Source organism: Nomascus leucogenys, chromosome 10, assembly GCF_006542625.1.
Source record: "Nomascus leucogenys isolate Asia chromosome 10, Asia_NLE_v1, whole genome shotgun sequence".
NCBI lineage: Eukaryota > Metazoa > Chordata > Mammalia > Primates > Hylobatidae > Nomascus > Nomascus leucogenys.
This window is the reverse complement of record NC_044390.1, coordinates 3,430,871-3,497,770: the sequence shown is the minus strand read 5'-3', so window position 1 is coordinate 3,497,770 and position 66,900 is coordinate 3,430,871. Positions and strand designations below refer to the sequence as shown.

General features: G+C 54.3%; 4 protein-coding genes and 1 non-coding gene across 10 annotated transcripts; 1 reads left to right on the top strand and 4 right to left on the bottom strand.

The window, feature by feature from the left end:
- Positions 1 to 8,512: 8,512 nt before the first annotated feature.
- Positions 8,513 to 13,376, bottom strand: TNNI3 (troponin I3, cardiac type). The gene is made up of 8 exons (XM_012500233.2): positions 13,225 to 13,376; positions 12,969 to 12,981; positions 12,723 to 12,806; positions 12,275 to 12,316; positions 11,873 to 12,004; positions 11,444 to 11,533; positions 10,728 to 10,904; positions 8,513 to 8,663 (listed from the first exon to the last, which is right to left on the bottom strand). The coding sequence occupies exons 1-8, from the start codon at positions 13,233 to 13,235 to the stop codon at positions 8,580 to 8,582; spliced, it is 633 nt and encodes a 210-aa protein (XP_012355687.1). The 5' UTR covers positions 13,236 to 13,376; the 3' UTR covers positions 8,513 to 8,579.
- A 961-nt stretch (positions 13,377 to 14,337) lies between these two features.
- DNAAF3 (dynein axonemal assembly factor 3) lies at positions 14,338 to 21,181 on the bottom strand. Its single transcript, XM_030819620.1, has 12 exons — positions 21,030 to 21,181; positions 20,836 to 20,924; positions 20,360 to 20,502; positions 19,873 to 19,966; positions 18,535 to 18,692; positions 18,045 to 18,227; positions 17,431 to 17,556; positions 17,203 to 17,325; positions 16,780 to 16,915; positions 16,044 to 16,158; positions 15,209 to 15,283; positions 14,338 to 15,125 (listed from the first exon to the last, which is right to left on the bottom strand). The coding sequence occupies exons 2-12, from the start codon at positions 20,918 to 20,920 to the stop codon at positions 14,738 to 14,740; spliced, it is 1,626 nt and encodes a 541-aa protein (XP_030675480.1). The 5' UTR covers positions 20,921 to 20,924; positions 21,030 to 21,181; the 3' UTR covers positions 14,338 to 14,737.
- Positions 21,182 to 21,676: 495 nt separating this feature from the next.
- On the top strand, positions 21,677 to 21,780 carry LOC115837151. The gene has a single exon (XR_004032182.1). It is a non-coding gene; the product is annotated as a small nucleolar RNA U13 (small nucleolar RNA).
- Positions 21,781 to 28,150: 6,370 nt separating this feature from the next.
- SYT5 (synaptotagmin 5) lies at positions 28,151 to 35,813 on the bottom strand. Of its 6 annotated transcripts, none has more exons than XM_030819619.1 (9): positions 35,489 to 35,813; positions 34,342 to 34,465; positions 33,596 to 33,768; positions 31,089 to 31,208; positions 30,793 to 30,960; positions 30,256 to 30,423; positions 29,966 to 30,080; positions 29,603 to 29,736; positions 28,151 to 28,742 (listed from the first exon to the last, which is right to left on the bottom strand). In XM_030819619.1, the coding sequence occupies exons 2-9, from the start codon at positions 34,418 to 34,420 to the stop codon at positions 28,542 to 28,544; spliced, it is 1,158 nt and encodes a 385-aa protein (XP_030675479.1). In that variant the 5' UTR covers positions 34,421 to 34,465; positions 35,489 to 35,813; the 3' UTR covers positions 28,151 to 28,541. The 6 variants fall into 6 exon arrangements, with proteins under 6 accessions (XP_030675479.1, XP_030675478.1, XP_030675477.1 ...); XM_030819618.1 differs by lacking the exon at positions 35,489 to 35,813 and adding an exon at positions 35,336 to 35,476 and having other exon boundaries at positions 29,966 to 30,083; XM_030819616.1 differs by having other exon boundaries at positions 28,152 to 28,742; positions 29,966 to 30,083.
- A 789-nt stretch (positions 35,814 to 36,602) lies between these two features.
- On the bottom strand, positions 36,603 to 66,625 carry PTPRH (protein tyrosine phosphatase receptor type H). Its single transcript, XM_030821808.1, has 18 exons — positions 66,575 to 66,625; positions 65,084 to 65,117; positions 64,612 to 64,878; positions 61,561 to 61,827; positions 58,297 to 58,563; positions 56,015 to 56,284; positions 54,485 to 54,784; positions 53,878 to 54,144; positions 49,237 to 49,315; positions 49,077 to 49,121; positions 43,797 to 43,887; positions 43,227 to 43,317; positions 41,895 to 41,971; positions 41,654 to 41,788; positions 41,292 to 41,414; positions 40,932 to 41,092; positions 37,372 to 37,507; positions 36,603 to 37,259 (listed from the first exon to the last, which is right to left on the bottom strand). The coding sequence occupies exons 1-18, from the start codon at positions 66,623 to 66,625 to the stop codon at positions 37,110 to 37,112; spliced, it is 2,811 nt and encodes a 936-aa protein (XP_030677668.1). The 3' UTR covers positions 36,603 to 37,109.
- Positions 66,626 to 66,900: the final 275 nt, after the last annotated feature.

The following is a 66,900-nucleotide window of genomic DNA, read 5'->3' as shown; positions in this document are numbered from 1 at the left end:
AGCTGGGCAAGGTGGTGCGTGCCTATAATCCCTGCTACTCAGGAGGCTGAGGCAGGAGAATTGCTTGAACCCGGGAGGCAGAGATTGCAGTGAGCCAAGATCGTGCCATCGTACTCCAGGGTGGGTGACAGAGGGAGATTCCATCTCAAAAAAAAAAAAGAGAGAGATGGCGTTTCACTATGTTGTCCAGGGTGGTCTTGAACTTCTCAGCTCAAGTGATCCTCCCGCTTCAGCCTCCCAGAGTGCTGGGACTACAGGCGTGAGCCACCGCGCCCAGCCTTTAGTAAGAAATTGTAAGTGACATGTGTGGCTTGCCATCTATTTCTATTGGGTGGTGCCCTCTGAGGCTCAGCTCTCAGCCTGCTCTGATTTCCTGCCACTTTCTTGGAATTCTCTTTTCTGGGTTTCTGAGACAGTGAAGAGCGATTCCAAGATGAAGGGGACAGGACTTAGGGGATGCTGGGCAAGGGGAGGGAGGAGGTGAGGACAATCCCCAAGGGTCTCTGGGCCAGGGAGCCAAGTGCACAGCGGGGCCGCCATCTCCATCTTGGAAAAGTCGATAAGCTCCATCAGGGCGTCATGTGTGGGAAGAAAATATGGCTTACCATATTTTACAGGAATAAATGCTGGCTTGCCTCCCACCCCCTGGCTGTTCCATCCCTATTTCCTGGCCCCCCACAGCCCCATGAGATGCCAGTGAGCTTTCCTTTTCCCTTTTCTCATCATCAATGCCATTCACTCCAATGACTTCAGGTATCATCAACTGCTGAGGACTCGCCAACTGTCTCTGGTCCAGACTCTCTCCTAAGCCCCAGACTCAAGCTAACAGGTATCTCCTGAACTTTTCCCACCTTCCCACACATGACGTCCTGATGGGGCTCACCAACTTCTCCGAGAAGGAGATGGCAGCCCCACTGTCCACTTTCTTCCCCAGCCCAGAGACCCTTCGGGGTTGTCCCCATTGCTTCCCTCCCCTTGCCCAACAATCCCCAAGTCCTGTCCCTTTGCCTTGGAATCCCTCTCAGTACATTCCCCCACCCCACCCCACCCCTTTTTTTTGAGATGGAATTTCACTCTTGTTGCCCAGGCTGCCATGCAATGGCACGATCTTGACTCACTGCAACCTCTGCCTCCCGGTTCAAGCGATTCTCCCGCCTCAGCCTCCCGAATAGCTAGGATTACATGTGCCCGCCACAATACCTGGCTAATTTTTTTGTAGTTTTAGTAGAGACAGAGTTTCACCATGTTGGCCGGGCTGGTCTCAAACTCCTGACCTCAGGTAATCTGCCCCGCTCAGCCTCCCAAAGTGCTGGAATTACAGGCATGAGCCACTGCGCCCGGCCCCATTCTCTTATTTTTATTTATGTTTTAGAGACAGGGTCTTGCTCTGTTGCCCAGGCTGGAGTACAGTGGTGCAATCATAGCTCACTGCAGCCTCCAAATCCTGGGCTCAAACAATCCTCCTTCCTCAGCCTCCTGAGTAGCTGGAATCACAGGTGTGTGCCACCGTGCCCGGCTAATTCTTTAAAATTTTTTGTAGAGATGTGGGGGATCTCATTTTGTTACTTAGGCTGGTCTTGAACTCCTATCCTCAAGTGATCCTTCCACCTGCCGCTGCACAGGCAGAGGGCACAGTGTGTGCAGAGGCTCAGGGGTATGAGCACAGGCATGGCTAGAGAACCATGAAATGCTGTGTCTGTCAGTGGGGAAGGCAGATGCTGGAAAGGTCCGCTGGAGCCAGATGGGGAAGGCTTTGAATGCAGGCTAGTTGCTTTGACTTTATCTTACGAGTAGTGGGGAGTTGAGAAAAGATTCTCAGCAGAGGAGGGGCGGGGTTAGCTCTGGTGTTAGAAAAGTCTCTCTGGAGTCATGGAGGAGGATGAGCCACAAGCTGTAGGCAGGGAGGCCAGAGAGGAGGCTGGGGTGATGGTAAAGTCGCGAGGGGAAGAGGGACCATTGGGTGGAAAGAAGGAAAGAGACTGGCTGGGCATGGTGGCTAGCGCCTGTAATCCCAGCACTTTGGGAGGCCGAGGTGGGAGAATTGCTTGAGGATAGGAGTTCGAGACCAGCCTAAGCAACATAGCAAGACCTCATCTCTACAAAAAGGAAAAAAAAAAATAGCCAGGTGTGGTGGCACATGCCTGTGGTCCCAGCTACTCGGGAGGCTGAGATGGGAGGATTGCTTGAGCCCAAGACGTTGAGGCAGTGGGCCAGGATTGGGTCACTGCACTCTAGCCTGGGTAACAGAGTGGAGACTATGACGACGACGATGAAGAAGAAGGGGAAGGAGAAGGGGAAGGGGAAGGGGAAGAAGAGGAAGTGGAGGAGGAAGGAGGAAGGAGGGAGGAGGGAGAGGGGAAGGGGGAGGAGGGAGAGGAGGAGGAGGAGGAGAAATGTTGACTGCTGTTTCAATTTCCTCCCTCCATCTCTGCCTTTCTCACACCCTGTCTCTGGGGGTAGAGGGAATATTTAGGAAGATATATGACTGGGGCCCCCCCACCCTGTAGGATCTCACCTTGGTTTGGGGCGTTCCTCTTCTGTTGGTGGTAGGGGATAAAAAGAGATAATTAGCAAGAGTTTAGAGGAGAGGGGCTAGGCGGCCTGACACACCCTGGGGAGGGACCCCCCAAGCCTCGGCCCCCAGGAGCCCAGGGAAGGACTCTGGAGTCCAGTTCTGGAGGAGGGGGGATGGGGAGAAGAAAAGAGAGAAGGAAAGTCAGGGTGGCTGTAAAGGAGGAAGAGGGTCACACGCATCAGATATACATTCAGAACTGGTGTGGGGACCCCCCACCCCCACTGTCTGCACACCCAGGAGTGCAAACCCCCAGACCTTTCTCTATTTATATGCCCAGAGCTCCTGCCCTCCTCCATTAGGACCTAGCAGTGCAGGGGGTCCCAACCTCTGTCTTCCTTCAATGACCCCAGCGCTCTCTCCCCAGCTCGCCCCCTGCCCGCCCCCACCCCCGACCTTGGAGACCCTGACTCCCGGTGCTAGCCTCCTCTGCAATCCTAAATTCCAAGCCCCAACCTTTGAATGTATATGGGGGAGAAAATAACAGACAAGGTTGGAGGCGAAGATAAAGGGGGGACGGGGTGGTGCTTCTCCGCAAACATCCAACCCTTCTATAAAGATTCCTCCAGACTGGGGAAGAAGGCTTGGGTGTCGGTCCCTTTAAGAAGGAAGGGAAAGGGTTAAAGCCACTGCGGGGCCATTTCCCTTCCCGGCCCCGAGAGGGCGCAGGAGCTCTCAGGGGCTTAAAGGACCGGGCCTGGGGGCGGGTTATGGGGGCGGAGGGAGGGAAGGGTGGTCTTGGAGGTTGGGGCCCGAGGATATCGGGGGTCCCCCCGGGCCCCCGACATCGGTCTCGGGAAGCGAAGCAGCCGCGGTTACCTGGCTCTGCCGCCGGCTCCGGCTCTTCGGGGGCTGGGGCGGGGAGGGAGGAGCAGCGAGGGTTTGGGGAGCGAGGGGGGAGCGGCCACGCCCGGGCGCGGGAGGGGAGAGAGGGGAGAGGGGGGAGAGGGGAGAGAGGCTGTTAGAGGACGGGGAGCCGAGGCCGTCGGGAGCCCCATCCCGCCCCCTCCTCCCGGGCCCAGCGTCCCCGCCCCCAGCTCCAGACCTGCGGAGTCCGGGACTCACCTTCCTCCTCCTCCTCCGCAGCCTCCTCTGGAGATGGGGGCACAGAAGAGAAGGCGTTAGGAGCTGGGGGAGGGGTGGGGGCAGTGGCCAGAGACCAGGGTTCCAGTCTCTGCTGGACGGGGGTCCCTCTGGCCTCAGCTACGATGGGCACGTTCCCCCTGGCGATGCAGGGATGGCGCGGGGAGACGCTCCAGACCCGGAGAGGGCGGGCGAGGGCCCGAGGGCTGAGCCGCCCCGTCCCCGCCAAAGTGCCACACTCCTCGCCTCCCCTCCCGAGAGCTCCTGGGGGTGTCCCAATCCCATAGGGCCGGCCCACTCCCTACTCACCTTCCGGCTGCTCCCTGCGGACGGGTGTAGGGAGAGAGGAGGGAGGGGAGAGTTAGACCTGGGGTGGGAGAGCCTTTCCGCCACTGCACGCCCCAACCCCTCCCAGTGCAGCACTCACTCCTCATATTCCTGCTCCTCGGTGTCCGACATCCTGGTGCGGCCTAAGGACCAGAGAGAAGAGGCCCAGTGGGGTGGGGCCCCAAGGAGGGGGCGACCTAGACTCCTGGGTGTGAGAGAGGAGGGGCTGGGGGTCTGGACTCCTGGGTCTGAGGGAGGAGGGGCTGGGGGCCTGGACTCCTGGGTCTGAGGGAGGAGGGGCTGGGGACCTGGACTCCTGGGTCTGAGGGAGGAGGGACTGGGGGTCTGGACTCCTGGGTCTGAGGGAGGAGGGGCTGGGGGTCTCAACTCCTGGGTCTGAGTAAGGAGGAGCTGGGGGTCTCGACTCCTGGGTCTGAGGGAGGAGGGGCTGGGGGTCTGGACTCCTGGGTCTGAGGGAGGAGGGGCTGGGGGTCTCCACTCCTGGGTCTGAGGGAGGAGGGGCTGGGGGCTTGGACTCCTGGGTCTGAGGGAGGAGGAGCTGGGGCCTGGACTCCTGGATCTGAGGGAGGAGGGGCTGGGAGTCTGGAGTCCTGAGTCTGAGGGAGGAGGGGGCTGGGGGCCTGTACTCCTGTGTCTGAGGGAGGAGGGCTCAGGTCTGGACTCCTGGGTCTGAGGGAGGGGGCTGGCTGTCCTAAAGCATGCATGAGGACAGACCTTGGTAGGTGTGGTCCTGGCACAGCCAGGAGGCTGCAGACCCTGCCCCCTCAGCACAGCTGTCCTCTTTTGTCTTATGACAAGTCCATGGGAACCTGATCCAGTTGGGATTAGGAGGAGGCATTTGAGAAGGGACAGTGGCCTGAAGACAATAGCTGCCCCACCCCCAGGAGCTATTTTGGGGGGATGTCGTAGATGGTGAAACCGAGGACATTTCCTAAGAAGGGATTTGAGGAAGGGGGGCTTCTGGGAGAATTAATCACCCGCATCCCCTCTCCCACTCACCCCACCCCTCTGGCTGGTTTCCTCTCCACCTGTCTCCCCTTTCACCTTCCCATACATCATGCAGGGGGCAGGGGCATAAAGGGCACCTTCTGTCCGTAGACCTCACCCTGACCCCTACATTCTTAGACCTCAAAGTCTTTGAGACACCCTAGGCCACAGGGTGCCTAGCCCCAAATCCTAATACCCACAGATTCTGAGACCCCAATTTATGATGCCCGTGTTTCTGAGACCAGCAAGTCCTCACAGCTCTGGATTCTGAAATCCCAGTTCTTGATAGTCCAGATATGGGCCGGGACATGCAAAGACCACCCCCAGGTCTTGAGACCTCCTAAAATCTGAAACCTCAAGAATATGAGACCCCCAAAATCTTGATACCCAAACTCGGAGGCCCGGTTCATGACACCCCAGATAATGACACTCTAAGTTCTCATGCTATCACAATACCTCAGATTCCGAGGCCTCCACTCCCAAAACCCCAATTTCTTGAGGGATTCTGAGACCCCCCCCAATTCCTGATACCCTCAGAGTCTGAGGCCCCAAATCCTGACACCCAGATTGTTTGACCTCCAAGTCCAGATATCCCTGACTGATGAGATTTCCCCCAGATTCCCAGAACCGCAAGATCCTAGGAGGTTTCATTCTGGGACATCCAAGTCCTGGCAGCCCCGGGTTAGGGTTTGTGTAACCCACAAATCCTAGTATTTTCCCCTCTATCCTGAGTCCCCCTAAAGTCTGAACCTCTCAAGTTCCCAGACTTCCAGTTGTATGCCCCACCTACCTCTGCACCATTTCTCCACACCCCACATCTTCCCCACCCGCCTCCTGCCCCCTCCCCCAAGGACACGGTTTTTGGAGACCACAGGGCCCCGCGGAGCCCCTTACCTAGGCTGCGTCTGAGATGCTGTGAATCTTGAGGCTGAGCCTTGCTGAGGGCACCGAAGCTCCGGGGAGTTTATAGCTGGAGGCTCGGCCCCGCCCCGAGGGGAGAGGGAGGGGGAGAGAATTCCTTTGCTCAAACACAAGCCTGGGAGTTCGGAGACAGCCCGGCTGCCCCTGGCTCCACACTCAGAGTCCAGAAGCCTCCGCGGGCCCCTCCCCAACTCCATGCCAACCCCATCTGCATGGCCCAGGAGCCCCGCCCCTGCTCCCACCCCACGTCCCAGGCTCCCATGGTGCTCCAACTACCTCCCTGATAACTCCCTGTGCTTTGACGTCCCCGTGCCCGGCACACAGTAGGTCCTTGGAGGACCTACTAATGACAAATGGGCTGTAAGGAATGTTCCCTGTTTTCTTCTCTCTGTTCCCTCTTTCTATCTAGGTCTCTTTCTGGACCCCCATTTCTGTTGTCTCTGTGGCTCTCCATCTGTGTATCTCTGTGTGTCTGTCTCTACTTCTTAGTCTCCCCCTCTGGCTCTGTCCATCTTTTTGTCTCCCCCTCCCCACCCCCACCCTGTTGTCTGCCACCAGGATTCCATCCTGGTGACAACAAGCACTAAAGCCAGGAAGCAGGTGTGGGGAGGGGGAGGGGAGGGTGGGGTGTCAATTAGGGTGAAACCTACCCTCCCTCCCCTACCCTCCCTCCGTCCCCGCCCTCCCTACCTCCATCTAACACTGATCTTTTTTGGTATCCCCCTCCCGCTTCCCAGCCAAGTCATGACCTTGAGTTCTAGGTTCAAGCCGGCCCTGGACAGCAGGCTTCCTCGCCCTCCCCGCCTCTCAGCACCTCTGTCTCTCGTGGTCTCCGTCTTCGTGTTTCTGTGCGTTTCTTGGGGCCCCTTGCTGGGTCTGTCTCGGGCTCTCTCTGCATCTATCTCTTTCTGAGCCCCTCAGTGTGTTTCTCGGCATGTGTCTCTGGGTGGTTTTGTCTCTGCATTTCTGTGGGTGTCTCTGCATGTCTGCCCCTCTCAGCGTTTGTGTCTGTGGGGGCTCACAGTCTCTCTGTGCATTTCTGTCCACCTATGACCCCATTTCTGTCTCTTTTTGGCTCTGGGTCTCTGTGTCCGTGTTCAGGTCTCTATCTTTCTAGTTCTCTCCATGTCTCTCTTAGTGCCCCTCTAAGAGAGGTTCCCCCTCCGTGGTTCTCCATTTCCATCTCTTACCGGATCTCCGTGTCTCTGCACCTTGCTGTGAGTATCTCTCTGTCTCTCTTTTCTCCTTTCTTTGCACTTCCTTCTGTGCATCTGTGGTATTTTCCCCCTCTCTCTTTGGGTCTTTGTCTGGCTCCTTCTCTCTCTACTCCCAACTCAGTCTCTCTGTTGTCGGTCATGTCTCTCTGCCTGTCTGTTTCTCTGTGTGTCTCTCTCTTTGAGCTTTAGTCTTGGCATCTCTGCGCACTCCACATGGGCCAGAGGAGCTGTGACAATAGAGATCAGAAGACTGATGGAATGAACTGTTTGTGGCAATAAGATACCAAATTATAAACAAGACCTAAGGCCATGCCAGGCAAGGGTTAAGTCACACATCCCTACACTTACATAATCAACTATGTTCTAACTGCCACAAGCCTTTTCCTTCTTCTAGCAGCTAAACAAGCACCGGCCTCAAGATAAGCAATATTACAACAATTGCAGCCATCCATTGCCAGATGCTGACTAACTGAACCCCCGTTCCACAGGCATAACTACAGCATTAGTTGAACAAAAGACTGATTTCAGTAACTCTCCTGATGACATACCACAGACCACGGACTGGTTCTGGCTGTTGACAGAGGCTGTGCACTGAGTGCCTTTATATCCCTGCTTCATGTTTCGATGCGAATGCATTCAATGGAATGCACTTAAATGTTAAGCCTCCACCACCAAGTGAATGTGGGATGCACGTCAAATGTGTTTGTAGCCAGTCACGGTGGCTCACGCCTGTAATCCCAGCACTTTGGGAGTCCACGGAGGATGAATCATGAGGTCAGGAGATCGAGACCAGCCTGAACAACATGGTGAAACCCCGTCTCTACGAAAAATACAAAAATTAGCTGGGCGTGGTGGTGCATGCCTGTAATCCCAGCTACTGGAGAGGCTGAGACAGGAGAATGGCTTGAACCCAGGAGGCGGAGGTTGCAGTGAGCTGAGATCGTGCCACTGCACCCCAGCCTGAGTGACAGGGCAAGACTCTGTCTCAAAAAAAAAAAAAAAAAAATGCATGTTTGCTTGTCACACGTGCGTGTGTCCACCTGTCCATGAATATAGCTCCTTCTATAACCAGTTGAATACGTGCACTTAGCCAACCCACTCAGCGTAAATTCCTGCCTTGCCCTTCCCTCCCTTAAAGTGCCTGCTTTTGTTTTTTGGCAAGAAGCCATGCTTCTGGTCTGCAGGTTGTGATCCGCTTCTTAAGAAACAAAGCTCTGCTCTCCAAATTCATGAACCCTGGGATTCTTTTCAATAACAGAGCCAAGAGTGCTTCACATGGGAGATCCATCTGGTCCCCAACCTGCTGTGTGGCTTTGGGGGAGCCCCACCCTCAGTTTTCCCATCTTTCTCCTGCCTAAGCCCTGGGTAATAGACATGGAGTCACTTTCAGCTCAGAGAGAAGCTTTATTCCTCAGGGCCCTCCTCAGGGCAGGGGCAGTAGGCAGGAAGGCTCAGCTCTCAAACTTTTTCTTGCGGCCCTCCATTCCACTCAGTGCATCGATGTTCTTGCGCCAGTCTCCCACCTCTCGGTTTTCCTAGAGGATGGCGATGAGTCAGAGGTTAGGGTCTCTTCCTGGTCTCCAGTCTCTCAAGAATCCCTGTCTTCCCTCCAGCCTGTGGGGCCACTCTACCCTGGATGCCTAAGTGTCTAGTTCTGGAGCACTTCCCGTCTTTTCAAGATAATCCCTGCCAATTTTCCCCATGCACTTCCTGTCTCCCTCATGCACTTCCTGTCCCCCTCATGCACTTCCTGTCGTTCCCCAGCACTTCCTGTCTCCCTCATGCACTTCCTGTCTTTCCCTTCCACTTCCTGTCTCCTTCCTGCACTTCCTATCTTTCCCCTCTACTTCCTGTCTGTCTTGTGCCCTTCCTATCTCCTTCCTTCTCTTCTTATTATAGTAGTCCCTCCTTATCTGCAATTTTACTTTGTGTGGTTTCAGTTACCTGAGGTAAACCATGGCCCAAAAATATTAAATGGAAAATTCCAGAAATAAACAATTCATAAGTTTGATGGATTCTCAGGTCAACAGTAGTCTAACGCCAGGTCACAATGCCTATGTTATCCACTTCACTTCATCTCAGCACATAGGTACTGTCATTTTACATCACAAGGAAAAGAAGGGTGGCTACAGTGCCATAAGATATTTTGAGAAAGAGACCACATTCATATGAGTTATTACAATATGTTATAATTGTTCTATTTTATTATTATTATTATTATTTGAGACAGGGTCTGGCTCCCTCACCCAAGCTGGAGTGCAGTCGTGCAATCTCGGCTCACTGCAGCCTCAACTTCCTGGGCTCAAGCCATCCTCTCACCTCAGACTCCTGAGTAGCTGGAACCACAGGTGTGTGCCACTATGCCCAGCTAACTTTTGTTTTGTTTTGAGATGGAGTCTCCCAGTGTTGCCCAGGCTGGAGTGCAGTGGTGAGATCTCGGCTCACTGCAACCTCTGCCTCTGGGGTTGAAGCAATTCTCCTGCCTCAGCCTCCCAAGTAGCTGGGATTACAGGCACCCACCACCACGCCCAGCAAATGTTTGTATTTTTACTACAGACGGGATTTCACTGTGTTGGCCAGGCTGGTCTCAAACTCCTGACCTCATGATCCGCCCACCTTGGCCTCCCAAAGCACTGGGATTACAGGCGTGAGCCACCGCACCCAGCAACTTTTCTATTTTTTATAGACACGGTCTCGCCATGTTGCCCAGGCTGGTCTCGAACTCCAGAGCTCAAGCAATCTGCCCGCCTTAGCATCCCAAAGTGTTGAGATTACAGGCATGAGCCACCACGCCCAACCTTCTTTTATTATTATTTATTGTTAATCTCTTACTGTGTCTAATTTAGAAATGAAACTTTATCATAGGTATGTATGTGTGTATAGGAAAAAAACATTACATATAGGGTTCAGTACAATCCACGGCTTCAGGCATCCACTACTGTCTTTCCTGTCTTCTTCTTTAAGATAGGGTCTCACTGTATTGCCCAGGCTGGAGTGCAGTGGTGCAGTCATAGCACACTGCACCCTCGATCTCATTGGCTCAAGTGATTTTCCTGCCTCAGCCTCCTGAGAAGCTGCATGCCACCACCGTGACTGGCTAATTTTAAAAAGAAATTTGTAGAAATTAAAACAACATCGTGGTGGTGGGCACCTGTACTCCCAGCTACTCGGGAGGCTGAGGCACGAGAATCACTTGATCCTGGGAGGTGGAGGTAGCAGTGAGCTGAGATGGTGTCACTGCACTCCAGCAGCCGAGATGGTGTCATTGCACTCCAGCCTGGGCAGCAGAGACTCTATCTCAAAAAAAAAAGGAAATTAAAAAAAAAATTTTTTTAAAACCTCAAAGATTACAGGCATGAGCCACTGCACCTGGACCTTCATGCACCTCTTTGCTCTTACATGGACTTCCTGTAGCCCTAATGCACTTCCTGTCTTCCCCTTCTACTTCCTGTCTTCCTCTTGCATTTCTGAGGACCCCTTACTAGCTGCTTCTACCCCCAACTCCAAGCACCGTCTGCCCTCAGGCTAGGCCCTAGGGTTGTTGGCACCCACAGCCCTTCCCCTCAGCATCCTCTTTCCTGGCCTTAGCCCACACTCACCTTCTCAGTGTCCTCCTTCTTCACCTGCTTGAGATGGGCCCGCAGGTCCAGGGACTCCTTAGCCCGGGCCCCCAGCAGCGCCTGCATCATGGCATCTGCAGAGATCCTCACCCTCCGCAGGGTGGGTCGCTTAAACTTTCCTCGAAGGTCAAAGATCTTCTGGGTCAGATCTGCGATCTGGGGGCGGGGGTGCACAGGGGGTGGATACTCCTCCTTCCATTTCTCCCTCACCCAACTCTTTCATCCTACACTCCTTTTATATTCTGCTTATCTTGTCTTCCAGTACCGAGGCCTCATCCAGTCTCTTCCTGGCTTAGGCTCCCAGTCTAGGCTTCTAATCCTGGAACTGAATCCCCTCCTCATATGCTGCAGCCTCACCTCTCAAAACCACTGGCATAACCTGGTCCAGCTACATGCAAATCACAATTCCCTGGCCAACGCCTGAGCTAATTTACCAACATGTGATGCCCTGAACACATTCACTAACATATTTTCTGTTTCCCAACCCATGGCCTTGCGTGTGCTGTTCCCTCTGCCTAGAACAGCTTTCCTTCACTATGCTGTACTCATCCTTCTGCCCCCGCCCTGCCAGGCTCACAGTTGTCCTGGGTCTCCTGGGATGTGCAGCCAAAAGCAGCTGCAAGGGGTCAGGCAGAGACCAAGTCCCAGGCATCTCACCCTACACCAAAGGTACCCGAGCTGCCCATGCGTCCCACCTCCGTGATGTTCTTGGTGACTTTTGCCTCTATGTCGTATCTCTCTTCATCCACCTTGTCCACACGGGCGTGGAGCTGTCGGCACAAGTCCTGGAGGAGGAACACGGTGTGTGTTGTTGGGGGAAGCCTGGAGGCCTGGACTCCTGGGTCCGAGGGAGGAGGGGCTGAGAGCCTCAATTCCAGGGTCTGAGGGAGGAGGGGCTGGGGCCTGGACTCCTGTCTGGGATAGGAAGGCCACACGGTCCTGAAGGAGTAGATTGGAGCCAAGACTCCACAGACCTGCACACAAAGGGGCCAGGAGTCCCATGAACCATATATAACTGGGTAAGGACAGCCATATTGGACGCCTGGGTCCCGAGCAGAAGAGGGGATAGAGGCTGTACTGCTGAATTCCGGGGCTAGAAACCTCGCATCCTTGGGAGCCGGTACCTGCAGCTCCGCGAAGCCCAGCCCGGCCAACTCCAGCGGCTGGCAGCGGGTGCTCAGAGCGCGCCCCTTCTCTCCGCGCCGCTCCTCCGCCTCTCGCTCCAGCTCCTGCTTTGCGATCTGCAGCAGCAGAGTCTGCAGAGGGGTGGGAGGGAAGCGCAGCCCACCCGGGGCTTCAGGATAAAGACCAGGCGTGGCGAACCGCCTCTGCCCTTCTAAACCCTCCAGTTTGGTCTCCACCGTTCCAAGGCCCCGCCCCACCCCGAGCAGGACTCCGCGCTAAAGCCACGCCCCGAGCGGCCAACCCCCCCCCACTTCCGCCCACCTACCCCGAAAGCCCCACCCACTATCAAGCTCCGCCCCCTGAGCACCTGCCTGCTCTTTCCCAGTCCCGCCCGACCTCACCTTCAGCTGCAATTTTCTCGAGGCGGAGATCTTAGATTTTTTCTGCCAGGGTGAGATGGAGCAAGGAAGGATCATGGAGGGGGATCCGGAGACGACGGTGGAGGGGACCTCAAGACACCTCCAGCAACCCCAGCCGGTCCAGATTTGGGCCCACGTCCAACTTGAGCCCTAAGTCTACGGGAGGCCACGCCCCTCATTCCCATCCACCAATCCGGGTCTCTGCCTTTGGATAGGCACTTCCCATCTATCCCTAAGCAAGTCCAAGGGCAACGGAGCTCCGCCCGCAGGCGGCTGTCACCAATCCGAGCGTGATCCTCTGCAAAACTCCGCCCCTGAAAGCCCCTCCGCGTAGTCCCCGCCCCCTTCGCAGCCCTGGCTCCTCCCCCCACTCCCAGGTTCTTGGGTCCCTCCGGCGCCTGTACTCTGCCCCAAGGAAGCCCCGTCCCACCTTGGCGTGCGGCTCCGTGGCATAAGCGCGGTAGTTGGAGGAGCGGCGTCTCACTGGGGCTGGTGCAGGGCGAGGTTCCCTAGCCTGGGTTTGGAGGAGTGGGGACCCCATCACCACCAAGACCCCACCCAGCACTCACCGTACCGCACCCTCTGCTAGGGCTGCAGCCTCCCGCCCCAGACCCCTCACTGCAGCGCCCACCCTGGCCCTGAGGGTCCCAGCCACGCCTTAGCCCGCTGCTCTCACCGCATCGCTGCTCCTGGAAGGAGAGAAACCGAGGAGGGGGGTTAGTGGTGGGCTGTGTCCCTCTGACCAAGAGGTCGGGGGACCCCGCTTCCCCTTCTTCGGGTCCCAGGAGTCTGACTTGAAAACCTACTTCCTCTCTTCACCCAAGAGCCCCTACCCCTACCTCGCAGGCCAGGGGTCTAGCCTCTCAGCTCCGACCCCTCTTGGGAACCCGGGAGGTCGCCCCAATCTCCCACTGCCTTGGGGCATCACTCACTCATCCGCCATGCTGAGACTCAGGCCGGGAACGGCAGGAGGCAGGGCGAGGACAGGGGCGTTTGGAGGGTCAGTGAGGGGGCTGCCCGGGTGACCTTCAGGGTCCCAGGGACTGTGAGTCTCCTCCGGGCTGCTTGAGACTCCCCGAGGACACTGAGATAAAGGGCGAGGACACAGACTAAATATACTGTCACCTCCTCCTCCCCCTGCCCACCATGCGAGATAACGGGCCGCGTGAGGGGCGGGGTGGGCCCTGCTCCAGCTGGATCACCAGCCACCTTCGGGCACAGGAATCCGGACCCTCCTCCCTCTGATCCTGGAGTCCTAGACCCCTCCTCCCTCAGACCCAGAGAATGCCCGACCTCCCAGCCCCCTCCTCCCTCAGTCCCAGGACCCTGGGAGACCCTAGCCACTCCCTCACACAAGGAGTCCCGGCCCCCAGCCCCTTTTTCCCTCAGACCCAGGAGTCCAGACCTGGCACTTCCCCTCAGACCCAGGAGTCCAGGCCCCAGCCCCTCCTCCCTCAGACCCAGGAGTCCAGGCCCCCAGCCCCTCCTCCCTCAGACCCAGGAGTCCAGACCCCAGCCCCTCCTCCCTCAGACCCAGGAGTCCAGGGCCCAGGCCCTCCTCCCTCAGACCCAGGAGTCCAGACCCCCAGCCCCTCCTCCCTCAGACCCAGGAGTCCAGGACCCCAGCCCCTCCCTCAGACAAGGAGTCCAGGCAGGCCCCCAGCACACTCTTCTCTTAGACTCAAAAGTCCGGGCCCTCAGCTCCTCCTCCTTCAGACCCAGGAGTCCAGGACCCCAGCCCCTTCTCCCTCAGACCCAGGAGTCCAGGACCCCAATCCCTCTCCCCTTAGACCCAGGAGTCCAGGACCCCAATCCCTCTCCCCTTAGACCCAGGAGTCCAGGCCACTCAATAAATGTTGTTGATTAATTTGAGGATGCAGCTGTGCTGGGGGCTGGCTCTCAGTCCATAGCACTGAGAAATCCATCCCTCATCCACTTGGAAACCCAGGAATCTGGTTTCTGGCTTCCTTTGTCCACCACTCCTGGGCCTTTCTCTCCCAGCCCTGGAGACGGACATAGGACAGGAAAGATGCTTGGACACACAAAAGGGTGGACACAATTTGCTTTACTTGAACCATCTGGATGTTGACCAGGCCCTGGTGAGGAGACACCCCAGCCCCTAGTCAGCCACAGGGTGCCTGGGAACAAGGGGGCCAAAGTCAAGGGCCTGAGACTCAGGGTCAGATCCTAGGCTGGGTTTAGAGCCTCAGAAGTGGAATTTGGAATTCTGAGAGAACAATCTAGAATTCTAGGAATAGACCACAGAATCTCAGAAATGGAATTTGAAATTCTACCAACACTCCCGGGGTGGGGGTGGCAGGTACTGAGTGGGAATGATTAGAATAAAATTGAGGACTCTAGCAGCAGACTTAGAATGGTATCAGAGGGTTCTCATCCTACAACCTGACTTTGGAAGTTGGAGATAAGGGGAGTCTAGGGGTTGGGTCAGACTCCAGTTTTGGAGTCTGACTCACAGTTGGGCGGAGCCAAGGCCCCCTGAGGCTGAGCCAGAACCTCTGAGAGTGACCCTGGAGCCTCAGAGGGCAGCTGGCAGGGCTCACAGTGTGGGGTCCCGCCCTGCAGAGGCTGGGTCACGCCCTCAAGGGCTGGGCTGCTGGCTTCAAGAGGCTGGGTCAGGACGTCAAGGGGCAGAGTTCCGGGTTCCACAGCTGGGACAGTGTTGACCAGAGCCGATTCCTGGGACTTGCAGAAACGTGCGAAGGTCTCTGAAGGCCTGGCCCCGGTCTGTGGAGCGAATCCAGCTGCCTGAGCTAGCTCCCCGACCCGGGTGCTGAATCCCTGCAGCTGCTCCTGCCGCAGGTCCACCAAGTACCTGCAGACGGGAAGCGCCCTGTCAGGGACCCAGATTTTGATCCCCAGCCAGGATGTTCCCCACCCTCCACCCCACTGGCTCACCGGGCTAATTCCACAATCAGGTTCCCGCCGGGGGCCACACAGGCTCCCAGCTCAGGGATGAGAAGATGGGCCATCCTGCAGAGACGACAGAGGACAGAGGACAGACGACAGAGGACAGAGGACAGGGGACATGGGACAGAGGACAGGGGACAGAGGATAGACGACAGAGGACAGAGCACAGAGGACAGAGGACAGAGGACAGGGGACAGGGGACAGAGGACGGAGGACAGAGGACAGGGGACAGGGGACAGATGACAGAGGACAGGGGACGGGGACAGGGGACAGAGGACAGGGGACAGGACGGAGGATGGAGGACAGAGGACAGAGGACAGGGGACAGAGGACAGAGGACAGAGCACAGAGGACAGGGGACAGAGGACAGAGCACAGGGGACAGGGGACAGAGGACAGGGGACAGAGGACAGGCTGAGACTCAGCTCCCAATCCGGAGGGAGGATGGGGCTCTGGGAACCCAGACAGTGAGGGAGGAGGGGCGGCAAAACTGGAGTCTGGGTCCTGGGAAAGAAGGGAGCAGGAGGTCTGGACTCTGGGGTACCAGGGAGGAGGGGCTGGGACTGGATTCCTGGGTCTGGGGGAGGAGGGGCTGGGGGCCTGGGCTGCTGAGTCTGAAGGAGGAGGGGTTGGGGGGCCTGGACTCCTGGGCCTGAGGGAGGAGGGACCGGAGCTTGGGTTCCAGGATCTGAGGGAGGAGGGGCTGGGGCCTGAGTTCCAGGGTCTGAGGGAGGAGGGGCTGGGGCCTGAGTTCCAGGGTCTGAGGGAGGAGGGGCTGGGGGCCTGATCCTGGGTCTTTGTGAGCACAGCTGCCTCCCCACTTACCCACAGGCCACATAGAGGAGCTGGAATCGGCCGTTGTAGCAGCTCTTGTGGTGGAGAGTCTGAGCAGAATTGAGCGGCAGGAAGTGGACGGTGAAAGATTCTGGGGTGGGGGCTGCTGGGGGAAGGGGATAGAGGGGTCACCTCTGACAGGCAGAGCCATAAGGGCGGAAAGCCAGAGAGATACACAGAGCTGGGCACAGCTGGGCAGGCATACAGGACTTGGAGATAACACTTTTTGTCCTCTTGCAGCTTTTTAAAAAATCTTTCCTCTAAGGTGGGTTCCTGGAAAATTCTGGGAAGGTCAGCCCGGCAGGCAGAGACTCACTGTACAGATCAGGCAACTGAGACTCTAGAAAGGGAAAGAGGGTGGGTGGCCAGGGCCACATGTGACATGCCCTGTCGGACAGACACTCAGGGAGGGCCAGGTTGGAGGATGGCTGGAAGGAGGCCCAGCCAGGATCCAGGGTGTGGGAGGCTGTCCAAGGGGGAGCTGGGACCCAGCACCCTGTGAGAATATTCTTGGATAGCTTAGCCCTCTGCAGATTAGAATTCTACTAGTGGAATTCAGAATTCTAAGCATGCTCTCAAAATTTAGGAAAGGGAGAGAAAGAGAGAAAAAGAGACAGAATATCAAGAAGCCGTCACTTGCCCAGGCATCCAAATCATGCCAGTCTACACTCCAGTGTGAAACACCTGGAGCCTGGAGTCCCTGGCTTACCTGGAGTCCCTGGCTTACCTGGAGTCCCTGGCTCCGGGCTTCCCTCCGTGTGCTGCTGCTCCTCCGGGTCCCCCCGGGTGGCTCTCGCGCGCCCCCAGGCGGCCACCTCGCGGAGCAGCTCCGTCACGTTGTGTTGAGTGATCTCCCCGGCCGTCTAACAGAAGGGGCGTGGCCAGACGTCGGGGACAGGATCGCGGGGCGGGGCTTAGAACGCTGGGAGTCCTCTGTCCAGGACTAGAACTCCCGCAGCTGCTTGGAGGATGTGAAGTGGGGCGGGACCTATCCCGCGGGGATGGGGCCTGTTCCCTGAATGGAGTCATTCCCTCCAAGCGACGGGCGGGGGTCTGGAGCTGGGGGCGGGGCCTGCTGTGGAGGCGGGGCCTTGCGCACCCACCCACCCCCAGCCCCACCTCCACCCCCAGTCCCAGCCTCGCCGCGTACCTTGACTGGCTGGCCGTTGCTGGTCCGCAGGAGGCTCTCGTCGTCCGCTTCGATGCCGAAGGCCACGAAGGGCCCCGTGGCGATGTCCCCCCAGTACCCGCGCGCTGCCACGCGCTCCCCACGCTGGAAAAGGAGGGAGAGAGGAGGCAGGCGAGGTCGATGTTAGGGACCCTGACTCCTAGGACTCCGAGAAGCAGCAGTGGGCCAGGACAGGCAGTGGACACGCACGTAGCTCAGGAGGCGACCGGACGCCAGGGTCCGGTTGGGCACATGATAGGCGCTGGAGTCCCTGAGTTCAAAGGCGACGCCTGTGTCCCGCCAGCGTCGGAACTCCTGGGTGTGAATGACTTGGGCCTGGGGTGGGGGGCGGAAAGAAGGGAGCCCTCAATGAACCGAGCGTGGAGGGACCCCTACACCATCCTCCCTCAGACCCAGGAGTCCAGGTCCCCAGGCCCTCCTCCCTCAGACCCAGGAGTTCAGGCCCCCAACCCCTCCTCCCTCAGACCCAGGAGTCCAGGCCCCAACCCCTCCTCCCTCAGACCCAGGAGTTCAGGCCCCCAACCCCTCCTCCCTCAGACCCAGGGGTCCAGGCCCCCAGCCCCTCCTCCCTCAGACCCAGGAGTTCAGGCCCCCAACCCCTCCTCCCTCAGACCCAGGAGTCCAGGACCCCAACCCCTCCTCCCTCAGACCCAGGAGTCCAGGACCCCAACCCCTCCTCCCTCAGACCCAGGAGTTCAGGACCCCAACCCCTCCTCCCTCAGACCCAGGAGTTCAGGCCCCCAACCCCTCCTCCCTCAGACCCAGGAGTCCAGGACCCCAGCCCCTCCTCCTGGGCCCCTCACCCCGCGGCTATGCAGCTTCATGCGCAGGTCCCAGTCACTGACACCGCGCCGGGCGTCGTAGCGGGAGCCCAGGTAGTGGCGCAGCCGCGAGTCCCAGAGGCGGCTCATGGGGAAGGCCTCGGGCCCTTTCTCGCCGCCAGCCCAGAATCGAAACACAGCCTCCAGGGCATCCCGCTCGCGGAACTGCGGGGCCAGGCACGCGGTGGGAGAGAGGGAGGCAGAGAGGGATGCAGGGAGAGCGGATTCTAATTGACCCTCTCTTCCATCCCAGAACAGGGGAACGATTCCCCCGTTTCTCGGATGGGAAAACTGAGGCTCCGAAAGCAGAAGCCACCTCCTGCCCCCAGGCCAGATCCCACAGTGGGAGTCGGGGAACTGGGATTCGAACTCCCGAGCCCGCCACCTGCTCCATCAATGCACGTCCTTTGGACTGCGCGCTTCCATTCTTCCCGCGGCCACCCGATCCCAGATGGAGGCCTGGCGGCGGCACCTTGAGGGCGCGGAGGCTGAGCCAAGGCAGCTGCTCCTCCAGGCGGTCGGGCTCGGGGACCAGGTGCGCCAGCAGGTCGGCCTGGGCGCGCACGAAGGCGGCCACCGGCGAGCGCAGGAGCGCATTCCCCCACACTTCCAGGAAGGTCTCGCTCCGCTCTAGGGAGAGAGGGAGATAATTGCGGGAATGTCTGGAGGAAGGAGCCCAGAAATTAGACCTTTAATATGTTATTATGTCATAGTCATATAATGAAAACAATGAACCCCTGCAAACTCCCCACGCATCCCAAAAACCACAGGAAGAACAGGGCCGGACATGGTGTTGGGCGCCTGTAATCCCAGCTACTCGGGAGGCTGAGGCAGGAGAATCGCTTGAACCCGGAGGCGGAGGTTGCAGTGAGCCGAGATCTTGCCATTGCACTCCAGCCTGGGCAACAGAGTGAGACGCCGCCTCTAAAATAAATAAATAAATAACCACCTAGAAGAGGGAATTAGAGTTGCAGAGTCCACACTCACCGCAGACAGAGACTATTTGGGGGAAAAGATAACAATACAACAGTAAAAAATAATACAAATTGTAAAATACGGTGTAAGCATTTACATTGTATTACGTATTATAGGTAATCTAGAGATGATTTGCGGTGTATGGGACCATGTGTATAGGCTATTTGTGAGTACATCTTTTTGTTTTGAGACAGTGTCTCACTCTGTTGCCCAGGCTGAATGCAGTTGTGCCATCATAGTTCTCTGTTACCTCGACCACCTGGGCTTAAGGGACCCTTCCCCTCCAGCTTCCCAACTAGCTGGGACTAGGCATTAGCTACCACACCCAGCTAATCCCAGCTAATATTTTCTTTCTTTCTCTCTCTTTTTTTTTTTTGAGAGAGAGTCTCGCTCTGTTGCCCAGACTGTACTGGAGTGCAGTGGCGCGATCCCAGATCACTGCAAGCTCCACCTCCCGGGTTCACGCCATTCTCCTGCCTCAGCCTCCCGAGTAGCTGGGACTACAGGCGCCCGCCACCACGCCCGGCTAATTTTTTGTATTTTTAGTAGAGACAGGGTTTCACGTGTTAGCCAGGATGGTCTCGACCTCCTGACCTCGTGATCCGCCCGCCTCAGCCTCCCAAAGTGCTGGGATTACAGGCGTGAGCCACCGCGCCCGGCCGGAGCTTTGCTCTTGTTGCCCAGGCTGGAGTGCAATGGCGCGATCTCGGCTCACTGTAACCTCCGCCTCCTGGGAAAATAATCAAACTTTTTAATTGTACCATTGAAATGCCAGAATCCCTCTAGGGAGGGGGAGGAGACCAGCGGTCAGAATGCCTGGGTCCTAGCAACAGACCTTGCAGCCCCATCTTCTCCGGTTCCTCCAGGGCTAGGCTGAAGATCAGCATGTGTCGGGCCACAGCTTCCAGATTATTCTCCAGCACAAAGAACTAGGAGGATGGACAGGGCAGAATAATTCTGAGACCTGTTTGCCTGGGCCCTAGGAGACCCAGGAGAGCAGGCCCTCAGCTCTCTCCTTCCACACACCCGAGTTCTGTACACCAGCGTCTTCCTTCAAACACAGAAGTCTGTGTCCCCAGAGCCCTCTTCCCTTTCATTACCCAGAAGACCTGATCCTCGAGCTCTTCCCCACCATAGAACCCAGGAGTTCCAAACCCCAGCCCCTTCCTTCCCCAAGACGTATGGGTTCGCTCCCAGCTTCCGCCTCCCTCAGATCTAGGAGTCTCCAGCCCCTTCATTCCTGGACCTGAGGTTTTAGAATTGCAATCCCTTCCTCCCTCAAGGACTCGGGAATCTGGGCTCTCATCTTCATCCCAGCTCACGTTGAACCTCCTGCGAGGCCAGAGCTTCGCTCGGGACAGGGTCCGCAGCAGGTGCCGTCCATCCACAGAGCCCAGAAGCAGCACATCTAGCTCGGGGGTGCTGTGCACCGTATCGGCCTGGGAGTCTGGGTCCACAGGGGGACCTGGCAAGATGACAGCCGGCTGGGGCACCATGGTGGTTGGTAGAGCGTCCACCATAGCATCCCCTACAACAATGGACTACAAATCCCAGTAGGCGTTCCGCCCGTGGCCTAGGTTCTAAGGGGAGGTGTTTCCTCTGAGTATTCTGGGATTCGTAGTCCGCAGACAGGACCTCGGGGCCGCCCCTAGGAGCGTGCCCTCTGCCGTTGGAGCGTTGGAGAACGTTAGCGACCCCCCCCACCCCGCCACCGACGCTGGGACTACGAGCTCTAAAAGGCCGTCTGCTCAGGCTGGGAAGGCAGACGGTGTATCAGACCTTGCGTGCTGGGACTCACTTTCAGCCTGCAGGTCCAGCGCCGGCGACAGGCCCCACCAGGACACGGAGCCGAAGCCCCTGCCGGAGCCGGCAGGTGTGGTCATCACCCTGCGGAAAAGACATTCTGGGAATCCCACACATTGCCCGCCCCGCTCCCCTCTCACCGCCCCTCACTTCTCGCCCCTTTGCTTCCACATGATATCCTGCCCACACCTTTATCCTCCAAATATCCCGGGACGCCCCTTCCTCTCTGCTCAGTGCAGCACTGAGTACCCGCGGCACTCCACAAAAGCTGCCCAGTGTCCCCGCCCTTTTCGATCAATCAACCAATGGGAGCATGTGGGATGGGACCACAGCGAGCAACTGACCAATGAGAGTGAGCGAGGCTCGCCCTCTACAAACTTTTGGCCAATGGGAGCACTGAGAGCCAGCCTTCCGCCACACCTAGGAGAAGAGGGCGATTGGACGCGGTTGTCATGACGACGGCGCTGGCGGGGGAAAGGAGCGGGGCTGAAACAGGTTGGGGCGGAGTCAGGGTCGGTCCAAATTTCTGGAATTGGGGAGGCCTGGGCTGATTAAAATTGAGAGTGAACGGAGCTTAATATTATTTCTGCTTTTTTTTTTTAATTTTCTCCATCTGCCTTTGCTCATACGTAGCTGAATTTTGATCAATTCAAATAAAGTGAAGTGTCTAGACTTTAGACGGCAGGCTTCTGAGCCCGCTCCCGGCCCCAGCACAACGTGGGCTCTACCACACAGGACAGCCCACAGGTGGGAGACTGAGGTGCAGGTCATTAAAAATTCAGGGATTTGTGAGCTGGTTATTGTCACACGAAGCAATAATTTAAACTTACAGCTAGATCCTTTTGTAGTTTCTAAGCGGGATGATTGGTTGTTCACGCGCATGTGTGAGATGTGCCTCCCTCAAACGTTGTTACGACATCGGCACATTACTCTTCTGACATGAACAAAAAAAATTACAGGTAAATTCTGTAATCGTACAGTTAAATGAACTGCATTAAAATAAGGGTAAATCGGCCGGCCGTGGTGGCCACGCCGGTAATCCCAACACTTTGGGAGGTCAAAGTGGGCAGATAACTTGAGGTCAGGAGTTGGAGACCAGTCTGGCCAACATGGTGAAACCGCTCCTCGACCTTAAAAAATACAAATATTAACCGGGCGTGGTGGCACGCACCTGTAATCCCAGCTACTCCGGAGGCTGAGGCAGGAGAGTCTGTTGAACCTGGGAGGCAGAGGTTGCAGTGAGCTGAGATCGCGCCTCTGAACTCCAGCCGGGGTGACAGAGCAAGACTCTGTCTCAAAAAAAAAAAAAAAAAAAAGGCAAAGTCTGAATGAGGCACATCTCTAGATCACCCCAGCACCCAGCACTGGGCTCAGCGCCCAAGGGGACTTGGCTCTCTGCCTCCTCTCCTTGCCCAGACACATGAGCTTAGACCAGTCACCCTTTCTGAGCCTCAGTCTCCTGCTCTGTGAAATGGGAATGTAGCGTGCAGCTGGCAGAGGTGCAGCGGATCTGCCTCCTGAGGGCAGATCTGGGCACTGGGAAGACAATACCTACTGGGGAAACGAAGGCTGAGACCTCAGCCGTTCCTGCAGAATCAGGCTGGCTAACCAGCCCCTTCCAGGCCAGCTCTAAGCCCGCAAAAGCCCCAGATCCTGGCTTTCTCTCTGGAGAATTAATGCCTTTCGTCCCTATTTCTCCCACTCTCCCAACATATGCTCAGCAAAGGAGCCAGAGTGACTTTTTTTTTTTCTTTTTCTTTTTTTTTTTTTTTGAGACGGAGTCTTGCTGTGACACCCAGGCTGGAGTGCAGTGGCGCGATCTCGGCTCATTGAAACCTCCGCCTCCCGGGTTCAAGCGATTCTCCTGTCCCAGCCTCCCAAGTAGCTGGGACTACAGGCATGCGCCACCACGCCCGCTAATTTTTGTATTTGCATTTTTATTTTATTTTGTATATATATATATATATATGGAGAGAGAGCGATGGAGTTTTACTCTTGTTGCCCAGGCTGGAGTGCAATGGCATGAACTCAGCTCACTGCAACCTCTGCTTCCTGGGTTCAAGCCATTCTTCTGCCTCAGCCTCCCGAGTAGCTGGGATTACAGGCATGCGCCAGGACGCCCGGCTAATTTTGTATTTTTAGTAGAGACGGGGTTTCTTCGTGTTGGTCAGGCTGGTCTCCAACTCACGACCTCAGGTGATCTGCCAGCCGAGGTCTCTCAAAGTGTTGGGATTACAGGCGTGAGCCACCGATCCCGGCGATTTTATTTTATTTATTATTATTATTTTTTTTAGAGACGGAGTCTTGCTCTGTCGCCCAGGCTGGAGTGCAGTGGCACGATCTTGGCTCACTGCAACCTCCGCCTCCCGGGTTCTAGCAATTCTCCTGCCTCAGCCTCCCGAGTAGCTGGGTTTACAGGCGGACGCTGCCACGCCCAGCTAATTTTTTGTATTTTAGTAGAGACGCGGTTTCACCATGTTGCCCAGGCTGGTCTTAAATTCCTGAGCTCAGGCAATCCACCTGTCTTGGCCTCCCAAAGTGCTAGGATTACAGGCGTGAGCCACCGTGCCCAGCTCCGGCGATTTTTTTGTATTTTTAGTAGTGACGGGGTTTCACTATGTTAGCCAGGCTGGTCTCGAACTCCTGACTTCAAGAGCTCCGCCGGCCTCAGCCTCCCAAAGTGCTGGAATTGCAGGCGTGAGCCACTGCACCTGGCCCAGAGTGATCTTAAACATAAATCAAATAATGTCTCCCACCTCTTCAAATCCTCCAGTGCTTCCCGCTGCACCTGGACACATTCCCAGCTCCTTAGCTTGGCTCCCTATGCCCTGTGCAATCTGCAGTCATCCACCCCTGAAGCCACATCAACCTCCTGGCTCCTTGGAGAACACACCAAGCCTTTTGAACCCCAGGGCCTTTGCAACTTGGGGGTCTTTTGCCTTAAATTATCTTCCCCCTCATCTTTGTTTTCTATATATTTATTTTTGAGACAAAGTCTTGCTCTGTTATCCAGGCTTGAGTCCAGTGGTGTGATCATAGCTCACTGCAGCTTCAACCTCTCAGGCTCAAGCAGTCCTCCTACCTCAGTCCTCTGAGTAGCTGGGACCACAGGCAAGTGCCGCCATGCCTGGATATTTATTTATTTATTTATTTATTTATTTATTTTGAGACGGAGTCTCGCTCTGTCGCCCAGGCTGGAGTGCAGTGGCACGATCTTGGCTCACTGCAAGCTCCGCCTCCCGGGTTCACGCCATTCTCCTGCCTCAGCCTCTCCGAGTAGCTGGGACTACAGGCGCCCGCCACCGCGCCCGGCTAATTTTTTAGTATTTTTAGTAGAGACGGGGTTTCACCGTGGTCCCGATCTCCTGACCTCGTGATCCGCCCGCCTCGGCCTCCCAAAGTGCTGGGATTACAAGCGTGAGCCACCGCGCCCGGCCTATTTATTTATTTATGTAGAGAAAGGGTCTCACTAGTTGCCCAGGCTGTTATTTATTTATTTATTTGAGATGGAGTTTCACTCTTGTTGCCCAGCTTGGAGTGCAATGGCACGATCTCGGCTCACTGCAACCTCCACCTGCCGGGTTCAAGCAATTCTCCTGCCTCAGCCTCCTAAGTAGCTGGGACTACAGGCTTGTGGCACCATGCCCGGCTGATTTTGAATTTTTAGTAGAGACAGGGTTTCTCCGTGTTGGTCAAGCTGGTCTCAAACTCCCGACCTCAAGTGATCCGCCCTCCGTGGCCTCGCAAAATTCTGGGATTACAGGCGTGAGCCACAGTGCCCAGCTGTATTTATTTATTTATTTAAGACAGGGACTTGCTCTGTTGCCTGGGCTGCAGTACTCCAGCCTGAAACTCCCGGGCTCAATGGATTCTCCCACCTCTGCTTCCCAAGTAGCTAGAACTACAGCCACGTGCCACCATATCTAGCTAACTTTACAAATTTTAAAAATAGAGAGGTTATCCAGGCTGGTCTCAAACCCTGGACCCCAAGTGATCCTCCTGCCTCCCAAAGTGCTGGGATTACAGGCCTGAGCCACTATGACTAGCCTGTTTTCTTTTTCTTTCCTTTCCTTTTATTTTTCTTTTCCCTTCTTTCTTTTTCTTTTTTCTTTTTTTTTTTTTTTTTTTTTTTTTTTTTTTTTGCCTTTTGACAAGATCTCCTTCGGTGGAGCAGGCTGGAATGCAGTGGCATAATCACAACTCACAGCAGCCTCTAAGTCTTAGGCTCAAACAATCCTCCCGCCTCGGCCTCCCAGGTGGCGGGGTCTGCAGATATGCATCACCATGCCCAGCTAATGTTTTCCTATTTTTTGTAGAGACAGGGTCTCACTATGTTGCCCAGGCTGGTCTGGAACTGCTGGGCTCAAGCAATCCTCCTGCCTTGGCCTCCCAAAGTGCTGGGATTAAGGCATGAGCCATCGTGCTTGGCCCTGTTTTCTTTTTAAATTGGTGTAAAACACACATACTATTAAGTTAATTGGGAATGACATTTAGTACACTCACAATGCCGTGCAACCATCACCACTGTCTAGTTCCAGAACTTTCTCATCACTCCAAAAGAAAACCCGTACCCCATTTATCTCCTCATTTCTCTCTCCTCAGTGCCCGGCAACCACGAATCTACTTTCTGTCTCTGTGAATTTGTCAGTTCAGGAGATTTCTTTTGGATGGAATCCTGCACTATGCAGCCTTCTGTGTCCAGCTTTCTTCACTTGGCATAATATTTTCAGGACTCATCTATGCTGAAGCATGAATCAATGCTTTCTTCTGTTTTTATGACCAAATAATATTCCACTGTTTTTCTCCCTAACCTTTGCAAGCTTCATTCTTTCTTGTCATTCAAGTCATGGCCCAGACCGCACCTCCTCAGGAAGGCTGCCCCAGACCACCCTCCCTAAGTTATCTCAGCCTTTTCACGTTTTGGTCCCAGTGTGGACTGCCATTTGTAATGGTTTTATTCTTCTGTCACTCTGCTTTCTTGTTGAGACAGAGACCCAAGGACCCCATTGTCATCATCTAAATCAATCCCAGGATTTAGAGACAGGCTTTCTGGCTGTGTGATTCTGAGCATTTCACAGGAATTCTCTCTCTCTTTTGTTTTGTTTCGTTTTGTTGTAGATGGAGTTTTGCTCTTGTTGTCCAGGCTGGAGTGCAAGGGCACAATCTCGACTCACTGCAACCCCCACCTCCTGGGTTCAAGCGAGTCTCCTGCCTCAGCCTCCCTAGTAGCTGGGATTACAGGTGCCCGCCACAACACCCAGCTAATTTTTGTATTTTTAGTAGAGACAGGGTTTCAGCACGTTGGCCCGGCTGGTCTTGAATTCCTGACCATAGGTGATCTGCCCACTTCAGCCTCCCAAAGTGCTGGGATTACAGGCGTGAGCCACCACGCCCAGCCCAAATTTTCTAAAGCATAGTTTGGACTCATTTGTCAACTGGGAATAATGATCATGTTTATTTCATGAGTTTGCTGTGAGGATTATTATTGGCAGTAATAGTAGTAACATAAAGAGCTGTCTTCATAAAGACATGCCCTACACCAACACACACACACACACTCACACACACACACACATACACACACACACACACTCACACACACACACAGGAAAAGTTACTGAATTCTTTTGGAGAAAAAAATCTCACGGCTATTATAGTCTGTGTAGCTGTTCTATTTTCACTTTCCCCATTGGCTACCAGGAAGCTTAGGAGCAAGTTTGTTTGCTGCCTCCTTTTTTGGTACGTGGGGGTAATTTTTGCCTCATTCTCCACTTAATCTGCTGCTCAGAGAGTTCTCTGGCCAAATCTTATAGGTCTTTGTTCACCACCCAAATTCTGTATGGGATGAGATAAGGTAGAAGCCAATGGAACTATCATCTTTGCTAGAAACACAGTAGGAGGCAGCATTCGTTGAAAGAACAATGAGGTCGGATGCGGCGGCTCATGTCTACAGTCCCAGATACTCAGACAAGAGGATCGCAGGAGTTTGAAACCAGCCTGGGCAACATAGCAAGATCCCATCTCTAAAAAAAAAAAAATTAGCCAGGCATGGTTGCATGTGCCTGTGGTCCCAGCTACTCAGGAGTCTGAGGCAGGAGGATCCCTTGAGCCCAGGAGGTTGAGGCTGCAGTGAGCTATGATTGCCCCACTGCACTCCAGCCAGGGTACACAGAGAAACCCTGTCAAAAAAAAGAAGAAAGAAGAGGCTGAGGCAGGAGAATCGCTTGAACCCGGGAGGCAGGGGTTGCGGTGAGCCGAGATTGCACCACTGCACTCCAGTCTGGGCAACAAGAGCCAAACTCCGTCTCAAAATTTAAAAAAAGAAGAAAAAGAAAAGAAAGAGAAAAGAAAAGAGAAGAAAAGAAGGGCTGGGCGCGATGGCTTATGCCTGTAATCCCAGCACATTGGGAGGCCGAGGCGGGCGTATCACGAGGTCAGGAGATCGAGATCATCCTGGCTAACACCGTGAAACCCCGTCTCTACTAAAAATACAAAAAAATTAGCCAGGCGTGGTGGTGGGAGCCTGTAGTCCCAGCTGCTCGGGAGGCTGAGGCAGGAGAATGGCGTGAACCCGGGAGGCGGAGCTTGCAGTGAGCTGAGATCGCGCCACTGCATTCCAGCCTGGGCGACAGAGCGAGACTCTGTCTCAAAAAAAAAAAAAAAAAAAAGAGCAAAAGAAAGAAAACGAAAGAGAGAGAGAAAGAAAGAAAGAACAAAAAGGAAAAAAGAAAAGAAGAAAAAAGAAAGAGGTGAAGTTGAAATCATTGGCTTTCCTTGCTTAACTCCATCCTCTCTCGCAGGCTCTGGAGATTTTATTCCCCGGCTCCGTGCCTCTCCTTTGCTTTGATGACAGTAAGTCGCTTGGGGGGTCAAGTCTGTGTTTGCATCTATTCTGGGGCCCCAGCACTCAACAGACCTCAGGGAATGTGGAATGGAAGGAAGAAAAAGAGAGAGGGAGGGAGGGATGCAGAAATAGGTATGAAAATCGATGTGAGTCATGGGTAAGCAAGCGAGTGGATAAATTCATGGACAAGCAAGGAAATTCTCGCGGACTCCTCACAGCCAACACGTGGCAGGAATTATTATTATCCCAACACTGTCCAGAGGAGGAAACCCAGGCTCAGAATGGTGAGTGAGGAATGAACGGGTGAGAGTGTGAGGGAGTCCATGGATGGGGTCAGGCCAGTCTCTCTCAGCGGCTTTCAGGACGAACAGCACTCACACCGCCCTGCGCGCTCCCATTCCTGGAAACGAGGTTTCCTCTTGGGCCCCAGCCCTTGCCCACCCCCATCAAGGAGCATGGGCCCAGGCCACCGGAGCTGCTGAATATTTATTTGGCCCCAGGAGCAGTGCAGGGATGGGCTGTGTTGGAAGAGAGAGGAGAGCAGACGAGGATGGCTGATTGTCAAAGCAGGGGGGCAGGACCCGGGGGCAGGGGAAACCAGGCTGCCTTCCCTTCCCAGGGGTCCCTGGGGCATCTGGGTGTGTCCGCGGGGGTCGGGGGAGTGGGCTGGAAAGTTGTCGTGATTGGCATCGTTGGGGATGAGAAGACAGGAATGGTTCAGATGGTTGGGGTGGAAGGTGGGGGGAGGGTAACGGTCAGAGGAAGCTTAAGGGTGGGGCTGGCTTGGCTTTGGCCGGTCTCGGGAGTCTGGGGTCAGGGGCTAGAGTCCAGGCTTGGCCGGGGGCTTGGGGTGGGAGTCAGGGCGCAGGCAGCAGCCTCACTCGGTCCGGGGGCCGCAGCGAGTGCCACTGGGCAATGGGCCGCCGCGGGTTGGCCAGCATGTCTGCCCAGTGCCGCAGGCCAGCCCCGCCGGCGGCCGCCCCCACGGCCACCCTCCCGATGGCCTCGTTCTTGCCCAGCTTGTCGTAGTCTAGCACGGTCAGCTCCACCTGCACCTTCTGGGGTGGGCGCGGGAGGAAGAGGAGAGAGGAGAGTGAGGGGAGGAGGTCCCGGAAGGGGCGGTGTCCGTTTTCACGGCTGAGGGTACCTCTCGCTGCCACCCGAGGGCTCGGGGCCCCGGAGCTCGGGACGGGGGAGGGGGTGGGAGACGAGAGGGACGGAGCCCGCGGTGAGGGGGAGGCTCTGGAGCCTTTCTTCCTGCGCAGCCAGGTTTCTAAGGAAATGAACCTTCAGGACTCGGTTGCGGAGCGGGTGTGTTCGGCGCCTCCTGGGGGAGCAGCCTCCTAAGAGCCGCAAAGCTGCAGAACTTCAACAGGGGCCGGGCTAGGGTAGGCGCCGTCCCTAAAGAAGTGAGGGGAGGTCTCTTTTTTCTTAGAACCAAGTTCCTGAGGAGGGCGGGGCATCCTGGTGCCACGTGGGGGGCGGGGCATCCTGGTCCCGCTTGGGGGCGGGGCATCCTGGTCCCGCTTGGGGGCGGGGCATCGTGGTCCTGCTTAGGGTGGGGCATCTGGTCCTGCTTGGGGGCGGAACATCCTGGTTCCGCTTGGTGGGGCGGGGCATACTGATCCTGCTTAGGGTGGAGCATCTGGTACTGCTTAGGGGTGGGACATCCTCGTTCCGCTTAGGGGTGGAGCATCCCGCTCCTGCTTAGAGCAGATAGGATGCCCACACCCAATTTTAAGGAGTCTCTTCCTGGAGTGGAAGAGGCTTCCTGGTCCTCACAGGAGGAAACAGACTGAGAGCATAACCTCAGACCCCCTCACCTGGTTTCTAGGGAGATGCTGAAAAGTCTCCCTCCGCCTACCAATGGCGATTACTAAAGGTCTGGGCTCTTGGAGAAGGGCAGGTTTGAGCTCACCTGGACTTGGTCACAGGGCACCTCGAAGCTGAAAGCTTCGTTGTAATAGGGGTTCAGAGTGTTCTTCTTGATGGTGGTTTTCTTCTTCCGCACCTTTTTGCCGCCCTGCAGCAGGTGGACCTTGACGTATGGATCTGGGGAGAGGAAGGAGGAGTCTTATAGCTCTGCACTGCTGAGTTCTTGGACCAACATAGAAACACTGCCTACACCCTTCGGGTCTCCCTAGCTCTATGCCAAAATCCATGCCTTCCACGGCAGCCTGGGCCTCCCTGTCCCCGAAGAAACCCGAGGCTCAGAAACTGTCAGAACGAGAACCCACCCCACGCCATCCCCACACACCCCACTCCCTTGCTTCCCACACACCTGACAGTCCTCCTACGTCCATCTTCTTCAGGTTTTTAGCCTCCAGGACGATGACGGTGAGCTTCCCGGCCGTGGGGACATAGCGGAGGGAGAAGCAGATGTCCCCAAGCTTCTCCTGCTGAAAGGAGAGGGACCCATCACCTGAGCCCCGGCTCCACATCCATGCCCCCTCAGGGGTACAATCCACGCCGCCCCGAGGGTCTGGAAAGCCTATGATCTGATTGGCTCAGGATGTTGTGGGCGGGGCTGGGCCTAGGGGCGTGGCTCGGGGCGTGACCGCGCATGCTTACCTCCTCCCGCGGAGCCGCCTGCAGCTCCCGCCAGGCCTGCACTGGCCGCCCCAGGTCCACGGAGCTCATGGGGACCCGCACCTCCCCGATGGCGTCATTGCGAGAGAAGCGGTCGAAGTCGTACACTGCCATGACCAGCACCCTGCCCCCCAGCTCCACGTAGGGGACCTGGAGTGCACAGAGAATCCGCAGTAGAGAGCAGGAAGTCAGAGACAGGGTGAGGCACAGCACAGCCAGAAGGAAGGCGTGGAGAGAGGCAGGGAGGGTCCAAGCGAACAGTTGGTGGAACTCAAATGGGGAAGTCCAGGGATCCATGCAGAAAAAAATCACGGGTCAGTGGAACCCAGATGGTACCGCCCAAGGACCAGGCTACAGCCCAGGAGTCAGTAGTGCCCAGGGTCCAGTGGAATAGCCCCAGAGCTGGCAGCTGCCACCTGAGCTGTGGCCGCCTCCAGGAAAAGCGGAAGGGGTCGGTCCCTAGTGTTCCAGGGACTGGGCACAGGCTATGGAACACCGGGCCTGAAGGCAGGAGCTCACCTTGAAGGCGAAAGTCTCCCCAAAGTGAGGGTTCAGCGTCTGCCGATGCACCTTGGTCTCGTACCGTCTCCGTTTGTCCGGCAGCAGGTAGACCCGCACATAGGGGTCCGAGGAGCCACCAAGATCCAAGGCTGCCAATCCCATTGCTTGCAGAATACCCACCAGCAGCTGCAGGGCCCAGGCACAGTGGGGGAGGTGGGGAACACTAGTCTTAGCCTCCCTTCTATGGCTCCTTTCAGAAGGGGTTGGAAGCCCCGGGATCCTCCCTGCAAAGCATCCCCTTCCTCCACACCCACCTGGCCACTCTGGAAGTCATAATCCAGGGAGTACTGCAGTCGTCCTAGCTCATGCTTGTCTGCCACCTGCTGCCCTGGCCCGGATGGTGCTGGCTCCAGCTCCTCCACTTCTGGCTGCACCTTAGGGAGCCAGGGGTAAGTGTAGGTGAAGTCTTCCCCTGATAGCAGTATCCTTCAGGCTCAGAAGCCAAGGGAGGCTCACAGGTCCCTTGGGCTATACCTGAGCGCTCACAGGCTAAGCAGAGTCAGTATTTGACTAGTGCTGTCTGCCACAGGCAGGAAATAGACATGGTAACACAGATGCAGTATGCTTGTGAAGGTTTGATTAGTGGTGTCTGCTATGGGCAAGGATTAGACATGTGTTTGTCATGCTTAGATTAAAACAAGTGCTGATGGTGTCCCATTGCCCACAGGAATAATGCAGGTTTTATTTCATATGCTAATGGATGTCCTGGGGTGCTGGTCCAAACTGCCATGTTTACTTGTGATCTTAGCACAGCAAAACATGGAGGAGAAATGGTGTATTTACTGTGTACTTGCCATTCTAAAGTAGAATGAAAAAGCAGAAGGTGTCTCCTTAACCTAGGCCAGCAATTCTTAAAATTAAATGTGAACCTGAATTCCCCTGAATCCTGTGGCAAAATGTCTGAGGTCACCTCTTCAGGGATTCCGACTTAATAGGTCAGATGCTAGCATCAGAATTTGCATTTCAACAAGTACCCAGTGTGATTCTGCTGCAGATGGTCTTTGAACATCACTGGTTTAAGGGATAGGGATGGGGCTGGACACCGGGACCCTAAATAGCATCCTTTATGGATACTAATTGAACAGCTCCTTATTGGGAAGGAAGGAGGGGAAATACCAAGTTAGTGACCACAAACTTGAGGCTCAGAGAGGGACAGTGAATTCTCCAAGGTCACACAACCAGGAAATGGTCCTTCTTGGTTGGAAACCTAGGGCTGTCTGGCTCCCAGGCAACCACTGCACTCTGCACTGAGAGACTTAATTTTCAGACCCTGCAGTGACCACTTTCCATTCCAACGGCCTCCTCCAATGCAAATGTCTTTTATTTATTTATTTATTTTGAGACGGAGTTTCGCTCTGTCGCCCAGGCTGGAGAGCAGTGGCGCAATCTCGGCTCACTGCAAGCTCCGCCTCTCGGGTTCACGCCATTCTCCTGCCTCAGCCTCCCAAGTAGCTGGGACTACAGGCGCCCGCTACCACGCCCGGCTAATTTTTTTGTATTTTTAGTGGAGACGGGGTTTCACCGTGGTCTCGATCTCCTGACCTTGTGATCCACCCGCCTCGGCCTCCCAAAGTGCTGGGATTACAAGCGTGAGCCACCACGCCCGGCCTGCAAATGTCTTTTATCCTCTCCAGGCTGCTGCTGCACTGGCCTCCTCCCTGGATTCCTTGCCGCAGATCTGTCCTACACAGGGTTCCAGAGGAGTCATCCTAACACCATCTGACCCTGTCCCTCTCATGCTCAAAACATATTTGTAGCTTTCATCACCCTCGTGACGTGGATACTGCTGAGTTCTCCAGACACTTCACTCCAGAGTGCAGCTATTGTGAAAAACGACTCTTTGTTCCCCAAATAAGCCTTAGAATCTGAATATGGGGCCTGAATCTGGATATGGGGCCTCAACACATGCTCCAACTTAGACTAGAATGTCCTTCTCTCTGGTCTCAGTTAACTCTGTCCCTTGGGTCTCAGTGCAGAAGTCACTTCAACCACAAAGCCTCCTCTGTCTGACCCTCTGTTTTAAACTTTTTCTTACTGTAAATATGTCCCATTTTCTGAAAAAAAATCAGCATATTTTAAAGTATTCTGGCACAAAGCTGGTTTTCAGCTTTCAGAGCCATTTATTTATTTATTTATTTATCTATTTATTGGAGACAGAGTCTCGCTCTGTCACCCAGGCTGGAGTGCAGTGGCGCGATCACAGCTCACTGCAGCCTCCACCTCCCCGTTTCAGTGTCTCAGCCTCTCGAGTAGCTGGGATTATACCACGCCACCATGGCTGGCTAATTTTTTGTATTTTTAGTAGAGACAGGGTTTCATCATGTTGCCCAGGCTAGTCTCGAATTCATGACCTCAGGCAATCTGTCCACCTCAGCCTCCCAAGTGCTAGGATTACAGGTGTGAGCCACCGCACCCGGCCCAGAGCCAAATATTTATATGTTTCTGTAGGTTTCTATACAGTGGGATGCCTTTTCTGCACTCCTATGAGACCCTTGTAGTATGGCACATATTACCCTGTGTGGTGAGTGTCTGTGTCAGTGCCTGACTCCCCCACCAGACTGGGAAGTTCTTGTGAACAGCAACTAGTTCTGTTCCATCTCCAGGTCCCCAGAGTCCAGTTGAGGGCTAGACACACAGGGAGGATGAGCCAGTAAGGTGGGTTCCTATAGGAGGGAAGGGAGTAGGGACTGGGACCAGCTGAGCCATTGAGAGGAGCAGGGTGCTGGAAGGGGCCAGGTGGAGGGGCTGGGCTGGGCCACACCTTGTCTATGTAACTCTGGCCCAGCCCCTTCACTTCCTGAAGGTGGACCTGGGCTTGGGCCTGGCTCTTCTTGCCTGTCTGCCTCCGACAGCGCTTCCGGTAGAGACAGAAACAGCAGCTGAAGACGAGGAGGCCTGAGACCAGCACGATGGTGGCCAGGGCCCAGGGGGGCACTGCAGAGGGGTGAAGACAACACACATTGAGGCCTGGACAGTGCGCCGGCTGATTCAGTCCTGATTACACGTGGAAGCCGGAATGCTGGCCTCCTTTTCCCTCCAGCCATTTTCATTCCATTTCTTCCCGTGTTTTTCTTCCACCTAATGTGGCCTATAGGGAGATTCGATGCCCTAACCCAGGCTGACACCATCTGGATTTGCTTGCTTGCTAGTTCTGCCTTTCCTTACCCGCCCCCGCCCCCCATTTCTGCTCAACTCCTGATGCTTTTAGAAGAAGCCCTGCTCCTCATCGGGCCTCAGTTTCCTTATCTGTAAAAGAAGGGCTAGGTGGACCTTCCAATTCTAAGATCCCATTCCATGCATCACCCCTTGATCCGGTTTCGATTTTTGTTGCAAATCTATTCCTTTGTTTTTCCCCATTTCTTTCGCATTCCAGTTCAGGATGAAGACCCGGAATCCCAGCCGGATTTTCCAGCCCGCCTGCCCAAGTACACCCGTCCGAATCCCGCCCCTCGCGATCCTGGCCGGGCTTTCTCTCTGCTCGGCCCCCCGCCCCCGGGTCTTGCTCACCTGGGCGGTGGCTGATGCGACTGGAGTCCGGAGGCGTGTCGGGCGATGGAGGCCCCGGGGTTGGGGGCTCCGGGAACATGGTGGCGGGGTCCTAGAGTCTTTTCTGCAGAGGCACTCAAGCACCCTAGTCCCCCATTCCCACCCCAGACGTCCATTGAGCCCCACGCACAATAAAGAACTCCAACTCCCATGAGACCTCTGCGCGAACAGCCGCGCAGAAACCGGACAGCCACCGCGAGTCATGCTGGGAGTTGTAGTTTCAGCCTCCCCGCCCTTGAGAGGGGGTGTCCAGGACCTAGTTCCATCCCAAAAGGATACCCTCTTCCTCCACGGCCCCACAGGCATCCCGCTGACTTCTGCCTCGTCCTCGCCCCTCCGCAGGGTCTGAACCGGAAGCGGGCGAAGGCAGGCGTGGGAACCAGCGGACCGCGTTGCCCAGAGCAACAGCCGGGCTCCTCTCGAGCGGGGTGAGAGCAAAGCTGGTTGCCCGGGCAACGGTTTGTTGCCAGGACAACGGGCGGGGCTGACGCACAGACGCGGAGTCCCGGCGGAGCAGGCTCGCTCCGGGGCCCACCGGTGCCTGGGCAATAGCCCGACTGGCATCCTGAGATCCCGCGAGGTGGGGAGGGGGCAGCCTGTGGTCCAAGCGCCCACAGCCGGCTGCTCCCTCCGCACCTGGTCCTGGGAGCTGATACGCAGGCTCCCTCTTCCCTCTCCTCAGTTTTGCTGGAGGGCGGGTCGGGGGCTGCCCGGTGCCTGGGCTGAGCCCCCTCATCCTTCTTGGCCTGTTGGTTTCTCCACGCATCCGTGCTGCCCTTGTGACCGCCTCGGTCTCCACGCTGTCTCTTGACCCCAAATAGGCGTCTTCCCTGTGTCTGCCTCCCCATCCCGCCTGTCTCTCTTGCCTATCGCCTGGCCTCTGTCCCCAGGATCTCTCCCCCTCCCCTCCGCCTGGGCCCCCCTCCCCGCCCTCGGCTCTTTGTCTTCTCCATACCTGTCTCGCGTCCCCAAATGCCTGTCTCTCCGCTTCAGGCTCCAGCCCTCCCTCTGGTTGTCCCCCTAGTGCCCCAGCCCCCATTCCCACACCCCTTTCCTCTAGGGATGCGGATGCGGATGGGCTGAGGGCGGGGGACCCAGCAGCTCCTACCTGCTCGGCGGCTGGACGGGACACTCCCGGGAGACGCCGAGGCGCCAGCCCCGCCCGGACCCCACCCCCTGCACGTGGGCGGTGGCGCTGTCCCGGGTGCTGATCGCGGAGCTGTGCGGGGCGGGGGAGCCGCGGAGCGGAGCTGGATCCCGTGCGCGCGTGTGTGCCAGTGTGCGTGTGCGCGCGTGTGTGGTGTGTATTGTGTGTGCCCGTATTTGGTCTCGGGTAGGCGGAAAGCCCCGCCCCGCCCCTCCTCCCGCCTCCACCCGGGAACCTCGATGACGCCCACAGATGTTTATCCTGATGCCTTAGAATTTTCTGCCTTCTGGTCCAGTCGTTGGCCGTCCAGACCACTCCACTCCTCCCGTCCCAACACACACAACACACACCCTGTATAGCCCAAAGAACGGCATGCTAGGATACTCAGTCCTAGGACCTAGGAGACCCCAGAGCCCCAATGGAGACCCAGACTCTGTGGGGTTCAGCATCAAAGTCCCCAGCTATCAGCCCCCAGATATCGCCCTCTAAGTTCCCCTAACACCAGTCCCAGCAGGCGGCCAGTGCGGTGACTCACACCTGTAACCTCAGCATTTTGGGAGGCCGAAGCAGGAGGAATGCTTGAGCCCAGGAGCTGGAGACCAGCCTGGGCAACATAGCAAAATCCTGTCTCTACAAAAATGAGCCAGCGTGGTGGTGCGCACCTGTGATCGCAGCTACTCTAGAGGCTGAGGTGGGAAGATCACCTGGGCCCAGGAGTCAGCCACTGCACTCCAGTCTGGGCAACAGAGCAAGACCATGTCTCAAAAACAAAAACAAAAACAGAACAAAACAACAACAACAACAAAGAAGAGTAAAAGAAAAGCTCAGAAGGCGAGTCCCCAAGCACTTAGGTCCAGCGAGCCCTGTCCATACTGCCGAGACCCTGGACACAAACGTCTGGACACTGCCTTCTCTGAGAGACTCAACCACCCAAACCTACATTTTTTCACGTGCAAATGCGTGGGTCCCTCTAGTCCCCTCCTGGACGTTTGCTTCTATCCCTGGATACCAGGAACCCATCCCTACGCCCAATCCAGTATTATTTCCAGACCCAGAAATCCATGGGACAACTGTCTCTGGGGAGAACAGTGATTTAATAAATTACGGGATAGAAGGAGAAATATATGTGGATGGTGGGGTGCAGGGAGACCTTGGGCACAGGGACTCCTTCCCACCCCAGATTATAGAAGACTGATTTGGTTTCTGAAGTAAAATCAGGGCAGGATCCTTCCTGCCTTTGGTCCTCAAGTAGCCAGAACTCCAGACCCAAATTCCTTCCTGCCTCAGAATCTAGGCTCCAGCCTGTTTCTTTCTGCATCCCAGAAAAACCTAGGGAATCCAAGCTACCATCTCTCTCCTCCTTCAAGGAACCAGGAATCCAGATCCCCAGCTCCCATAGGACTCATCTGAAGCCCACCAGACCACTCTCTCCTGGGGAAACCAGAGTTTGGGATCCCAGCCCCCTCCTTCCACAGCACCCAGGAGTCTGGGAGCCCAGCCCCCTGCTCTTCCAGGAATCTGGGCTCAAGTGGGCGTCCAGAGCTTGAGGATGCCTGGGCTGCCAACCCAGCCCCCTCGTCACTTAGACCTCCAACTCGTGGGCCTGGATGGCGGCCACGTTCTCGTAGATGAGGTTTTCCACATTCTCATACGTGACCTCCTTCTTGGCTGGGGCCTGGGCTGACTGTTGGAGGAACCGCAGGATGCACTGGTGCAGGAATACGTACTGAGCCTGGGAAGCGGGCACGGGAGTGAGAGGCGTCCCCCTAAGTCTGGGCTGCGTGGAGCCCCAGGGTCCCTCGTCCCACTGCCTCCCGTCCTGTGTCGCTGAGGGGCTGCCTCACCTCAGTCTGCACCATCAAAGGCCGGCTCTCTCTCATCTTCCTCACAAAGTTGAAAGGCCCAAGGAGACCCTGGGACTGCAGCTGCCGGAGCAGGACATCCAGGGCAATGAGGGTGCCTGTGCGACCCACGCCAGCACTAGGCAGAACAAGGGAAGGGTCAGACCAAGGGGCAGGAGTGTGAGGCCCCAGGGTCATGGCTGATTGGAGGGATCTCTGAATGATGACAATAACTATGCCTGCTCACACCTGTAATCCCAGCACTTTGGGAGGCCGAGGCCGGTGGATCACCCAAGGTCAGGAGTTCAAGACTAGCCTGGCCAACCTGGCGAAACCCTGTCTCTACCAAAAATACAAAAATTAGCCGGGTGTGGTGGTGCACACCTATAATCCCAGCTACTTGGGAGGCCGAGGCGAAGAATCACTTGAACCCAGGAGGTGGAGGTTGCAGTGAGCTGGGATTGCACCATTGCACTCCAGCCTGGCGACAAGAGCAAAACTCTATCTCAAAAACAACAACAACAACAACAAAACTATGCCTGGAGTTCCTTCCGTCTGTTAGGCTCTGTTCTAAGTGCCTAATGGGCCTTCTTCACTCCTCCCAAACCTAAGAAGTCGGATGTACTAGCACATCCATTGTACAGATGGGGAAATGGAGGCTGAGTGAGGTGAAGTCCCATTCCCCAGGCCACTCAGCTAATAAGTGGCAGAGCCGGGGTTCAAACACAGGAAGAGGAACTCTCCAGCCAATCATTTAGTAATTCCTTTAAACACGAAAATTAGTCTTTTGTTTTGCTTGAGACAGGGTCTCTCGCTGTCTTGCAGGCTGGAGTGCAGTGGCATGATCTCGGCTCACTGCACCCTTGACCTCCTGGGCTCAAGTGATCCTCCTGTCTCAGCCTCCTGAGTAGCTCGGATCACAGGCATGCACCACTGCATCTGGCTAACTTACTAACTTTTTAATAGAGACGGGGTCTTGCCACGTTGCCCAGGCTGGTCTCAAACTCCTGGACTCAAGTGATCCTCCCACCTCAGCCCCCCAAAGTGCTGGGATTACAGGCGTGAGCTACTGTGCCCAGTGAAAAAATTAGCCATTTTAGGCTGGGCACAGTGGCTCACACCTGTAATCCCAGCACTTTGGGAGGCTGAGGTGGGTGGATCACGAGGTCAGGAGATCGAGACCATCCTGGCCAATATGGTGAAACTCCATCTCTACTAAAATACCAAAAAAAAAAAAAAAAATCACTCCAGCCTGGGGGACAGAGCAAGACTCCGTCTCAAAAAAAAAAAAAAAAAAAAAAAAATTACCCAGGTATGGTGGCGGGCGCCTGTAGTCCCAGCTACTCGAGAGGCTGAGGCAGGGGAATCACTTGAACCCAGGAGACAGAGATTGCAGTTAGCCGAGATCACATCACTGCACTCCCAGCCTGGGCGACAGAGCGAGATTCCGTACTCCAAAAAAATAAATACATAAAAAATTAGCTATTTTAGGCTGGGCGCAGTGGCTCACGCCAGTAATCCCAGCACTTTGGGAGGCTGAAGCGGGCGGATCACCGGAGGTCAGGTGTTGGAGACCAGCCTGGCCAACATGGAGAAACCTCATCTCTACGAAAAATACCAAAATTAGCCTGGCGGGGTGGCAGGCACCTGTATTCCCAGCTACTCAGGAGGCGAGGCAGGAGAATTGCTTGAACCCAGGAGGTGGAGGTTGCAGTGAGCGGAGATTGCACCATTGCACTCCAGCCTGGGTGACACAGCTAGACTCTGTCTCCAAAAAAAAAAAAAAAAAAAAAAATAGCTATTTGAATGTGAGCAATTTATCACACTCACAACGCTGTGCAGCCCCCACCTCTAGCAAAACACTTTCATCACCCCTAAAGCAGACACCACGCCCATTAGGCCATCTCTCCCCATTCCCTTCACCCTCCAGGGCCTGGAAGCTACTAATCTGTTTAGTGTCTCTGTTGCTTTGGCTGTTCTAGATATGCTTCTGGATATGCATACTAATGGAATGATGTAATGATATCCACTCAGCTCTAAAATGGGGAGGACACTGCCGGGCGCGGTGACTCATGCCTGAAATCCCAGCACTTTGGGAGGCCGAGGCGGGTGGATCACCTGAGGTTGGGAGTTCGAGACCAGCCTGACCAACATGGAGAAACCCCGTGTCTACTGAAAATACAAAATTAGCCGGGCAAGGTGGCACATGTCTGTAGTCCCAGCTACTCGGGAGGCTGAGGCAGGAGAATTGCTTGAACCTGGGAGGCAGAGGTTGCAGTGAGCCGAGATCATGCCATTGCACTCCAGCCTGGGCAACAAGAGCAAAACTCTGCCTCCAAAACAAACAAACAAATAAATAGATAAAATAAAATGGGGAGGACACCCTTTTGCCATGAGGCTGTTATGAGGAGCAGTAGGACTGTGTACATGTTCACTGCCACTGAAACCAGAGCCCCAGTCTCAGGGGCTGTCACTCTTCCTCATCTCCCTAATAGTTACCGTTAGATGAAACCTGACCTACAGGACTTCAGCATAAGTATCAGGAAAGGGTAAGCTGTGGTGGCTCACGCCTGGCATCTCAGCACTTTGGGAGGCAGAGGCAGACGGATCACGAGGTCAGGAGTTCGAGACCAGCCTGGCCAACATGGTGAAAGCCCATCTCTACTAAAAATACAAAAATTAGCTGGGTGTGGTGGTGTGTGCCTGTAATCCCAGCTACTCGGGAGGCTGAGACAGGAGAATGGCTTGAACCTGGGAGGCAGAGGTTGCAGTGAGCTGAGATTGTGCGATTGCACTCCAGCCTGGGTGACAGGGAGAGACTCCATCTCAAATAAAATAAAAAAATAAAATAAAATAGAATAAGTAGAATAGAATAGAATAAAATAAAATAAAATAAAAATAAATATCAGGGAAGCGGTTGATGGGAAGGCCCTGCACTCCAGCACAAGGAAGTGTCTCCACTGTTTCTCAGAATCTGTGGCCACATCCCCATCCTGCGCCTTCATCTTTTCTCCCTTCTCTTCTGCATTCAACCTTCTCTGCCTTTACCTTTTCATCTTTCTTTTTTTCCTTTTTTTTTTAATCGAGACAGAGTCACCCAGGCTGGAGTGCAGTGGTGCGACCTCAGCTCACTGCAACCTCTGCCTCCCAGGTTCAAGCGATTCTCCTGCCTCAGCCTCCTGAGTAGCTGGGATTATAGGCGCCCACCACCACACCCGGCTAATTTTTGTATGTTTAGTAGAGATAAGGTTTGTATGTTGGCCAGGCTGATCTCAAACTCCTGAACTCAAGTGATCCACCCGCCTTGGCCTCCCAAAGTGCTAGGATTTACAGGCATGAGCCACCGCTCCTGGCCTGCCTTTTCATCTTTCGTTCCCATCTTTTCATCCTTATCCCCCTTCTTTTCTTAATCTGCTTCACGCCTCCCTTTATCTTCCACATCCACCTCCTCCTTCTCTCCCTCTTCCATCTCCCCTGTAAGTTCCCAGGGTCCCGTCTAACACAACTGTCTGAGCCCCAAGGAGCGGTTCTCTGGAGGGAGAGGGTCCTGGGCTGGTCCCCACCTGCAGTGCACAATGGGTGGGCCTCCCTCCGTGGTCTGATCCAGCCACTGCCGGAGCATCCTCCAGAAAGCCAGCAAGTTGTCTGGGGAGGAGGGAACGCCATGATCCGGCCAGGCCTGGTAGTGGAATTGGCGCAGGGATAGCGTCTTCTGCTCCTCCACCTGGAAGGAGGGAGCACTCACAGGCTCTGGAGATGAACGTAGGGAGGACCTGGCTTCTACCACTAGGAGCGGGTTCCCTGGGGCACACTGCAGCTCCTCAGAGGAGTGGGCAGAAGGTTGGAGTTGGTGGAGGGTCCCGGATGCATGGCATATGTCACAGGGGAAGGCTGAGGGCCAGGATGGGGCTGGGCACACGCACCTGGAGGAGCTGCAGTTCCCGCACCGTCCAGTTCTCCATCACTTCCTCACCTACCAGGGTTACCCGCAGGTGCCCATGGGTGCAGGGCTGCGAGTCCACAGGCCAGTAATGCTCACACCTCACCTGGGGGAGGAGGAGGGCTTAGAGAACACAACTCCTCTTCCCCAGGTCTGTGGGGTCTGCCTTAGGCCCATATGTGAACCAGCAGATGGGCTGGGTGGGGAGTGGGGAACGGGTCTACACTGAAGACGCCTGGGGTTACCCTGGAGGAATCCATAAGGTCTGGGTGTGGGGTCTACATTGGATCAGTGCTCGGGGCGGGGCCCTGCACCCAGTCAGCACCCAGGACTCAGGTCTCTCACCTGGCCAGCCTCCATGCAGTTGGTCAGCATGACCAGGGTGTGGCTCTGTTGTTCCCACACCAGGCGCCAGAAGTCACCCACCGTCTGTGGCAGGGGACCCTGGGTTGCAATGAACTCCTGGGGGCTCCGGAGACCCTGGTTGAGGAAGGCAGGCGGGTCAGGGGGGCCTTTAGATGACCCCTGCCAGCTCTTATCTCTCCAGGCCCGCTGGGCACCCTTTCAGTCCCAACCACGACCTTACGGGCATGAAGCTGGCATTGATGTAGTCAGAGCCTGGCTCCTCATGGATGGGCTTCAGGGGCACCCGGGACCAGTCATCTAGGAGAAGAGGCCAGCATTAGCCAGGCAGAGAGAGCCAGAGAGGCACAGAGACGAGACCACAGACAGAGAGACCCAGAGAGGCACAGAGACGAGACCACAGGCAGAGAGACCCAGAGAGGCACAGAGACGAGACCACAGGCAGAGAGACCCAGAGAGGCACAGAGACGAGACCACAGGCAGAGAGAGCCAGAGAAGCACAGAGATGAGACCACAGGCAGAGAGACCCAGAGAGGCACAGAGACAAGACCACAGGCAGAGAGACCCAGAGAGGCACAGAGACGAGACCAAGACAGAGAGACCCAGAGAGGCACAGAGACGAGACCACAGGCAGAGAGACCCAGAGAGGCACAGAGACGAGACCACAGGCAGAGAGACCCAGAGAGGCACAGAGACAAGACCAAGACCCACAGACAGAAGTCATGCTGAGATACAGGCAGACCCTAGGAGCTACGCAGGGATTGAGAGGGGCGGAGGGACCTCAGCTGCAGGGAGCAGGCCAGGAGGACTCTCAAAGGGACCCACAGCCGGGTGCAGTGATTTACACCTGTAATTCCAGCACTTTGGGAGGCTGAGGTGGGTGGATCACCTGAGGTCAGGAATTTGAGACCAGCCTGGCCAACATGGTGAAACCCGGTCACTGCTAAAAATACAAAAATTAGCTAGGCATGGTGGCGGGCGCCTGTAGTCCCAGCTACTAGGGAGGCTGAGGCGGGAGGATCGCTTGAACCCAAGAGGTGGAGGTTGCAGTGAGTGGAGGTGGTGCCACTTCACTCCAGCCTGGGTGACAGAGCAAGACTCCATCTCAAAGAAACAAAAAAGGGGGGGTGCCGGGTGCAGTGGCTCATGCCTGTAATCCCAGCACTTTGGGAGGCCAAGGCGGGCGGATCACAAGGTCAGGAGATGGAGACCATCCTGGCTAACACGGTGAAACCTCGTCTCTACCAAAAATACAAAAAATTAGCCAGGCGTGGTGGCGGGCGCCTGTAGTCCCAGCTACTCGGGAAGCTGAGGCAGGAGAATGGCGTGAACCCCGGGGGGGTGGAGCTTGCAGTGAGCCGAGGTCGCGCCACTGCACTCCAGCCTGGGCGCCAGAGTGAGACTCCGTCTCAAAAAAAAAAGAAAGAAAGAAAAAAAAGGGGGACCCACGGTAGGGGGTGGGTCTTGTTTCTCAAAGCGGGTAGGAGAAGGGGACTGGGGTGGGGTGCCGAGTAGATCCGGGCTGGGATGAAAGCAGTGGGCTCCCGAGACTCACAGGGCAGCACATTTCTGTAGCGGTTTTTGGCGTTGTTCTCTGAAGCGGAAGCCACCATCTGAGACTGGCTGTGGCTCACCAGGGAGAGTTGCTGGGGGTGCAGGCAGAGGGGGTACCTGGTGTTGGATTTTCTTTACTCTCCCTCGAGGGTACCCCCCGAGCTCCCCTTGCCTTCTTCGGCATCACCCCTTGTTTATCCCTTGCACCCTGAGATTCTATGGCACCCACAAAGACAGAACTTATGTGTGTGCCACCTGCCCTGTGGGGCATTTGGGAGGATTTAGGGAACCATGGGATTTCTTCGGGCAGGCAAGAAAGCAGGTGTCAGGGGAGAAAGGACTCACGGGGTGGGGGCAGAGAGAGCTACTTTAGGACTGACCCACCATTATTTTAAGATTTCAGTGAGTGGAGAGGTAACATGGCTGGGAATCTCTGCACAATCCAATGATATATGTGGCCGCTTTTGCTTAATCCCGAAAGCCGTGAGGTCTGGCCAGGGGGTGGGGGTGAGGGTGGGGGGTCTGGGCCACCAGAGGGAGGCTGAGCTCAGCCCCTCTGTCCTCTCCCCACCTGGTATTCGTCTGCAAAACCGCAGTTGCTGTCCTTCTCATTCTTCCTGACGTGGTCAGCAAAGTCTTCAGCCGGGATGTCCCCTGGGGAGCTATGGGTTTTGGGGGAGCAGGGAGAAAAGACTGTAACCTCTTTTAATCTTGCACTTTTAAGGGCTGGGCATGGTGGCTCATGCCTGTAATCCCAGCACTTTGGGAGGCCGAGGCGGGTGGATCACCTGAGGTCAGGAGTTTGAGACCACCCTGACCAACATGGAGAAACCCCGTCTCTACTAAAAATACAAAAATTAGCTGGGTGTGGTGGTGTCTGCCTGTAATCCCAGCTACTCAGGAGGCTGAGGCAGGAGAATCGCTTGAACCCAGGAGGCGGAAGTTGAGTGAGTTGAGATTGCGCCACTGAACTCCAGCCTGGGCAACAGAGCAAGACTCTGTCCGTCTCTCATTCTCTCTCTCTATACACACACACACACACACACAGACACATACATATATATGTATATACATATACGTATATACGTCTATATATGTATATACGTCTATATATATGTGCTTTTGGTATCAATGAAAAGGTGTCTTTGATCCAGCAATGCCGCTCCTGGGTATATCCCCAAAAGAACTGAAAGCAAAGACTCAAAAAGCTATTTGCATGCCCATATTTATAACGCTCACAATAGCCCAGATGTGGACGCAACCTAAGCCTCCATCTATGGGGGAACGGATAAACCAAACGTGGTCGAGCCATACAATGGAATATGATTCAGCCTCAAAAACAAGGGAGGCCGGGCGCAGTGGCTCACGCCTGTCATCCCAGCACTTTGAGAGGCTGAGGCGGGAGGATTGTTTGAGCCCAGGAGTTCAAGACCAGCCTGGGGAACACAGCAGGACCCTGTCTCCACAAAAATTTAAGTATTAAAAAATCAGCCAGGGGTGGTGGTGCACAACTGTGGCCCCAGCTACTTGGAGGCTGAGATGAGGGGATCACTTGAACCAGGAGGTCAAGGTTGCAGTGAGCTGTGTTTGCAACTATACTCCAGCCTCGAGTGAGATCTTGTCTCAATTTTTTAAACTAAAATTAAAACATTAAAAAAGTTCCTTGACTTCATGGAACTTCAGCTCTTTCTCACTCTTCCCCTTGTAATATAATTTTTTTTCTTTGGAGACAGAGTCTCGTTCTGTCACCCATGCTGGAGTGCAGTGGCACGATCTCGGTTCACTGCAAACTCCGCCTCACGGGTTCAAGCAATTCTCCTGCCTCAGCCTCTCAAGTAGCTGGGACTACAGGCGCACTCTGCAATGCCCGGCTAATTTTTTGTGTTTTAGTACAGACAGGGTTTCACTGTATTTCCCAGGCTGGTCTCAAACTCCTGATCTCAGGCAATCCGCCCGCCTCAGCCTCCCAAAGTGCTGGGATTACAGGCATGAGCCACCGCACCCAGCCTGTAATATAATTTTATAAATGTTGTCTCACCGGGCGTGGTGGCTCACACCTGTAATCCCAGCACTTTGGGGAGCCGAGGCGGGTGGATCACGAGGTCAGGAATTCGAGACCAGCCTGGCCAACACGGTGAAACCCCGTCTCTACTAAAAGTACAAAAATTAGCCAGGTGTGGTGGCAGACGCCTGTAATCCCAGCTACTTGGGAGGCTGAGGCAGGAGAATCACTTGAACCTGGGAGGCGGTTGCAGTGAGCAACGATCGTCCCACTGCACTCCAGCCTGGACAACAAGAGTGAAACTCTGTCTAAAAAAAAAAAAAAGTCTCGACCCAGTTTTGAGGCTGGCTGGAGGATGCTGGTTGGCTCTGGTGTTTTGAGCAGCTGATTGGGTCTGTACCCCATCACCGCTTTACTGGGCTCTCACACTCTGAGCCACTGTGCACGTGCTCTCATCACGCCAGGACCAGGTGCCAGACGACCAGGCATGGCCCCTGTGATCCTGAGCTCATGAAATTACACAAACTAGAGAATCCTAAACCCAGCTTCCCTGCCTGGCCCATTCCCTCCCTTGGAAACTCCTGCCTGAAGTTCCTCCCTGCACCTCTGCCTCCTGAGTGTCCCTGGTGCTTCCTCCTGTGGCCCCTCAGGGTGGGACAGGCACTTTCTCTCTTGGAAACTGTGAGTAACAAACTCTTCATGTCTGTCTCTTGATCTGCTGACTTTACGATACCTAAAGAATAGTAAAACCGGCTGGGCCCGGTGGCTCACTCCTGTAATCTCAGCACTTTGGGAGGCCGAGGCGGGTGGATCACCTGAGGTCAGGAGGTCAAGACCAGCCTGGCCAACATGGTGAAACCCCATCTCTACTAGAAATACAAAAATTAGCTGGGCGTGGTGTTGCACACCTGTAGTCCTAACTACTTGGGAGGCTGAGGCAGGAGAATCACTTGAACCTGTGAGGCGGAGGTTGCAGTGAACTGAGATTGCACCACTGCACTCCAGCCTGGGTGAAAGGGCAAGACTCCGTCTCAAAAAATAAAAAATAATAAACATAGACAGCCCTACACTTACACTTCTCATGCAGACCAGTTTTTTCTCCTTCCTGTCATCCTATCACCATGGCCTGGCGTCTATATCCACTACTCCAGGGAACACCTTTCTCCAAAATCGTCATGGCCTCCCTGTCTGTAATTGCAAAGGCCACGCTTCAGCCCCCACCAGCCTGACTGCTCAGCAGCATTTAGCACCACCGCCTGTGCCTGCCTTTTCTGCTGGATCTTCACTGTTCCAGAACACCCGTCCCTGGCTTGGCCCCCACCTACCCAGCTGCTGCTTGTCCATTTCCTGGGCAGGCCCCTCCTCCTCTGTCCGTCTTAAAAGGTAACTGTTCTCCAGTGTCCAACCCCAAGCCATTTTTCTCGCTGGACACACACTTCTTACCGGGTTTGGCCTGTTCCTGTAGTTTCACTTTCTTTCTTTTTCTTTTTCGAGACAGAGTCTCACCCTGTCACCCAGGTTGGAGTGCAGTGGTGTGATCTCAGCTCACTGCAACTTCAGCCTCCGGAGCTCAAGTGATTCTCCTGCCTCTGCCTCCTGAGTGGCTGGGATTACAGGTGCCAGCCACCATGCCCGGCTAATTTTTGTATTTTTAGTAGAAACGGGGTTTTGCCATGTTGATCAGGCTGGTCTCGAACTCCTGACCTCAAGTGATCCTCCCGCCTCGGCCTCCCAAAGTGCTGGGATTACAGGCATGAGCCACCACGCCTGGCCTCTTGTCTGGATTATTACAAATCTCTTCCACATGTTAGACTTCTTCTTACACGTGTTAGACTGTGTCACCAGCCTATTCAGAATCTTCCAAGAACTCTCATCTCACAATAAATCCAAAGTCCTAATTTTCATCTACAAGCCTGTGCCTGCTCTGGCCCCACTGACGTCTCTCTGACGTCACTTCCCACCACCCTCCCCTTCCGCTGTCTACTCAGTCGGAGACGCACGATGTTCTCTGAACCTCACGTGTGCTGTTGCCTCAGGCCCTCCACTCACCCGTCCCTGTCCTCGGAGCACCTTTCCCAGATGCGTGCACGGCTCCTCTCCCACTTGCGTGGGCCTGTACTCAGATGACTTCCTCTTAGTCATCTCGTTAGCAAAGCTTTCCTTGAATATCCTGCCTAAAATATTCCTGCTGGGTGCAGCGGCTCACGCCTGTAATGCTAACACTTTGGGAGGCTGAAGTGGAAGGATTGCTTGAGGCCAGCAGTTCAAGACCAGCCTGGGCAACCTGGTAAGACCGCCCCCCCGACCCCCATCTCTACAAAAAATTTAAAAATTAGCCAGGCATTGTGGTGCGTGCCTGTGGTCCCAGCTGCTGGGGAGGCTGAGATGGGAGGGTCACTTGAGCCCAGGAGGTCGAGGCTGCAGTGAGCTATGATTGCGCCACTGCACTCCAGCCTGGGCCACAGAGTGAGACCCTGTCTTGACAAATTAATAAATAAAATAAAATAAAATAATTCATCTGATTTTCTCTCTAATTTCTTCTAATTTTCACATTAGAAGAATATCGAAATAGGCCAGGGGCTGTGGCTCATGCCTGTAATCCCAGCACTTTGGGAGGCCGAGGCAGGTGGATCACAAGGTCAGGAGTTCGAGACCAGCCTGGCCAACATAGTGAAACCCTGTCTCTACTAAAAAATACAAAAATTAGCCGGGCATGGTGGTGCATGACTGTAGTCCCAGCTACTGGGGAGGCTGAGACAGCAGAATTGCTTGAATCCAGGAGGCGGAGGTTGCAGTGAGCCGAGATCATGCCACTGCACTTCAGCCTGGGTGACAGAGCAAGACTCCACCTCAAAAAAAAAAAAAAGAATATCAAAATATTCCTCTACCCTTCCTATCCCCTCCTCTTGCCTTGTCTCCAAGTTTATTTTATATATATATATATATATTTATTTATTTATTTATTATTATTATTATTTTTTGAGACAGAGTCTCACTCTGTTGCCCAGGCTGGAGTGCAATGGTGCAATCTTGGCTCACTGCAACCTCTGCTCCCGGGTTCAAGTGATTCTCCTGCCCCAGCCGCCTGAGTAACTGGGATTACAGGCGTGAGCCACTATGCCTGGCCCTGTCTGAAAGTTTATATCATATTTTTTATGATCTTTTTTTATTTTTTTATTTTATTTTTTTTGAGACAGAATCTTGCTCTGTCGCCCAGGCTGCAGTGCAGTGGCGTGATCTCGGCTCACTGCAAGCTCCACCTCCCAGGTTCATGCCTCAGCCTCCCAAGTAGCTGGGACTATAGGCGCCCGCCACCACGCCTAGCTAATTGTTTGTATTTTTTAGTGGAGACAGGGTTTCACCGTGTTAGCCAGGATGGTCTTGATCTCCTGACCTTGTGGTCCGCCTGCCTGGGCCTCCCAAAGTGCTGGGATTACAGGCGTGAGCCACCGCACCCAGCGATCTTGTTTATTGATATCTCCTGTACTAGAATATAAGCTCCTGGCGGGCAAGAATCTTGGTTTCATTTGCTGTTTGTTTCTTGGTTTCATTTGCTGCTGGTTTCATTTGGCACCTGGAACAGTGCCCGATACATGCTGGTGCTCAGCTGATATCTGCTGAATGAATGAATGTTCGGGAGTTGAGACCAGAACTGAATTCGCTGGCCCGGGCTGCTTGGGGAGTGAGTCGCGATGGAAGGGCTGTGGTCCTTGTCGCAGAGGCATTGGCCCCTTCTGAGACCTTTGTGGGTAAATGCATCGATCCACCCTCTGACCTAGCTGGCAGCCAGCAAATACCCCTTGATTTGACCAGATTCTTTCCGACGCGCCCCCCAGACCTTCTGCTCACCTGAAGACCAGATCCCTGAGTTCTGGTTTCTGCTGCTTCTTATTCCTGGGAAAAGGACGTTAGGATGAGAGGCTCAGTGGGGGGATGCTGCAACCAGGGGTCCTCCTCCTTCTTCTCCAGCCCCCACCCTCCAGGCGGTCAGCCCTGTGCTGAGTCTCACCTCCTTTTCAGGAAGAAAATCAGCAGCACCACGAGGATGAGAAATAGGAGGATGCCCACAGTGGCTCCGGCAATGACCCCTGTAGGGAGGAGGCATTGGGAACCCTCAGAGCGCAGGTCTGATCTGCTCATCTGTCTCCAACCTTGCCCGGCCTTTCCTCTTCCCCAGGAGCCTGGTCCAAATACAGCTGACCCTCGAACATCACGGGTGTGAATTGTGTCGGTCCAGTTATACTTAGGCACTTACCCATGGATTTTCCTCTACCCCTGAGACAGCAAGGCCAGCCCCTCTCCTTCCTCCTTCCTCCTCCTCTGCCTACTCAACGTGAATACTACAAGGATGAAGACCTTTATGATGATCCACTTAATAAATAGTGAGTACATTTTCTCTTCCTTAGGATATTCTTAAAAATGTTTTTTTCCTTAGCTACTTGATTATAAGAATACACTATATAGTACGGCTGGGCGCAGTGGCTCACGCCTGTAATCCCAGCACTTTGGGAGGCCGAGATGGGCGGATCACGAGGTCAGGAGATCGAGACCATCCTAATTAACACGGTGAAACCCCACATCCACTAAAAATACAAAAAATTAGCCGGGTGTGGTGGTGGGTGCCTGTAGTCCCACCTACTCGGGAGGCTGAGGCAGGAGAATGGCGTGAACCTGGGAGGTGGAGCTTGCAGTGAGCCCAGATCACGCCACTGAACTCCAGCCTGGGCAACAGAGCGAGACTCTGTCTCAAAAACAAACAAACAAACAAACAAACAAAAAGAATACAGTATATAGTACATATCCATTCTCCTGCCTCAGCCTCCCGAGTAGCTGGGACTACAGGTGCCAGCCACCACATCTGGCTAATTTCTTGTATTTTTAGTAGAGTCGGGGTTTCACCGTGTTAGCCAGGGTGGTCCTGATCTCCTGACCTCGTGATCCACCCGCCTTGGCCTCCCAAAATGCTGGGATTATAGGCATGAGCCACCATGCCCGGCCATTATATGCAGATTTTCTACTGTGTAGGGGACAATTGTTCAAGGGTCAACTATCTATCATTTTCACAGGTGACCTGGTTGCTGAAGAGTGAGTCCTGGCCAGGCATGGTGGCTCACCCCTGTAATCCCAACACTTTGGCAGGCTGAGGTGGGTGGATCACTCGAGCCCAGGAGTTTGAGACCAGCCTGGGCAACATAAAAAAACCCAGTCTCTACTAAAAATACAAAAGTTAGCTGGGTATGGTGGTGCACACCTGTCATCCCAGCTACTCAGGAGGCTGAGCATAAGAATCACCTGAACCTGGTAGGTGGAGGCTGCAGTGAGCTGAGACTGCACTACTGCACTCCAGACTGGGCGATAGAGTGCGACTCAGTCTCAAAAAAAAAAAAAAAGCAAAACAAAACAAAAAGAACCCCAACAAAATAGCTGGGCATGATAGTACATGCCTGTAGTCCCAGCTACTCAGGGGACTGAGGCAGGAGGATCACTTGAGCCTGGGAGGTGGAGGCTGCAGTGAGCCCAGATCACGCCACTGCACTCCAGCCTGGGCAACACAGTGAGACCCTGTCTCAAAAAAGAACAAAACGAAACAAAACAAAAAAGTGACTCTCGCCTTCCTTAGCTTAGACTAGTGGTTCTCAACAAGGGTGATTTTGCTCCCAAAGAGACACCGGGCAATGTCTGGAGACGTTTTTGGTTGTCACAGCTTGGAAGTGGGAGTGCTACTGGCACATAGCGGGTGGGAACCAGAGGTGCGGCTCAATATCCTACAACGCACAGGACGGCCCCCCCACAACAAAGAAGGATCTAGCTGGAAACGTCTGTAGTGCCGAGGCGGAGGAAACACTTTGCTGGTTGTGAAATTGTCCCTGGCATGGATGGCTTCTGTTCTCCCCAGATTGAGGCTTCATCTTCTCAGAGGTCCTGCTGGCTGGTGAAAGACTCCCCAGCAACGGAGCCTACCGAGATCTGGTGGTGCCTTTTTTTTTTTTTTTTTTTTTTTGGTTTGTTTTTTGAGATGGAGTTTTGCTCTTGTTGACCAGGCTGGAGTGCAATGGCGCAATCCCGGCTCACCGCAACCTCCGCCTCCTGGGTTCTAGTGATTCTCTTGCCTCAGCCTCCTGAGTAGTTGGGATGACAGACACGCGCCACCACGCCTGGCTAATTTTTTGTATTTTTAGTAGAGACAGGGTTTCTCCATGTTGGTCAGGCTGGTCTCGAACTCCCAACCGCAGGTGATCCTCCCACCTTGGCCTCCCAAAGTGCTGGGATTACAGGTGTGAGCCACCACGCCCGGCTGATCTGGTGGTGTCTATGGGTGCTCTCAGGCTCTGATGGCACAGTTCTCCCAAGATCTGTCGTTAGATGTCTAGTCTTAGGGCAGACTCAAGCCTATGGCCCATCTCCATCAGCCTTGAAGGCCCCCAAGCTGCAGCTTCTCAGCAATCCTGAGAAGAGTGTGTTTGTTGACAGGGAACTGAAGGGTCTTACAACCTGTACGGGAGACTCATTCCCTCTTGGACTTGGCCTCACAGAATTGGACTAGAGGACCTGTTCTCTCAGGGATCCTTGTCACAAAGGGAGAGAACTTTCTCAGCAATGGGGTCTGGCAAAGCCCAGTTCAAACAGCATCCATTGATCACCACGTCAACCCCCAGTCTCTCTCCAGATTGGAGACCCAATCTCATAAGAAACCCTCTTCCTAGGAAGTGATTGATGGGGCAAAGTGAGGCTTATGGCCATGGTCTTGGTACATGGCCAGGTCTTTCCAAAGTCTAAGCTCCAAAGTTCTTCAAGCACCACATTGATTACTGCAAGATGATACAACCACATTCGGAAAAACAAAACTGGGGGGGGGGGGTAGTTAAATGTATAGTTCCCATGTGATCCCTCAGTTCCGCTACTGGGTATAGACCCAAGAGAAATAAAAACATACGTCCACACAAAACCTATCCACAAACGTTCCTAGCGGCATTACCCATAATAGTAAAAACTGGAAACTACTCAACTGATCCATCAACTGGATCAATGAATGGATGAAAATGAATGGGTAGGCCAGGTGCGGTGGCTCACACCTGTAATCCCAACACTTTGGGAGGAGGAGCCAGGAGGATTACTTCAGGTGAGGAATTCGAGACCAGTCTGTCCAACATGGCAAAACCCCATCTCTACTAAAAAAATTTAAAAATTTGCTGGGCATGGTGGCTCACGCCTGTAATCCCAGCACTTTGGGAGGCCGAGGTGGGTGGATCACCTGAGGTCAAGAGTTTGAGACCAGCCTGGCCAACATGGCAGAGCCCCATCTCTACTAAAAGTATAAAAGTTAGCTGGGCGTGGTAGGAGGCGCCTATAATCCCAGCTACTCAGGAGGCTGAGGCAGAAGGATCGCTTGAACCCGGGAGGTGGAGGTTGCAGTGAGCCGAGATTGCACCACTGCACTCCAGTCTGGGCGACAAGAGTGAAACTCCGCCTCAAAAAATAAAAAAAAAAATAAAAAGTTAGCCAAGCATGGTGGCACATGCCTGTAATCCCAGATACTTGGGTGGCTGAGGCACAAGAATTGCTTGAACCCTGGTAGCAGAGGTTGCAGTGAGCAGAGATCATGCCACTGCGCTCCAGCTTGGGTGACAGACTGAGTCTCAAAACAAAAACAAAAACAAAAAAACAAATAATGCTCAGTGAAAGTGGCCAGTCACAAAGAAACACATAATGTGTGATTGCATTTCTTTTGTTTTTGAAACAGAGTCTCGTTCCTTCACCCAGGCTGGAGTGCAGTGGCCCTGATCATAGTTCACTGCAGTCTCAACCTCCTGGGCTCAAGTGATCCTTCCGACTCAGCCTCCTGAGTAGTTAGGACTACAGACATACACCACCACGGCTGGCTAATTTTTTAAAATGTAGAGATGGGGTCTCACTCTGTTGCCCAGACTGGTCTCGAACTCCTGAGCTCAAGTGATCCTTCCACCTCAGCCTCCCAAAGTGCTGGGATTCCAGGCATGAGCCACTGTGCCCATTCTATGATTGCATTTTAATGAAATGTCCTGGAGAGGCAAATCTACAGAGATTGAAAGTGGATGAGAGATTTCCGAGGCTGGGGGCTGGGGAATGGGAGAACTAGGGGGTGGTGGCTCAGCAGGGTGAGCTTTCTGTTGGGGGTAATGAAAATGTTCTAAAATGATAGTGATGATGGTTGCACAATGCTGTGAATATAAGAAGAGTCATTGAATTGTACCTTTAAGTGGTTAGTTATAGATGGGCATGGTGGCCCACACCTGTAATCCCAGCACTTTGGGAGCCCGAGGCGGGCAGATCACCTGAGGTCAGGAGTTTGAGACCAGCCTGGCCAACATGGTGAAACTCCATCTCTACTAAAAATCCAAAAATTAGCCGGGCATGGTGGCATGTGCCTGTAATCCCAGCTACTCAGGAGGCTGAGGCAGGAGAATCACTTGAACCCGGGAGGCAGAGGTTGCAATGAGCCAAGATCGTGCCACTGCACTCCAGCCTGGACAACAAGAGCAAAACTCCATCTCAAAATACAAAATAAAAAAGATGTTTCAAAGGAAATGAGAAACAAAAGAGTCCCATTGATTTCCTCACAATGGGGCCTGATGGGGTCTACTGAGAATATCATCATAGCAGCTCCGCTCACCTGCACTCTCGGTGTGGCAGATCACAGACAGAGACACGACCTTCATTCCGTCCCAGATGGTCGTGATGGTGGCTGGGTAGGACTGAGCTGGCCCGAGACCCAACACAGACACAGCCTCCCCACATGAAGATCTGTCCTGGAAGCCCCGCTGTCCTCCCACCTCCAACTCAAAGGCCTCGTAGCCTCCCTGGGGGCAGGACCAGGTCAAGATGACTCCATAGCCGGCTGAGGTGCTGACACAGGAAGTGATGGTGACTGCGTCTGGGTCTGGGTGAAGGAAGCAAGAGGTCAGCAGCGCTATCCAAGGTGGCTTTCCACCCCCTCCACCCCTACCCCCACTCCTCAGACCAGTTTTCTGAGACGAGCCCATCCCTTCCTCCCCAAATCCAAACTACCTCATCCTCCCTCCTTTTCTGTCCTCCCCAAATGGACACAAATGAGTCCTTTTAAACTACAACTCCCATGAGGCCTTGGGCTCCTCCATCACTGCAGCTCATGAAGTCATGGCCTGTGGCCTGATGGGATTTGTATTCCATTCATCTCTCAGCTCGCAAGGCCTGTGAGCTAAGCCCGGTTCACCACTTGAAGGCAGGAAGGGGAGTCTCACATGTGGACGCGCAGAGGCTCTGCGTGGAACTGGCTACGTCATTCCTCTCTGCCCACACGGTGAAGTTGTACAGAGTCCCGGGTTCCAGGGCCTCCACCTTGTACCACGTCTCATTGGTCCTGCTGGTCTGGTTGGCCCAATTCGCTTGGGGATCTTGCCCCCTCTGGGGACGTCCCTTGCTGGCCCACTGGACCCAGTATACGTACAACTGAGAGTGGGGGTCTCCAGGGGCCTTCCACCACAGTGTGACTGAGTTCTTAGTCTGAGTTTCATTCTGGAGATCTGTGACCTCACTGGGAGCTGAGAAGTGAGAACAGAGGCCTAAGGGGGTATCCTCGAAGACCCTCCTACCCGAGCCTGCCTGCCTCTCCCCCACAGCAAAGCTGAGCTATCCATTATTGATGGCTCCAGTGGCTAAGGAGGCTGAACCACAGGAAAGAGCCTAGATACCCAAAGACCATGGGGACCAGAATCTCCTAGCCCTCTCCGTCCCCTGGCTACAGCCCTGGGTCCCACCCTGTCATCTTTCTGTTCTTCCCAAATGCACACCAATCCCACCCACTGAAACTACAATTCCCATGAGGCCATGGATTTTCTGAATCGCTGCAGCTTATGAAGTCATGGCCCCATGGTATGATGGGATTTGTAGTCCTCCACCTCTCATTGGCCCTCGAGATCTGATCTCTGTATTTTCTTTCCCACAGGAACCCCAGGTAGGGTGCCGTCTCACTCTAGACACACCACGTGTCTATAGGGAGCTGACAAGTTTCATCTTTTTAGCCCAAATGACCAAGGATTAAAGAGTTCCAGGTTCAGGCCAGGCATGGTGGCTCACTCTGGTAATCTCAGTGCTTTGGGAGGCCGAGGCGGGAGGATCACTTGAGCCTAAGAATTTGACACCAGCTTGGGCAACATAATGAGACCCTGTCTCTACAAAAAATATTTTTTTTAAATGAGCTGGGCATGGTGGCGCATGTTTGTGGTCCTAGCTACTCAGGAGGCTGAGGTGGGAGGATCACTTGAGCCCAGGAGGTCGAGGCTGCAGTAAACCATGATCGCACCACTGCACTCCAGCCTGGGCAACAGAGCAAGACCCTGTCACACACACAAGAAAAGAATGAACCTAGTCTCCATAGTGATTCTGAATTTTCTCATGAGCGGGACCCACCGTGCCTAGGCTGAGAGGTGGGGCCCTCTTGCTTCATCTAATTCCCTGGGACCAGCTGTTGGCTATTGTCCAGCTGGTGACTTTGTCAGCTCCTGAGAGGTGGTGCTGGACAACTGAGGGCTCCCCCTGACCCCAAAGAGTCCACTTCCCAAAGGGAGAAAAAACAGGTCCCACAGCTTGGAAAGCCCTGTCTGCTAAGAAATGACACCTGCTAGGAAAGGGCCCTACAGGTTTAAGCTCTGGCCGGTGATGCTGGAGAGGCCGATGGGTACTCTTCATCTCCCAAGGAGCTCCCAAAGTCCCTTCATCTTTTTCCTTCCCCCATCCTAATAGAGCTGGGTTCAGAACCGACTGTGTCTCACCGGTGGCTGCAGTGAGGGTGCTGTTATAGCCTCTGACCTCATTCCTCTCGGCCCAGACGGTGAGGTGGTACAGGCTGCCAGCTTCCAGTTCCTTTAGGGTGATGTCAGTACCTGAGGTGCTTTGGGTCCTGGGGTCAGTCATGCCTTCCCCGATCCATGAGACCCAGTAGGTGTAGGAAGACTGGCCTGGGCCCTGGGGAGCTGTCCAGTGCAAAGCAATGGAGCTGTTGGTCCAGTCCTGCTTGCGGAGGCTTGTCACTGCGTTGGGGACTGGGAGAGGGAGCAGAGTCAGGATTTCCACATCCCCTAGTCCTCAAGAGTCCAGAACACAGTGATATGCCCTGTCCTTGTGCAGCCCAGCTCATTAAGAAACACCTGCTGGCAGGGCGCAGTGGCTCAGGCCTGTAATCCCAGCACTTTGGGAGGCTGAGGCAAGTGGATCACCTGAGGTCAGGAGTTCAAGACCAGCCTGGGCAACATGATCAATGGGGTTTAGTAGAAACCCTGTCTCTACTAAAAATACAAAAGTTAGCTGGGCGTGGTGTGACGTGTGCCTGTAATTCCAGCTACTCAGGAAGCGGAGGCCCGAGAATCACTTGAACCTGGGAGGCGGAGCTTGCAGTGAGCCGAGATTGCACCACTGCACTCCAGCCTGGGCAACAGAGTGAGACTCAGTCTCAAAAAAAAAAAAAAAAAGAAAAAGAAAAAACTTTAATGTGTGCACATCTCACAGGGGGTCTTGTTAAATGCGGGTTCTGAGCAGTAGGTCTGGGGTGGAGCTGACATCTCTCATTTCCAGTCAGCTCCCCTGAACACTGATGCTGCTCACACGTGGGTCATCATTTGAGTAGTACTATAGCCTCCATATGTGTGTCCCCTCCCACAAATTCGTATGCTGAAACCTAATCTCCAATGGAGGCCGGGCACGGTGGCTCACGCCTGTAATCCCAGCTCGTTGGGAGGCCGAGGCGGGTGGATCACGAGGTCAGGAGATTGAGACCATCCTGGCTAATATGGTGAAACATGTCTCGACTAAAAACACAAAAAATTAGCTGGGCATGGTGGCGGGCACCTGTAGTCCCAGCTATGCGGGAGGCTGAGGCAGGAGAATGGTGTCAACTCGGGAGGCAGAGCTTGCAGTGAGCCGAGATCACGCCACTGTACTCCAGCCTGGGTGACAGAGCGAGACTCCATCTCAAAACAAACAAAAAAATCTCCAATGGAATAGTATTAAGAGATAGGGCCCTTGAAGATTAGGTCATAAAGGTGAAGCCTTTATGCCTGGGGTTACTGCCTAAGAGAGGCCCAATGACCCAGCACAGTTTCACATTTCATGTGGGCTTACATGCCTGTAATCTCAGCAAGTTGGGGGGCTGAGGTAGGGAGATTGCTTGAGGCCAGGAGTTAGAGACCAGCCTGGACCACACAGCAAGACCTCATCTCTAAAAAAAATAAATTAGTCAGGCGTGGTGGCCCACGCCTGTAGTCCCTGCTACTTGGGAGGCTGAGGTGGGCGGATCACTTCAGCCCAGGAATTTGAGGCTGCAGTGAGCTATGATCCTGCCACTGCACTCCAGCCTGGATGACAAAGCGAGACTCCAGCTCTAAAAAAAGGAAAAAAATAAGAGAGACTCAGGGGAGCTTTGTGTGGTGATGAAGACGGTCTCTCACTTTCCAATATGGTAGGCATTAGCACCGTGGAGGACGAAGCAGGGACTGGGAGCCCCTCAAAAGGCCTGTTGAGCACTTGAAATATGAAACTGATTTTGCAGTTTCATGCAACTTGAATGAGTTGAAATTTAATAGCCACGTGTGGCTAGTGGCTACCATATTGGACAATGGAGGTATAGACACAGGAAGCTGTCCACATCAGGGTCATAGAGCTGATGATCTGAGTTTCCATCCTCAGTATGTGACACAGTTGGGAACTAGAAGAAGAGTCAGAGGGTCAGAGTGTCCCCACTCACAGTATCTAATTCCTTGAAAGCTCAGGTAACATGTCTTGGCCCCTGCACGTTCCTGTTGGTGCAGGAAGATGCCCCTTGGCATTATGGTCCACATTCTAGAGAGTCCTAGACACAGACCAGCCCCAACTTAGCAGCTGGAGGTACCATGGACATTCATGCTTTCTTCATCTCTGAGCTGAGACTGCCCCAGGATGTGGACATGAGTACCTGGCTCAATATGGCCCAGAGGGACTGTGGACTAGACAATCGGCCACGTTCTCCTGCCTACTGTCCCTTAAACAAGTAAGAGCAAAACACATGGCAACTGCCTCTCACCTGTGGAGGCATTTCGAGTCTCCCGGGAGCTGTTCATTCCATTCTTCCACACCCACACGGAAAACGCATACAAAGACCCGGGTTCAAGTCCATCCACAGTGATGTTGGTGTCTGCTGTGCTTCGAGTCTCCATTCTGTCACCATCTCCAGTGTACTCAACCCAGTAGGTGGAGTTCTGTGGGTCTGGGCCATCGCGGGCCTCCCAGGTCAGGGCGATGGAGCTGTTGGTCTGAGCCTCCACTCTCAGGTTCCTCACTGGGTTGGGAGCTGAAAACCAGTACAGGAGGGAAAATCAGTTGTTGTTTCTGGCCCTCGAACTTTCCAGCCCTTCCTTAATCATTGCATCCAGCAGGTGGGGGCAGGGAGGCCCAGCTCTGCACTGTCCAGTATGGCAGCCACGAGTTCCACGTGAATGTTGAGCACCGTGAAGCGGCTTTTGTGAAATGAGATGAGCCGTTAGTGTAAGATCCACACCGGCTTTTGAAGAGTTGGTATGAAATTAAGAATGTCAACTGTCTCATTGATCCCTCATATATATATATATATATATACACACACATATATATATACACATACACATATATATATATACATACACATATATATATATTTTGTGGGTATATACTCAGTGTATATATTTAATGATCCTTTCCTTATATTGATTACATGTCAAAATGATAATATTTTGTATCTGCCAGGTGCGGTGGCTCACATCTGTAATCCCAGCACTTTGGGAGGCTAAGGCAGGTGGATCACCTGAGATCAGGATTTCGAGACCAGCCTGGCCAACGTGGCAAAACCCGTCTCTACTAAAAATACAAAAGTTAGCCGGGTGTGGTGGCGTATGCCTGTAGTCCCAGCTACTCGGGAGGCTGAGGCAGGAGAATCACTTGAACCCAGGAGGCGGAGGTTGCAGTGAGTCAAGATAGTGCCACTACATTTCAGCCTGGGAGACAGAGACTCTGTCTCAAAAAAAAAAAAAAAAAAAATGGACTGGGCGCGGTGGCTTATGCCTGTAATCCCAGCACTTTGGGAGGCCGAGGCGGGTGGTTCACAAGGTCAGGAGATCGAGACCATCCTGGCCAACATGGTGAAACCCCATCTCTACTAAAAATACAAAAAATTAGCCGGGCGTGGTGGTGTGCACCTGTAGTCCCAGCTACTCAGGAGGCTGAGGCAGGAGGATGGCATGAACCTGGGAGGCAGAGCTTGCAGTGAGCCGAGATCGCACCACTGCACTCTAGGCTGGGCGACAGAGCAAGACTCTGTCTCAAAAAACAAAAAAATATTGTATCTGATGGGCTACATAAAATATCTCATAGTAATTTAGTTTATTTGTTTGTTCGTTTCTTTTTTTGTTTTGTTTTGAGACAGGGTTTCTCTCTGTTGCCCAGGCTGGAGTGCAGTGGTCCAATCAGAGCTCACTGCAACCTCTGCCTCCCGGGCTCAAGCGATCCTCTCACCTCGGCCTCCCGAGTAGATGGAACCACATGTACACGCCACCACAGCTAATTTTTTAATTTTTTTGTAGAGACAGGCTGACCAGTTTCTTTTTACTTATTTTTATGTGGCTGATAGAAAATTGAAATTCTCATGTGTGGCTTCCACTGTGTTTCTATTGGACTAAAGAATCTGTTGCATTTTGTCAGCTCTCAACCACCCCCTACCACTGTCCTTATAAAAGAAATAAACATAAGACAGCGGCTGCCTCTTACCTGTGGCACCAGTGACATTCTCCGCAGAGCTATTTACTCCGTCTTTCTCCACCCACACAGAAAACGTATACAATGACCCGGGTCCAAGCCCATCCACGGTGACTCTGGTGTCTCTCGTGGTTCGAGTCTCTGTTCTGCCACCATCTCCAGTGCACTGAACCCAGTAGGTGCAGTTCTGTGAGTCTGGGCCATCGGGGGCCTCCCAGCTCAGGGAGATGGAGCTGGTGGTCTGAGCCTCCACTGTCAGGTTCCTCACTGGGTTGGGGGCTGAGAAATTAGGAAGAAAGATCTAATATAAGCAGGACTACAGAACACAATGGGGGCAGCCAGTGAGGTTTTTGTTTGTTTTTTTCGAGACAGAGTCTTGGTCTGTCGTCCAGGCTGGAGTGCAGTGGCACGATCTCGGCTCACCACAACCTCCGCCACCCAGGTTCAAGCGATTCTCCTGCCTCAGCCTCCCGAGTAGGTGGGACTACCGGTGTGCACCACCACACCCAGCTAATTTTTATATTTTTTCACCATGTTGGCCAGGCTGGTCTCGAACTCCTGACCTCAAGTGATCCTCCCACCTCGGCCTCCCAAAGTGCTGGGACTACAGGCGTGAGGCAACATGCCTGGTCAAGTGGGCATTTTTGATCATCAAAGTTCCTCGTTCTCCCTCAACAGCTGGTGCCAGAGAGTATGGCCTAGACCAGTGCTTCTCATTCTTTACTGTGTGCACACATCTCACAGGGGACCTTGTGAAATGCACGTTCTCACTCAGCAGGGCTAGGATGGAGCTGAGAGTCTGCACTACCCCCCACCCTTTTTTTCCCCACCAGTGTCACTTGCCAATGTATTTCCATCAGCTCTCAGAGACACGGATGCTGCCCACACATGGACCACACTTTGGGTAGCAAAGACCTGAGCCAGCGCTTTCTAGCTGAGCTTCTGCAATGATGGAAATGCTTTCCCACCTTCCAATATGGTAGGAGAACAGAGAAGGAAATGGAAGCCCTTCAACAGGGCTTTCAAATATATGAAATATGAAACTGAATTTGCAGTTTCATGCAACTTGAATGAGTTGAAATTTAATAGCCACGTGTGGCTCGTGGCTACCATATTGGACAATGGAGGTGTAGACACAGGAAGCTGTCCACATCAGGATCATAGAGCTGATGATCTGAGTTTCCATCCTCAGTATGTGACACAGTTGGGAACTAGAAGAAGAGTCAGAGGATCAGAGTGTCCCCACTCACAGTATGTAATTCCTTGAAAGCTCAGGTAACATGTCTTGGCCCCTGCACGTTCCTGTTGGTGCAGGAAGATGCCCCTTGGCATTATGGTCCACATTCTAGAGAGTCCTAGACACAGACCGGCCCCAACTTAGCAGCTGGAGGTACCATGGACATTCATGCTTTCTTCCTCTCTGAGCTGAGACTGCCCCAGGATGTGGACATGAGTACCTGGCTCAATATGGCCCAGAGGGACTGTGGACTAGACAATCGGCCACGTTCTCCTGCCTACTGTCCCTTAAACAAGAGCAAAACACATGGCAACTGCCTCTCACCTGTGGAGGCATTTCGAGTCTCCCGGGAGCTGTTCATTCCATTCTTCCACACCCACACGGAAAACACATACAAAGACCCGGGTTCAAGTCCATCCACAGTGATGTTGGTGTCTGCTGTGCTTCGAGTCTCCATTCTGTCACCATCTCCAGTGTACTCAACCCAGTAGGTGGAGTTCTGTGGGTCTGGGCCATCGGGGGCCTCCCAGCTCAGGGAGATGGAGCTGTTGGTCTGAGCCTCCACTCTCAGGTTCCTCACTGGGTTGGGAGCTGAAAACCAGTACAGGAGGGAAAATCAGTTGTAGTTTCTGGCCCTCGAACTTTCCATCCCTTCCTTAACCATTGGATCCAGCAGGTGGGGGCAGGGAGGCCCAGCTCTGCACTGTCCAGTATGGCAGCCACGAGTTCCACGTGAATGTTGAGCACCGTGAAGCGGCTTTTGTGAAATGAGATGAGCCGTTAGTGTAAGATCCACACCGGCTTTTGAAGAGTTGGTATGAAATTAAGAATGTCAACTATCTCATTGATACTTTATATATATATATATATATACACACACATATATATACACATACACATATATATATACATACACATATATATATTTTGTGGGTATATACTCAGTGTATATATTTAATGATCCTTTCTTTATATTGATTACATGTCAAAACGATAATATTTTGTATCTGCCAGTTGTGGTGGCTCACACCTATAATCCCAGCACTTTGGGAGGCTGAGGCAGGCAGATCACCTGAGATCAGGAGTTCGAGACCAGCCTGGCCAACATGGCAAAACCCGTCTCTACTAAAAATACAAAAGTTAGCCGGGTGTGGTGGCGTACGCCTGTAGTCCCAGCTACTCGGGAGGCTGAGGCAGGAGAATCACTTGAACCCAGGAGGCGGAGGTTGTAGTGAGTCAAGACCGTGCCACTACATTTCAGCCTGGGAGACAGAGACTCCGTCTCAAAAAAAAAAAAAAAAAATGGACTGGGCGCGGTGGCTTATGCCTGTAATCCCAGCACTTTGGGAGGCCGAGGCGGGTGGATCACAAGGTCAGGAGATCATGACCATCCTGGCCAATATGGTGAAACCCCGTCTCTACTAAAAATACAAAAAATTAGCCGGGCGTGGTGGTGTGCACCTGTAGTCCCAGCTACTCAGGAGGCTGAGGCAGGAGGATGGTGTGAACCCGGGAGGCAGAGCTTGTAGTGAGCCGAGATCGTGCCACTGCACTCCAGCCTGGGCAACAGAGCGAGACTCTGTCTCAAAAAACAAAAAAAAAATTGTATCTGATGGGCTACATAAAATATCTCATAGTAATTTAGTTTATTTGTTTGTTTGTTTCTTTTTTTGTTTTGTTTTGAGACAGGGTTTCTCTCTGTTGCCCAGGCTGGAGTGCAGTGGTCCAATCAGAGCTCACTGCAACCTCTGCCTCCCGGGCTCAAGCGATCCTCTCACCTCGGCCTCCCGAGTAGATGGAACCACATGTACACGCCACCACAGCTAATTTTTTAATTTTTTTGTAGAGACAGGCTGACCAGTTTCTTTTTACTTATTTTTATGTGGCTGATAGAAAATTGAAATTCTCATGTGTGGCTTCCACTGTGTTTCTATTGGACTAAAGAACCTGTTTGTTGCATTTTGTCAGCTCTCAACCACCCCCTACCACTGTCCTTATAAAAGAAATAAACATAAGACAGTGGCTGCCTCTTACCTGTGGCACTAGTGACATTCTCCGCAGAGCTATTTACTCCGTCTTTCTCCACCCACACAGAAAACATATACAATGACCCGGGTCCAAGCCCATCCACGGTGACTCTGGTGTCTCTCGTGGTTCGAGTCTCTGTTCTGCCATCTCCAGTGCACTGAACCCAGTAGGTGGAGTTCTGTGGGTCTGGGCCATCGGGGACCTCCCAGGTCAGGGCGATGGAGCTGTTGGTCTGAGCCTCCACTGTCAGGTTCCTCACTGGGTTGGGAGCTGAAAACCAGTACAGGAGGGAAAATCAGTTGTAGTTTCTGGCCCTCAAACTTTCCATCCCATCCTTAACCATTGGATCCGGCAGGTGGGGGCAGGGAGGCCCAGCTCTGCACTGTCCAGTATGGCAGCCACGAGTTCCACGTGAATGTTGAGCACCGTGAAGTGGCTTTTGTGAAATGAGATGAGCCGTTAGTGTAAGATCCACACCGGCTTTTGAAGAGTTGGTATGAAATTAAGAATGTCAACTGTCTCATTGATACTTTATATATATTTTTTTTGTGTGAGTATATACTCGGTGTATATATTTAATGATCCTTTTTATATTGATTACATGTCAAAATGAAAATATTTTGTATCTGCCGGGTGTGGTGGCTCACGCCTGTAATCCCAGCACTTTGGGAGGCCGAGGCAGGCAGATCACCTGAGGTCAGGAGTTCGAGACCAGCCTGGCCAACATGGCGAAACCCCGTCTCTACAAAAAATACAAAAGTTAGCCAGGCGTGGTGGCGTATGCCTGTAGTCCCAGCTACATGGGAGGCTGAGGCAGGAGAATCGCTTGAACCCGGGAGGCAGAGCTTGCAGTGAGTCAAGATCGTGCCACTGCACTCCAACCTGGGCGACAGAGCAAGACTCTGTCTCAAAAAAAAAAATTGTATCTGATGGACTACATAAAATGTCTCATAGTAATTTAGTTTGTTTGTTTTTTTTCTTTTTTTTTTTTTTTTTTTTTGGGACAGGGTTTCTCTCTGTTGCCCAGGCTGGAGTGCAGTGTCCAATCAGAGCTCACTGCAACCTCTGCCTCCCGGGCTCAAGCGATCCTCTCACCTCGGCCTCCCGAGTAGATGGAACCACATGTACACGCCACCACAGCTAATTTTTTAATTTTTTTGTAGAGACAGGCTGACCAGTTTCTTTTTACTTATTTTTATGTGGCTGATAGAAAATTGAAATTCTCATGTGTGGCTTCCACTGTGTTTCTATTGGACTAAAGAACCTGTTGCATTTTGTCAGCTCTCAACCACTCCCTACCACTGTCCTTATAAAAGAAATAAACATAAGACAGTGGCTGCCTCTTACCTGTGGCACTAGTGACATTCTCCGCAGAGCTATTTACTCCGTCTTTCTCCACCCACACAGAACAGATATACAGTGACCCGGGTCCAAGCCCATCCACGGTGACTCTGGTGTCTCTCGTGGTTCGAGTCTCTGTTCTGCCACCATCTCCAGTGCACTGAACCCAGTAGGTGCAGTTCTGTGGGTCTGGGCCATCGGGGACCTCCCATCTCAGGGAGATGGAGCTGGTGGTCTGAGCCTCCACTGTCAGGTTCCTCACTGGGTTGGGGGCTGAGAATTGGGAAGGAGGGTCCGGTGAAAAGGGAACCAGGTCAGTACAATCCCTCCCAACCCCCTGTGCTCATGTCCCAGAAACAACAGCGCTCATAAGCCCCTACTATGGACCACTGGACCCCACGGGGACCCCCCAGAGGCTCACGGCACTTGTGGTCCCACCTCTTCGAGTGGGCAGTGAGTTCAGGCAGGGGTCACTCACCGGCCGCCCTGGCCCCTGTCCAGCTGCACAGGCCCTGGAGGGAACCCAGAGAGAATGGCGTCAGCCTCTCAACCACTCCTCCGCCCAGTGAGGCCTCGGGGCTGGGAGGAGCGGCTGGTCCCCCGCCCCATGAGTCACCCTTGCATGGGAAGGAGGGGCAGGCGTTAGGCTGGGCTGTCACGAAGGTCACCCCAACCGTCTTTCCTGGGTCGAAGAGAGAGGGGGAGCATGGCAGGAGTGGAGCTTGGGGAGCTGGGGTTGGCTCCACCCAATAAGGCCGAGAGATAAAATTAATGATTTCATTTCCCGAAATATACGGCCTTGGAAAACCGAGGGCAGAGAGCAATGAACAGATTGGGAAGAGACAAAAAAACCAAGGTTGGGGATCAGGAACCTTGGCCTGAGGGAGGAGGGGCTGGGGGCCTGGGTCTGAGGGAGGAGGGGCTGGGGGCCTGGGTCTGAGGGAGGAGGGCTGGGGCCCTGGACTCCTGAGTCTGAGGGAAGAGGGCCTGGGGGCCTGGGTCTGAGGGAGGAGGGTGGAGGGCCTGGACTCCTGGGTCTGAGGGAGGAGGGCTGGGGCCCTGGACTCCTGAGTCTGAGGGAAGAGAGGTTGGGGGTCTGGAATCCTGAGTCTGAGGGAGGAGGGGCTGGAGGCCTGGACTCCTGGGTCTTGGAGAGGAGGGGCTGGGGGTCTGGGCTCTTAGTCTGAGGGAGGAGGAGCTGGGGGCCTGGACTCCTGGGTCTGAGGGAGGAGGGGCTGGGGGCCTGAACTCCTGGGTCTGAGGGAGGAGGGGCTGGGGGCCTGGACTTCTGGGTCTGAGGGAGGAGGGGCTGGGGGCCTGGACTTCTGGGTCTGAGGGAGAGAGGTTGGGGGCCTGGACTCCTGGGTCTGAGGGAAGAGAGGTTGGGGGCCTGGACTCCTAGTCTGAGGGAGGAGGGGCTGGGGGCCTGGACTCCTGGGTCTTAGGGAGGAGGGACTGGGGGCCTGGACTCCTAGTCTGAGGGAGGAGGGGCTGGGGGCCTGGACTCCTGGGTCTTAGGGAGGAGGGACTGGGGGCCTGGACTCCTGGGTCTTAGGGAGGAGGGACTGGGGGCCTGGACTCCTAGTCTGAGGGAGGAGGGCTGGGGGCCTGGACTCCTGGGTCTTAGGGAGGAGGGACTGGGGGCCTGGACTCCTGGGTCTGAGGGAGGAGGGGCTGCTCCCTGTCTGTGAGCACAGCTGTGTGTCGCCTGAAGCCAGTGTCCTCCACAGCAGACATGACAGTATCTAAGAGCCCGGGTGAAGCCGGTGTCCCCCGCAGCAGACATGACAGTATCTAAGAGCCCGGGTGTAAGACTCCTACAGTCTCTGCCAAGCCTGAAGCCCTCTGCCTTCTCCAGGGGATCTTCAGCACCTACTTCCTCAAGATCGAGGTGCAAGGATCCAGCTCCTTCTCCCTCAGACCTGGGAGTCCCTGCCTTGGGAGCCAGCTCTGGGCGGGGAGCACTTACCAGCAGCACCAGGTTCCCCCAGAGCCCGAGGCCCCCGCCAGCCCCGGCCATGCCTCCAGACACTGCCGGGGACCCAGGAGTCCCAGGCCTGGTCCTTCTACCTGCTGGACTTTACACTCAAGAATTTCCCCTTTCCCAGATCATTGGTGAAGCCAGGGGCCAGGGCGGGAAGGGGAGGAGGAGGAAGTGGAACCCAGCTCTCAGCCCTGCCCCGCTGGCCCTCACCTTCCTCCCTCACCGCTGCCTCTAGCTCTGACACTGGAGACGCCTCCGATCCTTTCTCCAGCCCCCAGCCCACTCCACTTTGTCCCCTGAAATCTCCCTCT

Bases quoted from the DNA above. Each gene is read 5' to 3' on its own strand.
- SYT5 (XM_030819614.1), bottom strand. From the start codon at position 34,944: ATGCCAGTCGGGCTATTGCCCAGGCACCGGTGGGCCCCGGAGCGAGCC. The intron at 29,737-29,965 runs GTGTGTGGGAAG...TCCTCTCCCCAG, and splicing joins GGACGTAGGAGGACTGTCAG to ATCCATACGTCAAGGTCCAC. The intron at 28,743-29,602 runs GTGAGCTCAAAC...CGCCCACCCCAG, and splicing joins TGCCCTGTGACCAAGTCCAG to AAGGTGCAGGTGGAGCTGAC.
- DNAAF3 (XM_030819620.1), bottom strand. From the start codon at position 20,920: ATGACCACACCTGCCGGCTCCGGCAGGGGCTTCGGCTCCGTGTCCTGG. The intron at 19,967-20,359 runs GTGAGCTGGGAT...CCATCCTCCTAG, and splicing joins GGCCTCGCAGGAGGTTCAAC to TTCTTTGTGCTGGAGAATAA. The intron at 18,228-18,534 runs GTGCCGCCGCCA...CTGGCCCCGCAG, and splicing joins TCAGCCTCCGCGCCCTCAAG to TTCCGCGAGCGGGATGCCCT.
- TNNI3 (XM_012500233.2), bottom strand. The intron at 12,005-12,274 runs GTGAGGTCGGGC...ACCCCTCTGCAG, and splicing joins CGAGAAAATTGCAGCTGAAG to ACTCTGCTGCTGCAGATCGC. The intron at 11,534-11,872 runs GTACCGGCTCCC...TTCCTCCTCCAG, and splicing joins TGGGCTTCGCGGAGCTGCAG to GACTTGTGCCGACAGCTCCA.
- PTPRH (XM_030821808.1), bottom strand. From the start codon at position 66,625: ATGGCCGGGGCTGGCGGGGGCCTCGGGCTCTGGGGGAACCTGGTGCTG. The intron at 54,785-56,014 runs GTGAGACACAGT...CTCACTTCTCAG, and splicing joins CACCCTCACTGCAGCCACCG to CTCCCAGTGAGGTCACAGAT. The intron at 41,415-41,653 runs GTGAGAGACCTG...CTCCTCCCCCAG, and splicing joins ACTGCATGGAGGCTGGCCAG to GTGAGGTGTGAGCATTACTG.